At 44.3% G+C, this 72,089-nt stretch overlaps 2 protein-coding genes across 3 annotated transcripts; one reads left to right on the top strand and one right to left on the bottom strand.

Annotated features, from left to right (window-relative positions):
- The first annotated feature begins 6,892 nt into the window (after nt 1-6,892).
- LOC128416889 (uncharacterized) lies at nt 6,893-7,940 on the top strand. Its single transcript, XM_053394946.1, has one exon. The coding sequence runs from the start codon at nt 7,182-7,184 to the stop codon at nt 7,878-7,880; it is 699 nt and encodes a 232-aa protein (XP_053250921.1). The 5' UTR covers nt 6,893-7,181; the 3' UTR covers nt 7,881-7,940.
- Nucleotides 7,941-19,699: 11,759 nt separating this feature from the next.
- GATA6 (GATA binding protein 6) lies at nt 19,700-54,076 on the bottom strand. 2 transcript variants are annotated; one of them, XM_053396407.1, is made up of 7 exons: nt 53,841-54,076; nt 51,269-52,272; nt 38,613-38,779; nt 30,828-30,953; nt 29,171-29,258; nt 28,975-29,084; nt 19,700-20,098 (listed from the first exon to the last, which is right to left on the bottom strand). In XM_053396407.1, the coding sequence occupies exons 2-7, from the start codon at nt 52,203-52,205 to the stop codon at nt 19,925-19,927; spliced, it is 1,602 nt and encodes a 533-aa protein (XP_053252382.1). In that variant the 5' UTR covers nt 52,206-52,272; nt 53,841-54,076; the 3' UTR covers nt 19,700-19,924. The 2 variants fall into 2 exon arrangements, with proteins under 2 accessions (XP_053252382.1, XP_053252384.1); XM_053396409.1 differs by lacking the exon at nt 53,841-54,076 and adding an exon at nt 52,723-53,663.
- Nucleotides 54,077-72,089: the final 18,013 nt, after the last annotated feature.

Consider the following 72,089-nt stretch of genomic DNA (forward strand, 5'->3'; position numbering starts at 1 on the left):
TGGTGCTCAATATCCCAAAGAAATTTTTTTACTTCACCCTTCCATAGGAAAGGCATGATCCAGCAATAATGCTAGGCTTCTGTTTCATATTTGGATATGTGCTGGAAATGTAAAAGGGCTAGGCTAGCCATTTTCATAGGTGGTGGACTTGCTTAATAGCAAATACATTTTTAGATAAGATTAAAGAGGCCATTGAGAGAATAAAGCTGCAACTACTAATTACCATTCAGTTTAGAGCAACTTCTGAGCAAACATGCTTTAAGATTGCAAGGTAATTTGTTAAAGCTTTGCTTGGCAGATCCACTGTTTTACCAGTTAATTGTACACATGATATTCTAACTTGTTATTGTGAACTAATTTCTTTCATGACATTAACTCCCAGCATAAGTATGCAAAACATTGTAGAGTCATGTCCAGCTGTAGAACAGGAACTGCTATAAACTATATTAAGGTGAAAGTTGTTAGAAACTCACACCTCCTATTTACTTCTGGCAAAATAAGACACATGTGTTGACAAGCCTGATTTAATTTACTGCAGTGCCGCTCATTTATATGCACAGTATAAGTTATTCAAGATCTGTATGTTTTATATAAAAAATAATGACAATAAAAGGAGAAATAAGTTTAAATGAAAAATCATTTTGAATTTGGGTACTAGAACTAGTGCCTGAAATTATTTTCTCCTCCCTCCCAAGCCCTTTTCTTTTGTGCCACACCTTTTAGAGATTGTATGGCCGGGGTGGGTGGGGAATGTTTGGCTCAAATGTTGCTGAACTACAACTCCCAACAGCTCCAGCAAGCATGTCCATTGCTAGAGACCCAAGTCTGATCTTATCACTGGCATTTGGAAGCCAAAGCATTTTTTTAAAAAATTATTTAATCATTTTTTCAATACAAACAACAACCACAAAAAACACATACAACAAAAACCACAATAACACTAATAACACAATTTAACATAACAGATTTGAGTACTGATATACCTATGACTACAGCTTTTTAACAATATTTCCCCATCTCTCATCCCCCTACTTCCCACCACTGTCTGCCTTATCGCTTAAATATTCCTTCCAGATTTCTTCATATTTATCCATTCTAAAATTGCGTCGACGCAATTCGTTCCTTTGTGGCTAGTCTGTCCATATTGTCAATCCATGTGCTCAATGGAATCTTTTTGCGGCTCTTCCAATTCATCAGAACAAGTTTTTTTGCTTCTAATATGGCAGGCATGTTTACACTGGCGGAGGAAGGGGGATGCAGGGGTGTGGTCCACCCAGGGTGTCATCCCTGGGGTGTGTGACATTACTTCCCCTGTGGGACGCTCGTTGCACCCCCCCCCCCGTGGGCTGCTCACCCCACCCCCGGGTGCACAGCCTGGGTGCCGCTCTGGGTGCCGGAGCAGCTAGCTCCGCCTCTGTGTGTTTACCCAGAAGTTACTATAAATTCAAGAAAAGACTAGTGACTCTATAAAGCAAAGGTTTGAACAATATTTTTTTATTTTTTTTACTGAAGAGCAGGATAAAACGTTAAACAAGTAAAAGAAGAAGAAGCTAAAGTTCCATGGGGTCAAGAGCAGTAATCCATTTAATAAATGACAACAAAAAAAAAGGCCCTTGTGATTAATGGGGAGCTGAGGTGGCGAGAAAGATTGCTCAAGGAGTTTGAATAAATTGTACTAGTAGCATTTGGCCTAACTATTATTATAATAATGATAATGATAATACTAGTAATAGTAATAGTAGTAATAATAATAATAATAATTTATTATTTATACCCTGCCCATCTGGCTGGGTTTCCCCAGCCACTCTGGGCGGCTTCCAACAGAACACTAAAATACAATAACCTATTAAACATTAAAAGCTTCCCTAAACAGGGCTGCCTTCAGATGTCCTCTAAAAGTCTGGTAGTTGTTTTTCTCTTTGACATCTGGTGGGAGGGCGTTTCACAGAGCGGGTGCCACTACCGAGAAGGCCCTCTAACTGGTTCCCTGTAACTTTGCTTCTCACAGTGAGGGAACCGCCAGAAGGCCCTCGGCGCTGGACCTCAGTGTCCGGGCAGAATGACGGAGGTGGAGACGCTCCTTCAGGTATACTGGACCGAGGCCGTTTAACTAGATCCTGGATCTAGTTCCTCTTTGCTGATTTGAAATGAGAGTTCTAGCAACCTTGTGTCACATCTTATTTATTTCTATAGAGTTCATTCATCATCAATAGTTATAGAACTCCTTAGTGACAGCATCCTTTTGCCTATCAGCCTAATTTTCATCCTGAGCACCAGACACTAGTGGCTGAGCATTGTTCCATCAAGCATTTGTGATGTGATTGTGAGCCTTCTGCACTGAAAAGTTGTTTGAGTTGTGGTACATGCCCACAGCTTCACAAACCTTGAAGATGTGTGGCTGTAAAACTAGTGTCCAAGACAACTGTGTTAGTGCCAAATCAGTAAGCGGTTAGCCACCAGGTGGAGCTCTAGTTAGCTAATATAGTATGAGCACACTCCAGCTGAAGTTGGTCACAGCCCATTGATATTGATGGCAGATTTAAGCAAGCACTTTACTTTGTCCCGTTCAAATCAGCAAGGCCTAAAAGTGGTTAACTCAGCTGGGTCACACCCAGTATGTTTTACCACAGACTTGGCTGCTCTCAATTAATTGAAATAGTTCCTGATAGAGGCAATAACCAACTGTGGGTTTGGGAGGGATTTATTTGGGGGAATTTTCTGCAGATCTCTGGAACTTAGGAAGCTGCTAAGTCAGATCATTGGTCCATCTAGCTCAATAATGTCTACACTGAGTGGCAGCTGCTCTCCAGGATTTCACACAGGGGACATTTCCAGCTCTGCTTGGACATGCCAGGGACCAAATATGGGACCTTCTGCCTGCAAAACAGGTATGATGTCCCTTCATGATGTCCCTAGCTGCTTTCTGTGCAGGTCATTCTGTAGCTGCCACCATGCCCATTTGCTCTAGAAAGTCTCCTTCCAACCCATTTTAGCAGCCATGGACATTCAATCAGCTGTGCCAAATATTCAACCCATCCTCCAGGTGCTTAACTGTCAAGGAACTTTCAGTACTGAATTCAGCACAATTTTATTTTATTCCATTTTCAAACAGAAACAACAAAGATTAAGAGAGATATTGTAACATGCAAAGGAATTAGGGGTGGCTGGCTGGGGAGAGAAGATGTGGAGGGGGGAAGGGAGGGGTATAGCAAGTCCCCAGTACAATATTCACTTGTTTTTCAACTTCAGCACAATTTTTGACCTGGTTGTGGAACCAGGTAGAGCAAGAGTCATAAGTCTGATCTAGGTTGCTCTAGTTTATATCACAACACAGCATGCAAAAAAGTCTGAAATCAGGATCACAGTCATTTGTTACTAGAAATAAATGCCAGGCTAGTATTGAAAAAACATGCCATGGACTATATTAGACAATGCTGTACTGCTTTCCCCCCCAGAGCACTATAGTAACCTAGCCGTCTGTAGCCACAAGTGCCTTTAAGATGAATCATGCATGAAAGCATCACATGGTTTGCTCTGAAACTGCCTGTAAAATGCTGTGAATCAGGGAAGGAATTGTCTCCTTTCATTCAAATCCAGTGCATGTCATTATATCATAGAGTTGGAAAGGGCCCCCAGGATCATCTAGTCCAACCCACTGCAAAGCAGGAATCTAAATTAAAGCATCCATGACAGATGGCCGTCCAACCTCTCCTTTAAAATATCCAAGGAAGGAGAGACTGCTCCACTGTCAAACAGCTCACCGTCAGATCTTTCGTCTGAATCTCCTTCCTTGTAACTTGAAGCCATTGGTATTAGTCCTACCCTCCAGAGCAGGAGAAAACAAGCTGGCTCCCTCTTTCATGTGACAAGACTGCATTTGAAGATGGCTATCATAGCTCAGTGTGTGGCCACTGTCACATGCTGACAACTTCTAGGAGACACAGGTGAGAGCTGAGTGCAGGGTGGGAACCAAAGGTGAAGAAGAGGAGCTTGTATTTGATATCCCGCTTTATCACTACTCGAAGGAGTCTCAAAGTGGCTAACATTCTCCTTTCCCTTCCCCTACATGAAACACTGTGAGGTGAGTGAGGCTGAGAGACTTCAAAGAAGTGTGACTAGCCAAGGTCACCCAGCAGCTGCATGTGGAGGAGCGGGGACGCGAACCCGGTGCACCAGATTACGAGTCCACCGCTCTTAACCACTACACCACACTGGCTGGACAAACTACCCCCATAAGGAGCACAAGGTGTCTCCCACCAGAGCTACTACCCCTGCAGGGGACACGAATGGCACTGTGGTCTAAACCACTGCGCCTGTTGGGCTTGTCGATTGTAAGGTCAGCAGTTCGAATCCATGCAACAAAATGAGCTCCTGTTGCTTTGTCCCAGCTCCTGCCAACTGAGCAGTTCAAAAGAATACCAACACAAGTAAATAGGTAGCACTGTGGTGGGAAGGTAAACGGCATCTTTGTGTGCTCTTGCGCTCATCACAGTGTTCCATGCACCAGAAGCGGTATAGTTATGCTAGCCACATGACCTGGGAAAGCTGTCTGTGGACAAAAGTCGTCTCTCTCGGCCTGAAAGCGGAGATGTGAGCCACACCCCATAGTTGAATTTAACTGGACTTAACTGTCCAGGGGTCCTTTACCGTCACCCTTTTTTTTAGCTTACTACCCCTCCCCTAACACCCCATGTTTTGTGTGTATGTTGAATATATAAGGTAGCAATAGACAATGCAAGAAGATAGTGTTAGCATGTCACTTCAGTAATATTCCCAAAGGTGTCATAAGAAGACACACTGACCCACATTGTGAACACACGGACATTGTGACTGAGTGCAAATATTGCATCAGACATTGCATTTTCACAGTCTCTCCTTTGTTTGTTTGTTTGTTTGTTTGTTTGTTTGTTTGTTTTGTTGTTGTTGTCGTCACACTTAACAAGCAGACACAAGGAAGGAAATGTTTAGGATCAGGGTACCAGTCAAACTGAGGACCTTTGCAACTCATTTGGAAAACTAATGGCAGATATGTAACTTTAAAAGATGGCTTAAACAACACTTTCAGTGTTGCAATAACATGATTAAAGGAATAAATGGGAGTGCTAAGCAGGAGGTGGAACGATGTGCACACCAGAAAATGAGAACACCGTAATAAATTAAGGGATTTTAATCTCCTAATATATATTTTATCTCTGTTTCCTTTCACTATGACAGCTTTATTAAAGAACCTCACCCTTTTAAAGGACTAACATAGTTTTTTAAAAGATGCAATTTATTTATAGTTGGTTGCTTCTGATACTGGATTCAGTGGTGAAAACACTGGAGCCTTACTTTCACTTGGAGCATTGGATGCCACTGTGATTCCATTGAACAATGCATGCCAAATCAGTCCAACAATATTGGACTAATAAGAAGGAAATGAAGAGTCTTGGAATGTTGATCATTCACAACCCAGGATAAATATGGTGCCCGGCAACTAAACAAGGTGATAGTAGAAACGTGGAATTTTTCCAAAACTGTATGTTTACAACAGTGACTACTTAGCAATATTCATTAACTTTGAAAAAACTCTGCACACAGAACTGGGTATGTTTCCACAAGTGAAGCTAAGAATGCCTTCAAGGACTTATCCACATTAGCATAGAAAATTGCTACCAAAATTCAATCATTTCTGGTTGCTGAGGGCAGGAGCTCAGCACAGTGCATTTATACTATTTAGTTGCTACACCAGTCTAGATAAGGCTGTATTCTTGTTCTGAATTTCTCCCACATTGCCACTGCAAGATGTTTTAGCTAGGAAAACAAAATTTAACCTCTCATCCCTTTGCTGAGGCAAATGCTTTCGTCGTGATCCTTGTGGTTGCATGATTGTCACTAGCATTTATTGGACAGCACTGTAACATCACTAGGAACAAATGGCATAATTCCTTCCATTAGATGCCTCTGCTTTTCTGTACTTCGTTCATTATTGTTATGTATTTACTTTTAATTAGAGACTGCCATGGTTGGCCTCAACCCTGACCATCATACGTTGATTGTTTCTTTGTGTGCAGAGCCTACATGTAAACTAAGTTGTACATGCACAAACTTTATGCACAAAGGAACCATCAGTGTGCGAAAGGCAGGGCCTACCCCAGCAACCCTGATCCTATCAGACTGGGGTGGTCAACCACAAGAACATTAGCACAGCTTTGCTGGATCAGGCCAAAGGTCCATCACTGTCCAGCATCAAGTTCTTTTCATGATGTCGATGACAATCTGCAAGAAGGAACTAGGTGCAATAGCGGTCCCCCTCCAGTTGTGATCCCCAGCTACTGGAATTCAGAGGGATGCAGCCATTTTGCATTAGACTGATGCGAGTGGGAAGTTGTAGAAAATAGTTGTCCTTTATGCTCAGACATATGGTCTTGTATATGCTTCCAAATATTTTGCTAGAATGGGATCGTTTACTCATCACTGAGGAAACATGCTCCAACTAGTTCATAATGTTGCCACTTGTCTCCTGATGGATATCAGGAGACAGGGAGACATTCAGTCAATTCTGCGATGGCTTTGTTGGCTGTCAGTCAGTTTCAAGGCTGAACCTGAGGTGCTGATGCTTACCTTTCAAGCTCTCCTGGGAACCACATGCCTCAGAACCTGCCTGTCCCTCTATCAACCCCACCTCTTTACATTCTCCAGGTTGGGTCCTGTTCTGCGTACCTCCATAGCTGTGGGGCCTTTCATTTCCCCTGAGAGCCTATCCCTGAGGCGGAGGGATGGGCCCTCTGATGTGGCTTGGAGACACCCTTCCCAATGCAGTGGATGTAGCCTACCTTGATTTCAGCAAGGCATTTGACAAGGTGCCCCATGATATTCTTGTAAAGAAGCTGGTAAAATGCGATCTTGACTATGCTACCACTCAGTGGATTTGTAACTGGCTGACTGACCGAACCCAAAGGGTGCTCATCAATGGTTCCTCTTCATCCTGGAGAAGAGTGACTAGTGGGGTGCCACAGGGTTCTGTCTTGGGCCCGGTCTTATTCAACATCTTTATCAATGACTTGGATGATGGACTCAAGGGCATCCTGATCAAATTTGCAGATGACACCAAACTGGGAGGGGTGGCTAACACCCCAGAGGACAGGATCACACTTCAAAATGACCTTGACAGATTAGAGAACTGGGCCAAAACATACAAGATGAATTTTAACAGGGAGAAATGTAAAGTATTGCACTTGGGCAAAAAAAATGAGAGGCACAAATACAAGATGGGTGACACCTGGCTTGAGAGCAGTACATGTGAAAAGGATCTAGGAGTCTTGGTTGACCACAAACTTGACATGAGCCAACAGTGTGACGCGGCAGCTAAAAAAGCCAATGCAATTCTGGGCTGCATCAATAGGAGTATAGCATCTAGATCAAGGGAAGTAATAGTGCCACTGTATTCTGCTCGGGTCAGACCTCACCTGGAGTACTGTGTCCAGTTCTGGGCACCACAGTTCAAGAAGGACACTGACAAACTGGAACGTGTCCAGAGGAGGGCAACCAAAATGGTCAAAGGCCTGGAAACGATGCCTTATGAGGAACGGCTAAGGGAGCTGGGCATGTTTAGCCTGGAGAAGAGGAGGTTAAGGGGTGATATGATAGCCATGTTCAAATATATAAAAGGATGTCACATAGAGGAGGGAGAAAGGTTGTTTTCTGCTGCTCCAGAGAAGCGGACACGGAGCAATGGATCCAAACTACAAGAAAGAAGATTCCACCTAAACATTAGGAAGAACTTCCTGACAGTAAGAGCTGTTCGACAGTGGAATTTGCTGCCAAGGAGTGTGGTGGAGTCTCCTTCTTTGGAGGTCTTTAAGCAGAGGCTTGACAACCATATGTCAGGAGTGCTCTGATGGTGTTTCCTGCTTGGCAGGGGGTTGGACTCGATGGCCCTTGTGGTCTCTTCCAACTCTATGATTCTATGATTTGACCTCTCAAAATGGTCTGAACCTCAAGTAGCAAAAGGGATCCAACAGTTATGAAAAAACATAGCGAAAAATACAGTACATTCTGAGATAGATGTTAAGATTATCTTTAAATGCCCTACAGTGTTCAAGCATTCATCTTTCTCTGTTTGAATCAGTGACTAGTTCTGTTATTTACTTGAGCAGCTGAACTGCTTCAATCTGGTAAGAATTTGAATATATATCAACGACTGCCTTTGCCGCAGCCACCAATAACACGTCCAATAGCCACTGACAATCTCTGGCTCGCAGCAGCAACAAATCCCACGTCCCCCCAATGCACTATCTCTGTATAAGATGAGCCCACATTTTTAAACATAATTTTATAATAAAAAACCTCGTCTTATAAACGGAAAAGTACGGTATATATCCAGAACATTTTTATCCTGCTCTTCAGCAGAAAAAGGCTCCCAAGCATCTTGTACTAATCAGCAATAAACTCCTATCTTAAAATCTAAAAGATATAGCACAAAAGGAAAACTGACTGGGTGGGAGGAAGGGAAGAAAAGCAAACTTGGGCACTAGTTCTTAGAGTTCTTATAATGACCAGTTTGAATGGAAAGATTTCTAGGATAGGAGTGAAATTTTTCTGGCAATGGAAAAGCTTTCCAGTCCTGTCTCTCCTTCAGCAGCCTGATGGAATGGCTGCTGTTAGTTGAGTCGAATAAAGTTGAGGGAAGAGCCTGATGGAGCATGTCACCCTATCCTGCGGGCATATGGAATAGATGTTGTTGTTGTTTAGTCGTTTAGTCGTGTCCGACTCTTCATGACCCCATGGACCAGAGCACGCCAGGCACCTCTGTCCTCCACTACCTCTCGCAGTTTGGTCAAACTCATGCTGGTAACCTCGAAAACACTATCCAACCATCTTGTCCTCTGTCGCCCCCTTCTCCTTGTGCCCTCCATCTTTCCCAGCATCAGTGTCTTCTCCAGGGAGTCTTCTCTTCTCATGAGGTGGCCAAAGTACTGGAGCCTCAGCTTCACGATCTGTCCTTCCAGTGAGCACTCAGGGCTGATTTCCTTAAGAATGGATGCGTTTGATCTTCTTGCAGTCCATGGGACTCTCAAGAGTCTTCTCCAGCACCATAATTCAAAAGCATCAATTCTTCGCCGATCAGCCTTCTTTATGGTCCAGCTCTCACTTCCATACATCACTACTGGGAAAACCATGGCTTTAACTATACGGACCTTTGTTGTCAAGCTGACGTCTCTACTTCTCAAGATGCTGTCTAGGCCTGTCATTGCCCTTCTCCCAAGAAGCAGGCGTCTTTTAATTTCGTGGCTGCTGTCACCATCTGCAGTGATCATGGAGCCCAAGAAAGTAAAATCTCTCACTGCCTCCATTTCTTCCCCTTCTATTTGCCAGGAGGTGATGGGACCAGTGGCCATGATCTTCGTTTTTTTGATGTTGAGCTTCAGACCATATTTTGCGCTCTCCTCTTTCACCCTCATTAAAAGGTTCTTTAATTCCTCCTCACTTTCTGCCATCAAGGTTGTGTCATCTGCATATCTGACAGGTATAACAAGAATTGCAGTAGCAGAAATTGTGACTTGCATTACCACACCTATCATGGCAGGATGGTAAGACCAGGTTGGGGGGGGGAATAAAAAGTAAGATGATGGGAGAAGTAATTAATCATAAATAGATGTTTTTTTAAAGAATGCTTCTGACAAGTGATTTATGTCTCAAGACAGAAAAGTGAAGGGGCATAATTGCAGTCTCCTATCCCCATCATGAATAGGGTTCAACTGTTTACCTGCACAGGGAATAATACAAGTGAAAGGAGATGCCTGTTTTTTGAATTGAGTAAGGCTAAAGAAAGGTTTGGGGCCAAACTCTATATTAGTAACTTCCTTCCTCTTATGGATGGAACCCAGTACTGTAAACGGAGGTTTGTTGAGAGAGGATGCAAAGGGTCTAGGGGAATGGCTTGGAGAAATTGTTTCTGTTGGAGCTCCTGCTAGATCAATAAACCTAAGTGTAGGTTTGCCATGTGGCAACTCCAAGTTGCCTTCTTTGTAGAGATGCTTCCTGCTGCCTTCACTATGGCGCTGCCTCAGTTAAACCTGAGCTGCTTCCTATTTGCTGTTCTTAGGGAATTAGGGGAATGGATGCAGGGAAGGGGATGTGGTGGCGGCTGTATGGCTGCTCAACTCTTGGAGAGATTCGGGAAAGCAGGAAAGCTGAATGGTTTCATAATTACAGCTACTTCCCTCACAGGGTTGTGAGGATAAAATGGGATGGGGAAAATGGTATGTGTTGCCCTGAGCCCCTTGAAGGGAATAGTGGGATATAAATGTAACAACTGAAAAAATGAATCCCTGCCACACTCCACATCCTGTAACTCCCAAAGTCACCAGACTGCTGGGTCCGGCAGGTTAGCTTGAAGCTGGATTCTGTTTGCATATGATCCTGGTAAAATATTCTGAGAACAACTGGGTTAAACTACAGGTCAGAAGATTTCATCACAGGTATTTAACGTTAATGTTATGTTGTCTGCAAAAAAAAAAGGAAGAGAGCTATGATACATTGACCAATTCTCTTGTAACTCTTTTATGCTCATTGAACATAAATTTGGGGAAACCTGTGACCCTCCAAATGTTCTTAGACCCCAGGTCGCCACAACTCACAAGCCAGCGTGTCAAATAGTCATGGGTTTAGGGAATTGTCATCCCTCAACGCTATCTGGAGGGCCTTAGATTGCTCATCCCTGCTTTTGATCCATATGTTTATTTTCCATTCTGATATAACTGCTCTTATATGCATGTATCCCATGAGCAACTTTTAAAAGCCAGCCCATCACCACAAATGAATCAAAATGGATCCTGGACAGCTGGTGGTTTCAGAGTACTTCCATATGTTACTCCCAGCAGCAGAAGATATGCCAAACCAGACAAGAGGTGGGGTTGGAAGAGGTGTGAGTAGCATCTTACAGTATCTCCAGGGAAGACCTATTAACTAGGGTAGGAAAGAGGTGTTAACTACCATCCCTGTTTTGAATCGGCTGTTGCTGTGCCATCCACACTGGTGTGCCAGTCGTAGGCACTGAGCATGAAGATTGGCACAGTCCCATGTGGAATGCAAATGTTCAACAAATCAGCATACTGATCTTTTGGGAAATACCTTCAGGGCCTAAGCATACTTCACAGTGGACGGATGTTTCCATGGGCGAAGCTCCCTTACCTTTATCTTCTCATCCCCAGATTATCGAGATATGGATCTATGAGAAGAGACGTAACAGGAATACTGAAGACTGCAAGAGTCTGGCAATGTGAGACTTTATGTCTGGCACGGCTTGAGAAGAAGGAAGTCTGGCTTCCTTTCTTAATTACGAGAAAGCGTACATGTACAACCAAAGAAAGCATTTGTCAGTTACAAGCACCTACTGCCTTTCTTTTAAGCCTACAAGCAGTAAATAGTTTCAAAACATGAAGAACGGAATTGTAATTTGAGTGTCCAAAAAATAAAAGGAAGAGAAAACATTTTTTAAAAAACACCGGTTTTGTTAAATTTAACTCCAAAAACATATTTCAAACTCTTCTAAAAATACAGAATATGTCAAGACAACAGTTTTAATCCTCATTTGTGGGATAAACCAAGGGCATGTTCACATCATTCCACCACTCACTTCCTAGAATATATCCCAGAAACATCTGGCCCATTTGGTGCCACATCCGGAGCTGAAGTCACTGATTCAATCCCCCACTTCTAGACTAGGTTGTGGGAAAGTGTGTTTCTGGTTGGAAAGAAACTCATTTCCTTGCAGTGGATTCCTGAACAGGCATTATGCTAAGCATTGCTTGCTTCCTTAGTTGTAGACATAATTAAGAGCTGCTCTTGCTGTGTATTCCCTACTGGCATGGAAAGGCTCTAAGCAACAATTTAAGTGGCAGAGTCCAGCCTTCTGCTCCACCCACCCCACCCTCTCCAGCAGATCCATTCCAGGGACTGGGAGAACCTGCCATTTCCACTCCCATAATTAATTATGTTTCCAGATTAACGGATATTTCTTGCTGTGCAGCCTAGCAAGCTTGCCTGAACGTTGAACAATCACAAAAAGTAAACACAAAATGTAAACCGGGGCCCTAAAGGTTACCTTAAGCAATTGCAACTGGAAATTAGAAAAATCAAGACCAAGATGGTTTACAGGTTTAATTACAATGAACTATAACAAGTTACCAAGTTATAAAATTATGTGTGGCATGGAGAAAGGGGATAGAGAAAAGATTTTCTCAGTCTTTCATGACACTAGAACTTGCAGGCATCCAATGATGCTGAAGGTTGGAAGATTAAGGACAGATAAGAGACAGGATAGCACCTAGTTAAACTATGGAACTCGTTCCCCCAGGACGCAGTTATGGCCACCAACTCTGATGGTTTTAAAATAGGATTAGACGAATTCATGGATGTGTGGGCCTATCAATGGCTACTAGGCATGATAGGTATGTTCTACCTTCACAGTTGGGGCAGCAATGCTTCTGAATATCAGTTGCTGGAAAGCACAGGAGGAAAGAGGGCTCTTGTCCTCATGTTGTGCTCCCTGGTTTCCCATGGTCATTTGGTTGGCCATTGTGAGAACAGGATACTGGACTAGACAGGCCATTGGTTTGATCCAGTCTCTTTGTATGTTCTCATCAAAGGCACTATGAAACAAACTGAAAAATATGGTCAAAGGCTGCAAAAGTCACAATATTTGACAATGGGAAGGATCTTACAGAGCAGTCTATACTGAGCTTAAGGTAGGGGGACACGATTCTCCCCCCACTCCTGATTTAAACCCCACAATAACTCTGTGAGGTAGATTAGGCTAAGAGGCAGTGACTGGCCAAATATCACCCAGTCAGAATTTGAACCCAAGTCCTAGTCCACTACACCACACTGGCTCTAGAGACAGCTTTGCTTATATAAGTACCATCTGCTTCAGAATTTTAACATGGTATATAAGTAAATCCATCTTTCATCTGATCATTTGGGCACAGCGATGGGAGAATTGTTTCACTTTTATGAGAAACAAATTTTGCATGGTTTTAGCAGAGAATGCAACATTCTTTAACTATAAAGCTCATCCTGTCATTCTGTAATTATAGTTTCATGCTCTCCCACCACTCCCCGCTAGCCCCCTTAGTTTCTGCGTTGTAGTACAGTGTCCCACCATAAAGCCCAAACTCCATACCAAATCAGGCCAATAAATCAGAAATCCTAATAAAAGGGAGGAGGACTTTAAATGTAGCGCGTGGGTCTGACTTGCGCTTTGGTCAATCCTGGGCAAAGTACACTTTTATTGGGCCAACATTGTGCAATAAACACGGCTCCAGAGACCTTTGCCCTGCTGCTTCCCAACAGAATTTATGTTTTGTTTGCATTTGGGGGTGGAGGGCAAGTGGAAAAGGTAAGGATTGTTGTTTTAAAGTCCTTATATCACACCACTTATGCTATCTCAGAGCAACGCTAAGAAAGACTGCTTTGCATTATTTTCAGAAGGACTGGTAAGAGAAAAATCAGCTGAAAATGTTGAGAATATTATTGACTTGAATTGTATCGTGTTGGCTGCAACCTAATGAGCGAGCAGAATTACTGAGGGTTTTGTTGCTCTTTTAGGGTACGATTTTCCAGTTTCTGAGCCTACGGCCTTCTTCACACATTAGGTTACTTGACATTTGAGTTTGCTTTCTTGAAACCTAGCAGTAAGCCTATGATAGGACTCATCAGCCTATCTCATCCATATCTCATCCCGTGTCACCATTTTCTCAAAAAAAACCTTGATAAGAACTAGCCACATCTCATCTCCCCCTAGATAACTGTGATGAAAGAGATTCCAGTGACAAACTTTGCATGTTCACCAACCTAGAATTCCATAGGTCAGGCATGGCCAAACTTGGCCCTCCAGCTGTTTTGGGACTACAATTCCCATCATCCCTGACTACTGGTCCTGTTAGCTAGGGATGACGGGAGTTGTAGTCCCAAAACAGCTGGAAGGCCAAGTTTGGCCATGCCTGCTTGGATAAAGGACAGCCTAGAAATGTCAATAGTAAAAACTGCATCCAGGTTTCTTCCCAAATGTAGATAACTTTGCCCTTATTTCATTTCCACTTTCTGAGATAATTAATTCATTAGGTTGAATCCCAGCAATCATTGCGTGGAAAAAATGACTTCTGTTCATGCAACAAAACCTCTCCTCCCCATGTCCCCCCCTCCAAATCTGCTCCCGAGGATTGGGGGAACCTGTAGAGCAAGTAGATGGGAGGAGGGTGTCCAGGGGGCAAGCAGGAGAAGGCAGAGGAACCTCCTCTGCAAAGTCACTCCTGCAATGACTTTGTTGGGGAAAAGACCATTGTACATAACTTTTTTTATTATTCTTTACATTCCTGATACCTCTTCATTTGGTGACCATCTACAGTTTTGATCAACGCACTCCTAGTTGCCTTTCCCAACTCACTAAAAATATTTTACTTTTAGCAAACTTTTTTGACCCAATTCGTACATACATCAACGACCCCACCAAATTCTTTCTCATTCTTACAGTTCAATGTTGTGACCCAACATGTTCATATCTGTTCAGGATTCCAGTAATCCCTGTGAGATTCCTGGCAAGTTTCTTTTGAGCTATTGAGCTGGGGAGACATGCAGGTGGTTACTCTGAATTCAACTGGAAGCTGCTGCATGTCATCAGTTAAAGAAAAGAAACTAGATCTGGAATAGTATTCTGCTTGACTCATTTGGAAGGAAATAAATTTGACCAAACTGTTAAAAATAAGCCTGCTTATTTCACTAATCTTCTGAATTTCACTGATCTTCTGCCACATATCTAATAGTTAAAGGTAAAGGACCTATGGATGGTTAAGTCCAGTCAAAGGTGACTGTGGGGTGCAGCACCCATCTCGCTTCAGGCCAAGGGAGCCGGCGTTTGTCCACAGACAACTTTCTGGGTCATATGGCCAGCATGACTAAACCGCTTCGGGTGCAATGGAACACAGTGACAGAAGCCAGAGCTCACAGAAACACCATTTACCTTCCCGTTGCAGCGGTACCTATTTATCTACTTGCAGTAAGTAGTGTGCTTTCGAACTGCTAGGTTGGCAGAAGCTGGGACAGAGCAATGGGAGTGGGAGTGGGTCCTGCCTCCCCACTCTCATTGCTTCTTATTATCATGTCCTGCTCATTATCTTTGTCTTGAATGGTACCATAGCCTAGAATCTAAGAGAGACTGCAATTTTCCTTGTACTGATACATTGACAGATTGAAGAAAGGTGGCATGTCAAGAAATTGCTTCCACTCATGTTCATGCTGTTTTTGTAGGGCTGTTAAGACAACACTGTCCAGAAGGAAAGTACCGCATGCATGTGGATGAAAAATGTAAAATAAATAAATAAACCCAGCTTCTAAAAGTTGAAAGAAAGGAAAGAGAATCATGACAGATGTCCACCCTGACCCCCGTTTCAGCCAAAGCACTTTGAAGGCTTATCGCTTTTGCTTTTTGCCTCTGTAATACTTCTGAAATGTATAACAAAACAAGTTTTTGCAAAGACACCATCAATCTTCGAAAGAAACTGGTTCTGTAGAGCATGTTACTAGATCTGCTAGTGTGTCTGTACACACATGCATATGAAGCCATTTCTTACATGCACGTACATGGACAGTGCTCACACTACTACACCTGGGACCTTTACCAGTATGTGCTGCAGATAGGATTGAATTGGCTGTGACAACCTTGCTCACTCTGGAAAATTAGGCAGTCATCAATAAGAACCAAATATGAGAGTGCTTCTTCCAAACAGCTGGCAGTAACCACACCAGAGTTGCAATTGTGGCATTTATGGAAGATTAAAATGGTTTAAGGGTAGAGTGGCTTTTGCAGCTTGAAATGTAATTACAGAAATATTAAGAGAGGGTTAATAATGATACATTACATGGGCTACCCAACCCATGTGGCCTGAGATACTATTGCAAAGGTAAGAGAGAAATGGTTCAAGGTGAACAGTTGTCTAATATGGAAGTGGGTGGATGAACCCAGTTTTGCTAGGAAGCAGGAAAGATTCAGGCAGGCGGAAGGCCACATACAATGGCCTAGCTTTTTCCAGTCTCTTTCTGTCATATGCAAATTTGCATTGTATTTTGCTGGTGCCACACAATCAGGAGCCATGCAAAAATATTAAGATGCCTGACAGAAAGAAGACATGTTTGGGTTTTCACCTGAACACACAACAGTTTAAAAACAGGAAGAGAGGCACTAGTGTGTGCACACTCCCCACCTCAATGTTCCTGTGGTCACTCAGTCCCAACCCTATGCCTAGTGTGGGAGATCTGCAGGGAGCTTTTGCATATAGAAACATCGCCATCTGAACCTTGGTTACTTACTAGGCAAGTTGGACCAATGGCCTGACTCCATAGAAGGAATGTCCACATGTTAATACATTGTTGACAGGTCATCTGACAAATGGTAAATTGCCAAGAACAGACTAGGTGACTGCAAGTCACTAACAATCTCAGATGAACAGGTCAATGGACTCCATCTCAAAAGCATTTCAGAGATGTTAAGGACAATGCTATACATGTTTGAAATATTGTTTTCCACAGAGTCAGCAAAAGAGTGTGGCAAGGAGAAAATATTCCATAATTGCATCAGCCCCTTTTTTATTACAGGTCATTTCATTACTCCCTGTTATTACCCATATTTGCCCTTTGATCCAGATCAAAAGGTGCATCTGTTAAGGAAATTAATGAGTCAATCAACTGCTTTACTGAGACTCCAGCCCCAGAATTCAGCTTCTACGCATGGTGACACTGAAGAAATAGAAACACAAAGACCTATATTTTGTGTAGAAAGCAATGCTCCCCCCCTCAAAAGATTTCCCCCTTTCTTGACATATTCCAAAGGCTAACATAGATGGTTAGTGGGGTTGGGTGCATTCTGACAATCCATGCAGACTTTCTCCCTGTTTAGATTGTGTAGGTAGTTCAACACATTGTCTACATAACCTTCCATCAAGCTGGGTGTTGATTTTTCTCATCATGGGCATTCAGGCAATTTTGTGCTCATGGCAACCCTATGCACATGGCAACCAGTTCACCATGCACACATTTTAGTTGTGGAAATCCCCTCCTCCCGCAACCATACATAGGCATTAAGGCTGAAAAGCAAGCAAGACATTTCAGATAGCCATACTTAGAGTCATGTCAAGAAGGGTCATTTATGTACAGCATCAGAATCCCTATTATTGCTCACCCTTTTGGCTGGGATCTATGCACCACAGATCACCACATCAGGTTGGCAACTTACCTCCTTGCATCCAGTATGTGGGGTTGTAGACATGGCACTTCTGTCTTAAGTACTGAATAGATGGCTGGTGTGCTATCTAACGTTTTGACTGATCCCTTGTGTGACCAGTGGGAGTACTAGAGGTCATGTCATTTTATTTGTGCTTGATTTTGAAATCCAAAATGGAAGTTTGAGTAGTCACCGCTTACTGGTTGAGTCTTTTAAAAAACCTGAGTACAGCTAATCCACAATTTCAAAATCATGAGCTTTAAGATCAGGTTAACTGTTAAGTTACTTCTATTACCACTTTGGCTTTTCAGTCTGCCTTCATGATCAAAAGTGCCATGTTGTACATTATGTGTAAAATTATGATAATTAGAAATGTGCTATAAAAAGTGATGGGGGGGGGGAGATAAAAATGCTGTGAATCTAAAGATTAGAACAAGCTTTATAAAAGCTCCTGAAGACTTTTGTCCTGCCAACAGGCTGGATATTACATTCACTGAACATGTCAATGAGAAAAAAGGTGTGTGACCCTACCCAAGTTTAATTATTTTCAGCGGGGTTTAGTATTGCAGTCTAGAATAAGCAGGTTTCCCTGCATCCTTTCAGACAGCAATGAGGAACCATCAGCCACTGCAGATGCTGCTGGACTGCAATTCCCATTATCCCTGGCCATTGGTCACACTGGTTGCAGCTGATGGGAGATGGGAGTCCAATACCATCAGCTCCAAAAACATCCATGCAAGGGAAGTTGACAAAACAGGTATACTGGGTCAAAAGGTGAAACTTGCCCTTCAAAACCAAAGTATGACCTGGGATATCTCAGCTGGTAGGTGTCATTGACTGGCTCCCTGAGTGTAGGGCATGAGACTCAATCTTAGGGTTGTGGGTTCGAGGCTCACATTGGGCAAAAGATTCCTGCAAAACAGAGGGTTGGACTAGATGACTAGTTGTGGTCCTTTCCAGGTCTACAATTCTATGATTCTGCGAGAACCTGTGGCCCTCCAGATCTCTTTTTGGCCCTCCAATTCTCATCATTCCCAGCAAATGCATTGGTCACTGATGACTGGAGCAATGTGTGGAGTGCTGCAGGTTTGCAGCCTCTGGTATAGCTTATACTGGTTCAAAAACCATCCTAACATTGGCATTGCTGGCTAGGGATAAATGAGATGAGATAGGATTATTTGTATACCTGAATGGTGGAAGTAAGAATACTCTTTTGATTCCTTTCTAAACTTGTATGTAGCTGTTCCTTGAGTATACTGTATGATACACTTAAGAGAAATCACATTGTACAAAGAGAGAAAAACACATAACCTTTTTATTATTAAACCTCTGGTGAAAACTTTTCACATGACATCCCTTTTAACAAAAATGTAAACCAACCTAGCTATGGGTCAGGTACATTATACAGATTGCATCCAGTATTTTAAAGATGCCTAAATATCTTGTTGGAGTATTTACATACTTTATCCATTAGGTAGTAAAGTTTCACTGCAACTGATAATTCTTCTAGCACATAGTTTATTCCATGGCAAGATAGTGGGGATGACTGTGTATATAAAAGCTCATGTCCAGATAGACAGGTAGGGTCAATTTCTTTTCCTGAGAAAACGTTTGTTCTTGAAACTTGTACTTTATAAATCAGAAACACAGAAGAATGTTTTCTGTTACAGTAAAAAAAACAAAAAAACTTGCAACAAAAGGATGCCTAGTTAACTTTTTTCTTTTAAATTATTTACGTACCATTAAGTTAAAATGTTTACATTCATTCCATTCATTCATATAAAAACTGTTGTTAAATCTTATGCTGATGATTTAACACTGATTGCTGCAAGACAAATTGCACTTTTTATATAAAAAACAAAATTATTGTATATACGGAAGGGGGAGAAAAAAATCTGAATGCTACCCTGTTTACAAAGTCTGACTGACTACATACAGTTCAGCCACAACATAGACGCTCTGTCCTCCTCCATCACAGTATATGTTAAAAACAACAATGCAAATGTTAGAAACGAAAGTTCTCAATAGCCAGTTCTAATGGGAGAAGGGGGGGTACCAAAATGCGTTTCTTTCCTTCATTAGGCTGTATTGGAAGTCTGCTTCGGAAAAGCTACTCAGAAATGGGGGCGTGTCGTGAGTGGAAGGCACTAGCTGAAACACTGACCTGCAAGAAGAGATTGCCTCAAACTATCAAGTTCAATATATGCTCACTTGTTGCTTAGCTCTTCTGTGTTGCTCTATAATGCAAGCTTTGCCTACTTTGTCTTACAATAATATCAACACCAATCAGATCTTGGATGTTGGTCGAGTGGGAATGGGGAAAAAAATACACAATACACAAATACACGAGGCGGCACTGGTGGTTGTGGTGAAGATGTAGCAACAGTGCAGATGGGCACTCCTTGTTGAGCTAAGAGAAGTGGTTTGGACTCCTTTGGTTGAGGACCTGGGCAATCAAGCAGAGACCATGAGAAGGAAAAAAACACCCCCCCTTCTCTCACACACACACACGCTAGAATCAAGGCACAAAAATGACTGGCAAGGAATGTCCTTGTCATCATAGTCACCGCTTCTTGGGACAAAAAACAAACAAAAACAAAAAACACAAGTGTTGCTGGCTGGCTGATGCCCAGTGCATGGATCCAGCACCACTGACTCATCGCCGCTTCATGCTAGAGCCAAGGCACACCAGGAGGAATCCTGTCTCACAGAGGCCGTGACTTCTGCAGTGGAGGTCAAGCTGACGCCTGGATACAGCCCTTCCTGGCCGGAATATTTGAGTGTGCTATTCTCGGGACTGCTGGCATTCTCTCCCCGGCCGGACATCACTGAAGAAACCGCCTGCAGCAGAAGGAAAGCAAGCAAAAGCTGTAAAGTAGCACATATTTATCAAGGAAAAGCAAATCTGCCTGGCCAGGCTGGGGGACTGCTGACACCATCCACCCATTAGGCTGAGAAGTGATGAGAACATCATTCAGTTTGAAGAAGTGGTGTGAAACATGCATGAAGTGAATCATTTCAGTGTCTTTGGGTTAGATCTGGACACATAAGACCCCAAAGCCGCCCCTCCCCCATAACACCAGTACAATAAAGCCCCCCCCATAACACCAGTACAATAAAATAGCAGTAAAAAAGGTAAAGGGACCCCTGACCATTAGGTCCAGTCGTGACCGACTCTGGGGTTGCGGCATTCATCTCGCTTTATTGGCAGAGGGAGCCGGCGTACAGCTTCCAGGTCATGTGGCCAGCATGACTAAGCCGCTTCTGGCGAACCAGAGCAGCGCACGGAAACACCATTTACCTTCCCGCCGGAGCGGTACCTATTTATCTACTTGCACTTTGATGTGCTTTTGAACTGCTAGGTTGGCAGGAGCTGGGACCGAGCAACGGGAGCTCACCCCGTGGCGGGTTTTCGAACCGCCGACCTTCTGATTGGCAAGTCCTAGGCTCTGTGGTTTAACCCACAGCGCCACCTGCGTCCCTAAAATAGCAGTAAGCCACACTAAACCAAACTATAGCTTAGCAGGACTGTATTAAGTATTCCTGGAGATTAACTCACAACCGCTTTGCTCCCCCTGGTATTTTTCATTGACACGATGTGGTGAACTAAACCAAAGTATTGTCTGAAATTGGGCTTATAGTTAAGCTCCCTCCTCACTAAAGGTGTGCTATAACCAAGGTTTCTTCGACTAAGCAATAGTTTAGCTTAGCATGATATGTGAACCAGGCAAAAAACATAACTCAGGATGGTCAGTAAAGCTGGCATTAAGGATATATGTATGAAGCTTTTCACCAACTAGTGAAACAACAGCAGCATATGTGCCTGGAATATTTCTAAAGGAAGGTCATTTCACAGTTGTGGGGGGCTACCACAGAGAAGGCCCTTCTTCGAGTGGCCATTAGATGTATCTCCATTAGGAACAGTGTAACTAGATGGGGCCAATGAGGACAATCTCAGTTAATGGGATGTTCTATAAATGAGGAGCCACTCTCTTAGATAGCCTGGTCCTAAGCCATATGGGGTCTTATCACTAGACAACAAATCCTTAAACTTGGCTTGGTAGTGAATAGGCAGGCAGTGCAATTCCTTCAGCACTGGTGTACCTTATGTACACAGTCAAGCACAGTACTCTACAGGAGAAGGTGCCCTGTAGATACCATTTCATCAGGAAGTCTGTTCCCTATGATGTAGGAATCAGACTTCTAATGTGGTGGCACCTAATCTTCAGAATCCCCCTCCTTCTCCTGTCCCATTATAGATCAGACAGACACAATCTTTCCTGTCTTTACGGCACCTATTGAATATGTTTACTCACAAAAAGCCTGTTTAAGTGGTGAATTTTATACCAGTTGTTATTTGTAAGGGCCTTAAATTGAATTTATATCTGTTCTATTGTTAATGTGAATGTTGTTAATTAACTAAACGGACAAACAAACAAAATGTTCAGTCAGATGCTCCAATAATGTATTATAGCAAGGTGTTCCAAATTGCTAAGATCTGTTTTATAATCATACTGTGTGAGCCTCAGCCTGCCTGCCTGCCTGCCTTCCTTCCTTCCTTCCTTCCTTCCTTCCTTCCTTCCTTCCTTCCTTCCTTCCTCCCACCCTCCCTCCTGTTTTTTTTAAAAGCACAATTCAACATCAAACCCTATTTTAGGCCCAAGGAAAACATGTGAGTGGTTTTATCACTGGCGCAGTGCACAGCTCAGAGTGTGGTTGTGCGTGACAGAAAATGGGTCTGGGCTACATGACAACTGGCGGTGGGTATTCAAAACATAATATCAGTGTGAATTCCAGAAGCTGGCCTTGGGACAAGAGATAAGAAACGGGAGTGGGAAAGGACAGGCAGGCTGCTGTAATGAATTATGCACCTAGTGTGGCCTCCCCCAGCCTGGTGCTCTGTAGACTACATCTTCCATGGCTGCTGTGAGTTGTAGTTCAAAACACCTAGAGGGCACCAGGTTAGGGAGACGTGATTGAGCAGGGAGTGACAACGACAGTGGTTCAAAACAAAGTTTAAGTACAGCAAGAAGGGAGTTTGGAAAGGCTCTGTTGTGTTAACCTTTTGGTATTTGCTTCTGTGTTGTATCCATAGCTGCTATTACTTCTCAAAGACACGTCATAGAAGCGTTTCAGTTAAACGTGTTGCAGACTTTGTATGAGAAATCAGGTAAGCAAAAACGGAACTCCACAGCACCATCTGGTGTCACAGTGTTAGAATGCATAAACAACGCATGTAAGGCGTTTTTTCTTTGCCAATGTAACTGAGTCCCTTGTTAATACTGGTTTGTTTTTCTGAAAACAAATGGGGAACAAGCAGAGGCACAGTCCCATATTGTTCTATATACACGATAATACCTGGGTTTATTTGTATTCATATTTTAAATTCATTACTAGGTTCAGATGTGTTCTATTTTTTGTGGTGTAAATATAAATGGGAGAAGAGAGCTGGAGGCAGGCGAGATATGCTATCTAATATGGAAGTTATAGTGACTTTATTTTTTTAGATTCATTTCCCTTTTCCAATATGCACTTTTTTTACTCTTCTTTATACACCTTCTCTCTCTCTCTCTCTCTCCCCCAACCTTTTTTTTTTGGGGGGGGGGAGAATGACCTTTCAAATTTTTACAGATGTGATGTGTCAGTTTACACAAATTATATGCTTAATATGTTTGCTTGGTATGGATTTCTTTTATAGAAAGGATATTGTGGTTCCTAGCATTGTACTTTCAATGCCTGGAATGTGCTCTAATAACGTAGCCACCAATATATTGCCTTTTCATTTATGAGTAATATGGATTTTAGTAGTTGTATTTTATGCCTGGGCATTAGGAGATTTTGAGATGGAGAATAGTAATGTGTCCTAGCCTTATGGATGACATATATATTATACTTACTTTAATAGATTTATTATGACTTTAAAATTTGTTGCATGGTGTGTTAAGAGCTTAGATTCTTCCAGCAAATGAAATGGGTACTCTATAAACAAACAAAAAACTTAAAAGCTGATGTGGCATTATTACAGGAGACACATCTTTTGGTGGAAGATAAATATAGAATGTGTGGAAATATTGGTAGGGAAAGTACCGTATTTTTCCTTCTGTAAGACGCCCCCATGTATAAGATGCCCCCTACTTTTGGGGACTCTGATTTAAGAAAATGGGGGAAGATCCATTCATGTATAAGACACCCCCAAAGTTTGAACATTATTTTTTAGGGAAAAAGCCTACTCTTATACACGGGAAAAATACAGTACATGCTAGTAATCATTCTAAGCGTGTGGCTATATTGAACCTCATAGAAAATATCTTCTGGGGTTTGAGAAGGTGGTTGCAGCATGCAAACCCAAGAATATTACTGAACTGGAAGCAGTTGCTCATGAGAAATGGGCCAAGATTCCTCAGGAATGCTGCTGTCTGGTTATGCATCTCGTTTGCAGCAGGTCATAGCAGCAAAAGGCTGTTCTACTAAGTTCTAAATATGCTTGCCATGAAGGGGTTGAATAATAGTGAGACTGGAGAAGCCAGTATAAGTTGCAATTTCAGCTGAATTTGGGGAAACCACTTGAAGCATCTGTTGTGTCGAGCTATTTTAATTGCTTTTGTTTGATTTGCTCATTGCAAACAGCTGAAAGTCTGTAAATTTTTATAATAAACCTGATTTGCAATGGGGGTTGAATTATTTCAATTGCAGCTGTATAATCATTTGGTAACAAGCATACGGAAGACAGATGCACAAGCAATAGGTATAGAACAGGCTTCCTCAACCTCAGCCCTCCAGATGTTTTTGGCCTACAACTCCCATGATCCCTAGCTAGCAGGACCAGTGGTCAGGGATGATGGGAATTGTAGTCTCAAAACATCTGGACGGCTGGGGTTGAGGAAGCCTTTTATAGAGGCTTTGGGGGACAGCGAAAGTGGCTTAGACAGGAGTGTTTATGGTCCAACATCTACATATGATCACATATGGAAATGACTGGAGCCCAGTGAACATGGGGCAAAACTACAAATGACAAAGAGTGTATTGTCAGGTGTTGTCAATGAGGAAGCAAAAAGCCAACTAACCTGCCTCTTGGATACACAGGGAAGGAAGTGGGTCGCAGCCCTGATAGTTCTACCTTCCAAGCGAATTAAAATGAATTTGGGCTAAAAACTATTGCTGACAACATGAATTATACCAAATCTCTACATTGCTTGGAATCATTTGGCATCGTTGTCTAGAAAAGACAAATGAATCATTTCTGCTCAAGCAAAGGAATGTGTTTTCTCTAATTGATTAATTCCCTTTTTGTGAACTGAAAAGTCTTCATATTCTTTTGTGCCAATTTGGAATTTTCCATGCTGCCAAAGATAAGAAGTATGGAAAGTTGCAGAAATGAAATATTACTGCAATCACTTAACTAGCAAGTGTATTCGGAGAATCGTGAGTACTAGTATTGTGGCTTTGTAGTGGGTTATCATCTGCAGCATTTTTAACGTGACACCCTTCTTATCTATCCTTGCATCCATCCTGTGAAGGATATTGGGATGAGAGACAGGCGCACTAGTTGAGTGTCTCCCATCCCCATCGCCTCAATGTGCATGGCTCAGGTATGAGGACTGAAGTGTGGCCTTAGTTCCTGCCAACATCAGTGCACCAACCCAGCTCTCACCTTCTGACCTCCACAAATTCAGTAAAGATTTGAAGGGAGAGCCAGTGGTACTCACATAGACTTTTCCCTACAATGAGCAGCACTGATCGCCCAAGGCTCCTTCAGGAAGTCCCCCATTCAGAACTTAGTTGAACATATGGAAGTCAAAGCAACAGATCTGGCCAGGTGCACAGACATCAGAGGTGGAGTTAGGCAGGAGGACCGACATCAGGAGCAAGTCCAGGATGTGTAACTAACTCCATCCTCCATGTGCGGTCAACATCTACAATCACAAAACAGCCTTACCATGAGGCAATATGAACCAGTCACTATAGCAAGCCATTTACGGGTGTGAACTGTGAGCCCTGGGAAAGCAATAATTCAAGCACGTGCACATTTCTAGGGAATGGGTCCCTTCCGTTTCTACAGTCCAGTCAGGGGCAAGATAGGTAGGACTGCATCATCTCATTTTCACGTGGTTTGTATTAGCAAATACTGGGGGTTAGGTCAATATGCTACTGGTTAATGATTGCTGTGGGAAATCCTAGTGCTACATACAGTAGGGTTTCTTGAAGCAGATGTGTAAAAGTGCAAAAGCAATAGTCATATGTACATGCACCTTTAAACAATGTGTGCATGTATCTGGGAAATCTAGACAAATCAGATTTTCCAGACAGGAGCATCTGGATGTTTAAAGTTGTGCCCACACATCTCTTACCATCCCACTTCTGTGTGTTTCCTGCAGAAATCAAAGCAGGTAGCAATGGCTTTAGTCCCAGAAACAAACAAACAAACAAACAAACAAACAAACAAACAACCTTACAGCTGTGTTTCTTACTGCTCTGACAAACATTTCTCATGCTGTTCATCCTGGTCACTATTCTTATCTTCATCTACCACTACACACACACACACACACACACACACACACACACACCTATCTATTATCTATCTATCTATCTATCTATCTATCTATCTATCTATCTATCATCTATCTATCATCTATCTATCTATCTATCTATCTATCTATCTATCTATCTATCATCTATCTATCTATCTATCTATCATCTATCTATCTATCTATCATCTATCTATCTATCTATCACCTATCTATCATCCATCTATCTATCTATATCTAGCTATATCTATCTATCTGCCATTGTGCACTTAAAGCCATTCACCAGCATTGACGATAATTCCTTCTTTCCATTATTTTCCATGATCTTGACAGCTCCACCACCACCTCCAATCCTCAGCAAGTGTTTCACAACTCCACAAATGTATTTCAGTGCAGCTGTATTTTTTTTGTAATTCGGCAAAGTTAAGTCTTTCTAGGGCGCCTAAACTGCTGGTGGATGTATTTGTTATGTTGTTGGTGTATTGTAAACCACAAGCTTGCCCTAAATGTTCAAAAATAGCATGCTTTGCACTTTGACTGCATGCACAGCATACATTTAAAACACATTTAAAGCCCATAGCTTCCCCAAAAGAATCCCAGGAGCTGTAGTTTAACCCCCCCCATAGAACTGCAATTTCCAATAGCTAACAAACTACAGTTCTTGGGATTCCTTGGGGAAAGTCAATTGTATGGTGTGCATGCAGCCCTAGAATTAAAGAGCTGGAAGGGACTTAAAAGGTCATCAAATCCAAACCCCTATTTGGCTGGGAATGCCCAAACAAGGCAATCTGCTTGATGCACTACTAAGGACATACCTATGTTTGGTTGGTATTTGGTGTGATAAATATGAAGGACATAATCTAGTCCTCAGGAACGTGTGGTGACCACATACTCGAATGTTGTGAATATCCATGTCTCCCTAGTACATGTTTGGAGATATGCACCTCTCCTCTAGACATCATATGTTTTCTCCAGCAAATTCCAGTTGGATACTAGGATTCCTGTGCTGAATAAAGGACCAAAAGCCTCTAAGTCAGGGATGGGGGTGAGGTGGGCTTACCTCCTAGTCAATGTGCTTAGGAGTAAACTCATTGGAACTTAGTGCAAAATAATTCCAAGTTCTTGTCCTGGCTTGTCCTGTTACGGATTTGCGGAGAGGAAAAGCACCTCTTATACTGCCCTGCTTTTTTAGAAGCGTAACTAGAAGGCCAACCAGTTCAAGGCCAAGCTAGCAGCAGTGTAGTAAATGTCCATCCATACATAATAACAGTTGTAGGAGGATAGGTTTTCTCTTTCACAATGTAACTGCATATTTGAGCAGTGAAGCAAATAAAAGGAATTGGGTCAGAGAACAAGAGACACTGAAAGCAAGGATCATAAGACAAATAGCTATGGAGCTTATTTAACTAAAAGGAAGGCATAATGAAGCGATTTCCAAGTAAAGGACACAGCTGAATGTGCAATGGATATACATCTAATGCACACTGCCCAACATCTCCTCTCAGAGTCGCGCTTCTGTTATGGGGATAGAGCCCAAATTCCAGCACACAAACAGCAATACTTTGTACTTAGGAAATGTGCCCCTTTTCCCCTAGATCAAGGGTGATGAACCCTGGGCCGGATATGGCCCACAGCTGGATTTCATCTGGCTCCTTGGGTTCTCCTCCTGCCCATCAGCAGGAAAAAGCTGAGAGGGAAAAGAATTTTGATGTTCTGCAGAACGGTCAATTGCAACTGTGTTTTCTGAAGGAAAACCAAAGCCAATGGGGAAATGTCCCAACAGAGAGGTAGAGACTTGAGTTATTTGCAAATTTGCTCAAAATGTCCATGCATTTTGCAGTTGGGGGGGGGGTGCAATTGCATTTTGAAGTTTGAGGCTCTGAATAGCTGTAAAGCAAGGCTTGCAGTTCAGCTGTGCATTCAACTGAGTCTTGACATTATTTGCATTCTTCTGCTGGGATTACAGAGTTCTTTTTGCATTTTGCACAGCCAGTACAGATAAAGGAGGTTGGAGAGCTTTATAAACAAACTTTGTTTTTCCCCTCTTTATTCTTTTTTTAAAAGTCTATGGAGAAAATGGAAGGGTAAAGCGAGTGGCACTGCTAAGAAAATATTTCTCATTTTCCATAGGAAACGGCTGCTTGTGCCTCAACCCCCTTTTGGGTCCGGCCCAGTGTAGGTACTACACAGCCTCCAGTTGGAAATTGCTTAAATCATCAGCTAGCTAAACTGTTGGTCAGAGAGCCTATATTTTTCCCGTTCACTATGGCTTATCATGACATGCAATCTGGAGCAATGTTTCAAAAAGCCATACATATTAAGATGTCAGCAATATGCAACTCTATCAAAATGTAAAATCAAGTTGGTGCATGTCTACTCAGAAGTAAGCCCCACTGATTTGAGCAGGACTTACTTCCAAGTAGCATGCATAGAATAACAGCCTAATTGGCTACTCCGTGAAAAAGGAAGGTGTTCAACCAATGACCAATTCTAATTTAAATGCTTGTCAGCCCTGACATACACTTGTATAAAGTGAGTTGAGCATTAATGGCTCTCCATCATTATCTCACAAAGGTGGATTATATTCACTTAATTAACCTTATCAACAAGGTATTTACAGTACTCAATGCTGAAATAAAATGTACATTGGAAGTAAAAGTACCTATCTTCCGCCCATTTACCTCCCTACCAAATACATCACCATCAGAAAAGGTAGCATTTCCTAGACTGGACCTGTGAGTGGGGAGATGGTCTACAAGTAGAGCTTCAGTACTGTGCTTTCTGCTAATATCTGTGTATCTGACCCAACTCCCTGCTATGACTGCTGATCATGAAGGATTTTAGAATATACAGCTTTTAAAAAGCGGAAACTTGTTTTAGCCCATGGATCACCCAGCCTGGATCAGGGCCAACGTCTATTGTACAACACAGTACAATATAAGATAGGATACGACACAGTATAAATAAGAGATAAATCTTGTAACTTAATAAAGATGTTTGTGAAGTACTTTAGTTTTACATTGTGTTTGCGTTTATAGGTAATTTGCTCAGATATTCCCCATCCAGTATCAGCTCCCTAACTGAAAAGTTTATTTAGATTACTGTTCTACTAGATAAGATAAAAATGGAGATAACATGCGCCACAGAAATCTACTCGCTTGCAAGCATGGATACTATTTTGTCACTTACCCCTGAGGCTGTGGTTTGTGTGCTAGGGGAAGCATTTTTTCGGCAGTCATCTGAGTTCGTAGAAGACGTGGAAGTTGGAGTCATAGGAACGGCATTATTGCTATTATTACCTGCAACGGAAGCACCCAAGTTAGAACTCTGCGTTCTCCAGATGGACAAATCTCTGCCCCTCCACAAACCCTTTCATTATATTTACCCGAGCATGACTTTGTCTTAGCCAAGTTCTTTGGTTTTCGTTTCCTGGTTTGAATTCCCTCTTTCTTCATAGCAAGGGGTCGGGGCACCTAAAATGCAATACCCCCCAAATTTTAAAAAAATCTGAAATTTGTTTTCTCTTTGGATACATTAGAGACATCCTACTATAAGCAAAATTACAGTGAAAATAATGGCATTAGGACATGATGTTTGATTCATTATGTAACCACTATTCATGTAAAATTTCACTATTTTTCTTTCTCCAGTTCTACACCCTGTAGGTACACAGAGGAGCGGTCATAGGATATGGTTTTTCGGTTTTTTTATCTGGCTGGCAAACAGTGACACTCGATTCTGTAATGGACATTGTACTCTGTGCAGATATAGAGCTGCGTCGTGCATATATGTCTGGGGTCTTTTAGGCCTATAAACCTTATCCATATTCAGCATCGTTAAGAAGATGGTAGAATGGTAGTCTCCTTTTGGGTGGCAGTGTTGGGAACAGTGCTAGACTCAGTCCAACCATTTCTCATCCATCTACTAAATAGTTGGGCCTTTCCCATCAAACTTGCCTTTCCCTTATCAAAAGCCTTTCCCTGCAAACTTGCGTTCATTTCTCTTGATTGTCTGCACTATTGAAGAACTTCTATCTGGCTAGAATGTTTTACATGTGGAGTAAACCAGTGGTTCCCAATTCGCGAAGTACTGCAGAGCCCCTGTTTTTCAAAAGCTAAGCAATGGAACCCCTACTTTTGAAAACTTTGATATCTCTATCATAGTTTTTGTTATGTGAAGGGTGCCACAGACACCCTGAGTGGGTTATGCGGACACCCCTAGGGCAGACGGACCACTCATTGGGAACCACTGGAGCAAACTATTCCTTCAAAGTGAAGACTGTTCCCTTTCTCCGAAATAGAATTTGCACTTTTACAACTGCCACATAATGTCTGTTCCACATTTGCAAAGAAGTTGATATTTTAAGGTGGCAGAACCTGTGCTTTGGAATTCCTGACTCTTGACAATAGGCAGGCATCCTCACTCTCTTGTTTTAGATGCCTAATGAAAACTTTTTTTTGTTTTGGCAAACCTATCCCAACACATAATTTCATTGGCTATATTTGTTTTAAATGTGTAACTGATGTTAACTTTGTTTTAATGATCGTTTTATGTATATTTGTGTTTTCTAATTGTTCTGTGGTTTTTTGGTTGTGCTTCATCTACGATTATATCTGTACACTACTAAAACCACTCTTCCATTAAGCGGTTCATAAATCTCCCAACTACTAAACCAATAAATAATACCCAAGACCTGTCAGCAGCAGCAATCAGTGACTTCTGTTTTCTGTTTAAATTACTCTTTACTGGAACATTAAATGATGGACTGCGACATGACATGGGGCTGTGGATTTCTCTATTGACATCCCCTATCATTTAGTAGCTAAGTACAATTGCATACATGCAAAATAAAAATAAAAATGGGAGGGATAAGAGATGCTCTCCCCACCCCAATCCCCTTTCACCCTCCTAGCAGAGTTGGACTTGGGTCTCCTGTGAAACTAAATGTGTGTCCCATCTCAGGAATGGTGTGCTGGATGGCCATTAAGCATGCATCAAGCAAGGACTGAAACAGCTCCTGATAATATGAAGTAGCTGCTCACCCCATGAAGTTTCATGTACAGGCCACAGGCATTGCATACGGGCTCTCCTTCTGCATTCCTGCGCCAGAGGGTGGTGGTCGTAGTGTGACAGTTGGCGCAAGACAAACCCATTCTTCTCGAAGAAGGCTAAGAGGCAAGCACAAGGAAATGCCAAATCAATACAAAGAGATGTGGGGGGAGAGAGCTCTTCTGCACATAAGCAGTAGCAGGATTGCATATAGACCACAAAACTGGCTTCAAAAGAAATAGAGAGAGAGAGAGAAACAGACAGACAGACAAACAAACCATTAAGCCGCATTAAACAGTTGGTCCCTTACCTTTCCTGCCCCGATCTGGCCACAGTGATCCATACGACGATCACCTCCTGGCTTGATTATTGCACTTGACTCTTGCCCCTGAAACTGCCCCGGACACTCCAATGGGTGCAGAATGCTGCAGCGAGGCTCCTCACAGGGTCCCTGCCATGGGAGCATATTCAGCCAGTGCTTTAACAGTTGTACTGGCTCCCGGTGGAGTATCAGGTCAGGTTTAAGGTGCTGGTTTTGACCTTTAAAGCCCTTTGTGACTTAGGGCCCTCATATTTACGGGACCGTCTCTCCTGGTATGCCCCACAGAGGACCTTAAGGTCCATGAATAATCGTAGTTTAGAGGTCCCAGGCCCTAAGGAAGTCAGATTATCCTCTACCAAGGCCAGGGCCTTCTCAGTGATGGCTCCATCCTGGTGGAATGCGCTGTCCCATGAGACCAGGGCCCTGCAGGATTTAACTTCCTTCCACAGGGCCTGTAAGACAGAGCTATTCTGCCTGGCTTTCAATTTGAACTTACCCTGATCTTTTATTCACCTTCCTTCCCTCCCCCCTCCCCTTTTTATGAAGATTACCCGCTCTGGGATCCCACAGCTGATTCTCCCCTGGTCTCCTCGCTGGCCCAAATAGGACTAATTTAGCCAGCTAGCCCTGGTGATCATCTAATGTTTATTGGATGGATTTCCCCCCTAAATTGATTTTTGAATTCTGAATTTATTGTTATTTACATTTTATACTGTCTTTTATGTTGGTTTTTTGTTGCATCAATTAAGTGTTTTAAATTTAAATTTGTTGTTTCTGAACTGGGAAGGGCGGGGTATAAATAAAACTTTATTTATTTATTTATTTATTTATTTATTTATTTATTTATTTATGTGGTAGAAAAGGAAAGAGTCTCAAAGGTTTAATGGGCCAACACATTTCAAAAATATATTCTCCATGGTCACTCAAATACACAATGCCATGTTTTCTACCATGCTAATTCATTTGGTTACGCAGTATGGTTGAAGAAAAAGTTGTGCCCCCGAGTAAGATTTTTTTAAAAAAAAAACATGTTAGGCCAGAGGTTTTCGACCTTTCTAATCCACAGCTCCCTTGACCAACTACATTCTTTCTGTGGCACCCCTGTGGGGCTCAGGAGCCCAGTCATGTCACCCCTTGCCTGCAGAGCTGGCAGCCTCTCACCCTTTTTCAAACACCCTCATTTGTGGAATGTTCCCTCAGCCTCCTCTCCCCTCTCCTTGGGAGTCCTCTGGGCAGCGTCCCTGGTCTCTGAGCTGCCCTCTCTGCCCCAAAGAGAGGTGCCTCCTCACACTGTCCCACAGGGGCCTAGGAAGCACCCCCTGGCCAGCCCCAGAGGCACCATTCGCCTGGGGAGCTTGTAGCAAGCACTACTGCAACAAACAGCTGTGCAAGCCATGGGGAGGCAGAGACGCACGAGGGCATCAGAGGAGGGAGTGAGGAAAGAGGGACAAAAGACCAGTGTTGCCCACAGCACCACTGACCATCACTCAAGGCACCCCAAGGTGCTGCAGCACCCTGGTTGAAATGCACTGTGTTAGGCAATTTTTCTGTACGCTTTTCAAACTCCCATCTCTCCCCTCAGCTCTCCAGTAAATTGGCTAGCCACTTACTTTTATGTCTCTGTCCCCACCAAGAAGCAAAACTAAAACATCTTGCTCCCCCCTCCTCCTGAACCATTATAGTTTCAGATTCTGCCACTTCTTCCAGCTCCCCCTCCCCCCACAAAAACAAGTGTTTTGGGAGCATCTGAATATATTAATCATCTTCCAGTACAGTGGTACCTCGCAAGACGAATGCCTCGCAAGACTCGCAAGAAGAAAGAGTTTTCCGTTTTTCGAGGTGCTTCGCCAGACGAATTTCCCTATGGGCTTGCTTCGCAAGAAGAAAGCCCATAGGGAAATCTCCGGGGACCTCTTTTAAAATGCTGGCGGTCAGGAGCAAAGACTTTTGCCCCCCGCCGGCCTTCAGAAGAGGTCCTGGACCTCTTCTGAAGGCCAGCGGGGGGCAAAAGTCTTTGCTCCCCCCCGCCTGCCTTCCCGGGACAGCGGAGAGTTCTCCGCTGTCCCGGGGCGATCTTAAAATGCTGGCGGGCTGCAGCGAAACCTTCGCTGCCGCCCGCCAGCATTTTAAAATTGCCCTGGGACAGCGGAGGCTTCGCTGCCGCCCGCCAGCATTTTAAAATCGTCCCGGGACAGCGGAGAAGTCTCCGCTGTCCAGGGGGCTTTTAAAATGCTGGCAGTTGGCAGCAAAGCCTCCTGTCCCCAGAGCTTGCGGGGCGGGAGGTGGGGAGAAGGGCTTTTCTTCCCACCGCCAGCCTTCAGAACAGCCTTCTGAAGGCTGGCGGTGGGAAGAAAAGCCCTTGTCCCCCCCCCCAGCCTTCAGAAGAGGTCGGGGGACAGACTGTCCCCGGACCTGGTCTGAAGGCGGTTTCCATAGGAACGCATTGATTGATTTTCAATGCATTCCTATGGGAAACCGTGCTTCGCAAGACAAAAAACTCGCAAGAAGAAAAAACTCGCGGAACGAATTAATTTCGTCTTGCGAGGTACCACTGTAATTCATGCAAAGAGCTATGTGGAAGAATTAACATTCCAAAATACTTTCCAGAAGTGGGCTTTAATTGTTGTTTTTTGGAAGGGGGTGTTAGTAAACTCAAGTATAGCAGAGCAGCCTATATTATAAACAAGTCATTTATGGCACTGTTCAGTGGAGTTTGGAGCCAAGATGAAGCAACTCTACATCAGAAATAATCGAACAACAAAGAGCTTTACAACCACACACCATAGATCATAAGTAAAGCTGCTCCCATAAACATGTGAAATGAAGGTGAAGGGGTTATAAAATTTCCTGTAACAAGTGATCTCTTTTCCATTAATCATGGGCAAGAATTTCAGCTACATCATAAATCTGCTGTTTTGCACAAGTACTCAAACATTACAAAAACACAGACTCACTGACTATAGATTTACAAACTAACACATTTGCAGGGGGGGGGAGAGAGTCCATTACAGAAATATGTATTTTTCTCATCCGAGATTGTAAATGATGACACCCTGGGAAAAATGAATTTGTTCAGGTTCCACCCACCTTTCTTTCTGCAAAATTTGCCAGTTTGCTAGGAATTTTTTTAACCATTGGCTCTACTGAGACAACTGACACATAAAAAAAACAAATAACCATAGTCAAAATCTGTTTAGAATATTACTGTTTCTTTATCTTTTGTCACTTCTATAACGAAAATGCATTCTTAAGCAACTTTTAACAGATAGAAGAAACAGTGGGGGGGCACAGAATTTTATGATTATTACATAAAATGATTTTATTACTAATTGTGTTATTCAAAGGATAATATTAGATTCTCAGCACTCATTCTGGAAAATGCATATTTCTAGTTTTTATGGTTCCAGGATTCTCATTTGTTCCAATGGCTCAGGAGCAAATTGACCAATGTTTCTCAACAATGATCATCATTTAGAGGTGGCAGTTGTAGGGCACATCATTAAAGTTCATATAAATTAGATAATATTGGAAGCTATTAAAAGGAATGTGCAAATTATTTCCATGAAATGAGCTACAGTATAGTCATGTTTTCTTAAAAAATATATGACCATATATAAAAGATAAGATGTATGAAATAACTCAAGTTTCCTTTTCACTTATTTGGAATAAATAGAGGTGTTTTTTATTCCTGTAATGTGGGCACTGGGGAGGCACAGGAAGACTTTCTTCCTCCTAATTAGATTATGCGCTACTTGATGAAATTAGGTAGATAACCAGTTACAAAACTCCTCCTGTTACTAACTTTGAAAATCCCTTTGTCCATGGGGGCACCATTGAATAGATGGTAATCAGGTGAGGAAAGTGTGACTTTTAAAAGCTCATTATCTACCTTGGCCCCTTTTGTTTGTTTGCCTTTGAAAAGACTGTGTCATCTTAACACAGCCTAAATAAGATTAGCATTGATTAAATTTATGGTAATCAGGATTACAACATAAACGAAATGCAGTTCAAAATCTGTAATGGTTGGCTGAGATGACATAGCCTAAGTAAGAAGAGTATTGATTAAGTAAAATGAAATAGTAAAAAAAGCAAAAATCTCTAATAGCACATTATTTTACATGGGAGGGGAATGAATATATTCTAGTTGCAAGGGAGGAAAATTTGAAAAGTCTTTCTGTTGGTTATTAGTTAGCTATATATATATTTTTAATCTTGCCTTCCAAATGTATTTTTTCTGGGCTAATTACATAACATTCATGTTAAATAACATGAAAATACAAAAACTAGCTGGAAATAATAATAGTGTAGTGTAAAACAGTCATTGGCTAAATGAGGTTTCAAATTATGGGAATTTTTTTTAAATGTTCTTTACCTGATCGTAGATGCCAGGTAAACTTCCATAGGGAAAGCATCTGACAGGTAAGAGAATACCAATACTGTACCCCAAAGATCTCTCTCTTGCTACCTAGTGGTAGGATGAGTTGAGGTGGAGTGGAGTGGAAGTTGGTGAAACGATGGCTCTGTCTACAATCCAGGGAACTGTATAACCCTTAAAAGCCGTCTGAGAAAGAGGGAAATCCTCAGAGGCTGGAAATTTTCCCTTTGATAGGGTCCCTAGTTCATCCTAGTGAGTTTACACATGTGCATTTCTATTTAAAAGTCAAAGGCTGCATTTCAACTGTGTGAAGATCTTCTGTTGACGCTTACCGGGTTTTACTTCCAGGTCATTAGGCGTCAGACTAAAGGGTTTGTGTGAACCCAAATCACCTCACTCCCAGCCAAATGCTGACATCCTAACTGCTACAATACCCTCTTATGAGTTCACTGTTCTCAGATTCTAATTAACTGGTTATTGTGCTATGCCCTAATACTATCTGGGAAGCATGAGTACATTTATATGTTTGTAGTGTAACACAGCCCCCTGAATTTTTGGACTACACCATTGCTAGCCCCCCCCCATCTCATCTTACTCTGTTGGAGGTGTCTAGAGAAAAAGTCTGACCGTGACATGGGATTTTTCACACCCTCTTTAAATATCAGCTTGGCTATAAGCAGAGCCAGGGCATGCATTTTGCTGTTTGAGACAACAATGGGACTGACAGGAGAATCTTACTTCAACATGAAGCAAGGATAGTGTACATGAGGGCAGCTGTCTTGCTTGGGGAGGACAGAACAAGCTGTGCTGTGTACACACACTTCCTCCCTCACAAAAGTCTGGCTCCAGATGAGCCATGTCTGGTCCTTAAACACTTTGGAACTCCCTTCCTACGGACATCAGGCAGGGGCCCTCCTTAAACTCTTTACAGTGCCTGCTTAAAACATTTTTGTTTAGGCAAGTCTACCAGGAAATGTAGAAAATGAAATTAAAACATATGTCTTTGGGGCTTATTGTTGATTTTAACTATCTTTTGAATGTGTTTAAATATGTGCCATGAACAGAATTTTACTGATCACAGCAACATTTTGTTTTGTAACCTACTCGGGTGTTTTATTACAATCAAGCAGTATAAAACTTCTGCTAATTCAATCAATCAATCAATCACTTCAGTCATTTGATTCACTCAGTTTATTGGCTTTTATTAACCAGGGAGAGAGATAGTGAGAGAGAGAGATTGAGGGGTGGTAAGGTGTGTGTATAAATTAGACACTGAGAGCTCCAAAGAGAAAAGACGGCAGAGTCAGAACCTTCAGCCTTTCAAGAAAAATTCTGGCAGGGTTTGTGCTTGGAAATGATTCCCCCCCCCCCCAACAGCCTTCAGATTTGGCTCTGGCCATAAGTGACACATGCATACTTCCTTCTGACACCAAGAAACACCCCCCAGCAGCAGAAACTAGCCCTGAACTAGGAGAGGTGAGGGTGAAAGGTGGAAAGTGGCCTCTTAGCCCAAAGCCTCCCCCAAAATGGTCACACTCACATGAGTGAGGCTTTAGTGTACTAGTCCCTCTGCCCAGAGGTCAATTCTGGGCCAAGTCTCACCCTCATGGGTGAGAGAAATTTTGTGGGATGGAGTAGCAGGATGAAATCAGGTAGAAGGCAATTAAAGGAGTTTTTCCATTAATCCCCCCCCCATACTTCCATGGAGGAAAGTGAAAAATTGAATGATTGATTGATTGATTGATTGATTGACTGAAAGCAACAGAGAATCCTAGACTCCCTTACTTCCCAACACCTCAGCTCATTAACCTTACAGTGATTATTATTTACTAGCCATTCTCATGGAGTGAAAAATCACTTCTGCAGAATATCTTACTCCTGAATTGCTTTTATTGTGCTATAATATCTCAATAAAGAACGGCAGCATTTGGGATATATTTGTTTCCTGGGTCAAACTTAAATGATGACAAAGTAGAAACTTGTCAGGAATGTTTGGGGAACATATTTTATGAATTGCTTAATTCTGGAGAATTAGTGGTTTCTACTCCTAGTGCGCACTGACATACTTTGAATTCCTGAAAATCCAGCCCTAAAAATCTCAAGGCTTATTAGACAGTGGTGAGGATCACAATTTTGTTTCTGAAACACAGGACATGCTCATAGTCCATATGATCTGGCAAAAAATGCTTAAGGTAACCAGGTCCTTTTGGTCCTTTTACCAGAACCAAACAGATAACAACTGTCTATATACCAAAACTACAATTAGGCTATTCCCCATCCTCAATTAGGATAATAATTAAATCCTGAGAAATGAAGATTGGATTCAAGCAGCTCCATTAATTTCCTAGCACTGGCAATATTTAATTACATCCCAGCCTTAATCTCACTATATGGTTAGTGAGGATTCCTTCATTTTTTCGCTAAACAACTGGCCTCAGTTGCAGGGTAATGTTGAGAAAAACATGTCTAAAGTCCACATACACTTTTGGAACTTGCTCCATGCATTTAAGATTTGTAGTACATCTTACTGCATATATCTTCCCCAGAAATAAAACTCACTGAGTTAAAATTTAAAACAATGTATGTGTCATTGCACCCCCTGTGAGTGCCGTTTTTCAATCATTTCATTTCATTGCTAAATCCAAGTTCAAGTTGGCTACTTCTATAAAACAGCCTAATTTAGGTCGCGTTTCAATGAATGGCAGAACTGGACGAAAATCCAACACCCAAGCCTTTGATTTTTGTAAGACGTTTGTTTGCAGTGCAAAAGTTTAAAGTACAACTTCTTTCAGAACGTTTTTAACTGTGTAACTGCTTTTAGATTTTTCGGATTTTAATTGCCATCTGTTTGTCACTGCGAACCTTCCACATAGCAAGTAGCTCTTAAAATGAAGCAAGAAGTTGTGGTTCTGATACAGTGGGTCTGCACAGGGCTATTGATTTCAAGCAGCTTGTTTTGCAATAGAAAAATATTGAAACGCAATGTTTAAGCAGGACGGGGAGAGGGTAAATGAATTCATGGATCTGGGTGGAGACAGGGAAAAGACCCTTCAGTCTTTCACCCACCTCACTGATACTCACCACTCTCTTATGAGGCTTGATGAGAGGCCTGCTAAGTCCATTCATTTTGGTGTACAGCCCACAAGCATTGCAGAGATAGTTACCAGTTCCATCCCTTCTCCACAGGGGGGTCTGGTAGGAGCCACAGTTGACACATTCCCGGCTCTCAGAGAGATCCTCCAGAAGCTCTGTAGGGAGAGGGGCAAAGAGGCTGGGTTAGCTTGGAAGTCATGCAGAGTCTCAGCTGACTGCTTTGGAGTTATCTTGCCCCTCTCCACCCTCGAAAAAGAAATCAGCTGGATTGCTCTCCCTCCCCAAAGACATAGAGTGGCTAGTCACAGTCAAAACAGCAAAGTGAAAAAAGCCACACTAAATTTCCAAGTGGGGCCCTGCAGCCCCCCAATCAATCCATATTTTCACAGAAGGATTCAAAGTGCACATTAGATACATTTAGAAGCTGCAGTCGTCCTATCCAAGTTTACCTGGGAGTTAGCACCAATGAACATAGCAGGACTTACTTAAAAGTAAAAACACATATGCTGTCTGGCTGCAAGCTCGCTGAGCTAAGAGAATAAAATCAACTTCTGAGTAAAGTGGTTAGGATCAGATTCTGCTCAGAAGCCTAAAACCAGTGGAGCTTCCCCTCCCCCCTGAATGAAGTTCAGCAAATTAAATGTCTTTAATAATATTTATAACAGCTTTTCTCCAAGGTGTAACGTGTAGATAGCTATTCCCCCTGCTCATTTTACAATCACAACAACCCTGTGAAGGAGGTTAGTGTAAGAGGTAGTGAATGGTTTGAGATCAACCAAATAAAGCTTCATGGGAGGGGATTTGAACCCAGATCTCTCTCCCCACCCCCCAGTCTAAGTCTGACACTAAAACCCCAAGGCAGCACACTTTCCAAAGTAGTTCCCAGAGTCATTTTTGACAGCAAAAACAGAGACTTCTTGCGGCATCTTAAAAACTAGCAATTTTATAGTAGCACAAACTTAAATGGATGTGAATCTTTTTCATATCCATGTACAGTACTATAATTCTCAGTTGCAGGTATATTTATATGTATATACACACACAGAGAGGTTACACATACACACCCCATTTTTCTTCCATTATAGAACCCAAAGTGGTGTACATATGCAGCCACACAAACCCCCACCCGGACCTTCTTAGCTCGGATGTATGCAGAATAAACTCAGCGACCCTTTAAAAACTTAGCACCAAGCGTTGAAGAAACAATTGGGTTTTTCTGGTTTTAGCTGTTCTCATTTTTATATGTAAGCCATCTTGAATCTCCTGTCAGGGAAAAGGGGGCGGGGGTAATAAATAAGAAGCAGAAACAATCAAATGCTGGTGATTTTAAAGGGAGGCTCCAGGTTGAAACTGAATTGCAAGTCCCCAAGGAGTCTAAATGTGATCATTTGGGGCTTGATCAGACCCAAAGGAGCAGAGCTGAACTTAAGGTGTGAATCACGTTTCCCTATGGGGCCTCCCTTTGACATTCCTTTACAGCCACCTTAATATCAGTGGCAAGAGAGTCCCGGCAGACCATAATGTTCTCTTCTTGGTTTATATATTGCCATTGCTGGTGTCAACATTTGTATCTCCCTATTCCTTCGCACAGAGACTGGCCTGTTTGCCTTAGAGGGAAGTGTGGGGGGGGGGGAGAGATGGTGGTGTATATCACTTTGCAAGATGAGCAGATCAATGAACCCCTGATGTTGTGTTGCCAGAGTAGGCACGGGGAGAGAGTGGCCCTCTATCTGGCCTTGTTGTTGGGTCTGGTTCCTGCGCCTGGAACTACTGAGAGGCTGTTTTAGGTTGGGGACATAGAGGTCTGTCTGCAAGAGAACAGTCCTGCCAGCCGAGATGTAACCGGCTCCCATTTCTTCCCATTCCCATCAACCATCTACTTGGACACTAAATTTGCAGAGTATTCTCCCATCTTGATCTTGCCTGTCCTTGGTACTGTTCAATAATGAAAGTAGTAAATGGATCCTACCGCCCTACTTCTCCGGCTTGCATTCAGAAACAATAAGCCTGCCTTTACTTCGCAGCAAATTGTAAAAACATGATCCTTTCAATTGGGGCTTAAAAAAAATAAATTCTAATTTAGAGAGGATTGCAGTCATGAGTGTCACCACAGCAGCCGGAGGGAAGGTCAGGTATCTCTTTCGCAATGCTGCAATCCCCTTCCTCCTTCTCTCCCACCCAAGTCAGGCGCTCTGGTCAAGAAATGGGAGGCAAATTCAGCATTTGCTGAATCTGGGTGTTCCCTGGAAAACTCGAGCCAGCAGCCTTGGAGGCGAGGAGAACCGCAGGCAGGAAGGCGGTCGTGCCCTCTCCTCCCCCCCCCCAGTCCTTTGCGGTTCTTCCCCAGCTACTATCTCGTCTTCCGACGTGACTGCTTTGAATGGCTCGCATGTCTCCCTTCCCTCTGCGGGGATCGGCTCGCGGCAGCGGGCTCAGGAAAGAGATCACCCAAAATCCAGCAAAATTAGTTTCTGCCTTTGTTTTTTGCGATGCTTTCTGGCTTCAGCAACTTTTTGCGCTGTTCTCACAGCAAACGCTGCGCAAAGTGCTAAGTAAGCCTTGGCAATTTCAGATAGGCTTCCTTCCGAGTAAGGATGGAGACCCAAATGGGAAAACCACAGGACTCGCCCAGGAACACGGTGCATTTGCGGTGCAATGCTTAGGAGTGGTGCCTTGACTCAGAAGTAAATCTGCACTTGCTCCATGGGGCTAACTCTAGAATAAGCGCGTTTAGGATTGCCGCCTTAAGCACCCTTTTATTTTAATTCGTCCCTGTCCCTTCTCCTCTCTGAAGAGATTTAAATCGGAGTCACTTCGCAATTCGCGCGCGCTCCTTGGTTTTTACCGCTTATCTAGACGGAGGGTCCCTTGCTGGGATCGCGACCTGGAACATTAATAACTCAATTTCTGCGATCGCTCCGGATTTCCTTGAAATCCAAGCCAAAAAATGGCGTGGCTTATAACGGAGGACAACGTGTTCCCGACCCTAAGTCGAGGGCTGGGAATTCCCTGTCTCGATTTTAAAAGCCGCAATTTCCCCAGCGCATTTCTCTGTAGATCTATAGATACAAGGGTTTTTGTTTTTCATTTCCAGGGATCCGCATGCAGCCCGATCTTGGGCAAGCTTACTTGCACAAAGTCAGTCCCTCCGAGTTTAGTGGTTCTTAATGCCGCGTAAGTGAGCCTCAGAATACACGCACTTAATGGGGAGTTCGCCCCCTTGAATGCGCTGGAATTTATTGTCAAAATTGGGTACATAGTTGGAGTAATTTTCACGGGAGTGCAGCTTCCCCCCAAGGAGAGCGTGCCTTTATTGATGGATTAATAGAAACCTTTATAGACCGCCTCGTGAAGTATCAAGGCGGTGTCCAACATAAATGTGCAAGTGCAATAAAACATAACATGCATTTTTAATATAAAAATGCGGGTTATTGATTCTAATAAAATGCTACTGAAATCGGTCATTTAATTATGCTTGGGATCAGGCTGCTCCAGGCTCCCTTGAAATCCCTACTATTTGCCCTTGGGGCCGAGTTGCAAGGGGCTTCAGCCCCCCAAGCAGTTTCTTTGGAAAGGGGAAGGAAACTCCATTTAAATCAATAGGCGGGGCGACGATTAAGTCGCTGCGAAAGCCTAAAGTCGTCCCCCCCCCAAAAAAATCCATGTACTTCGTCGGAGAACGGGACGGGCCTCGACTTCGAGAGGACCTTGAAGGTTTCTGGCAAATCCTAGGGGACGTTCTCCTCCCCCCCAAAAAAACCCCCTAAAACCTGCGGAACTGAAATAAAAGGGGTCTGTGGAAAAGCGCAGGCAGGCGACATACTGAGAAGCTTCTGAAAAAGATCGGAGGTTTTGCCTCTGTGCAAAGGTCGGCCCGCTTCCGACTATTTTTCTGACCAGAGGACAGAGCTAGGACAGAACTGGACTTAAGCTGCGAGTTGAGAGGTATTGATGGGGTCGAAGTGGATGCGAATTGCGAAGGGAGTTGGAACGATCAACTCCAGAGGGCTAGCCGCGTTTCTTTGTTACCGCAAAAATAAAATAAAATAAAATGCTAAAACCAGTCTGCCAGCCGGAGTTCATAATCACAGAAGTCCATGCCATTAAAAAAACCAAAACACCTCTTAGGTTACAATCAAATATCCGTTTTCCTGGGAGTTAGCCCCATTGAATTAAATGGGATTACCTTGTGAATAGATATGCATAGGAATACGCTGTCCCTTTTAAGATGCCACCAGATTTTTTTTTGGGGGGGAGGGGTAATTTCAAGTAAATTGATGGCACCTTTGGGGGAAAGCCGTCCTCTGAGTGTCCCTAGGCACCCGCCAAGTATGTCTGCTGCTGATCACAGCCTGATTTTATCACAAAAGTTCAGTCACCGCAAGATAAGTCCGTATCTAGAGAATATATGACCCCTCTCCCTCCCACCCTCAAGAAACAACATCCCAGTTTTTCAGTCTTTCTGGGAATCCATGGTTAATTCTCAAAGGGTTTCCAGAAAGCAGAACCCGACCCCCACATATAAAATCTCCCTGCTACCAAGAGGAACTAGAGAAATGCTGTTCCTGCTTTTTCCTACTGGGAAATAATTGATTACTGTTGAAAGTCACCGGATCATTGCCTTAGGAGAAGCCGCTGGAAAATGGGCACGACTGCAAGCCTGGAAGTAACTTTCCTCCCATTGAGCTCCCTGCGCAAATAGCTTGAAACAGTTTCAACGGCCTCTCCTGTCCTTTACCTGCTTTGCAGCCCTAGGTTTCTGCTCTTGGGCACGCAAGAAAGTGAAAGGGACCTCGTAAATGTCAAAGGAGTCTTTGCGATTCGTGTTTAACGACAAGAATGGGGGAGTCGAAATCCTGGTGGGGCAAGAGACACCCCCCCCCCTTTCCTCAAAGATCTTGTCTTTTGGAAAGGAGCAGAAATGGAACAGGCAAAATCGCAGCAGGCCAGGACTCATTCCTGGTGCAACGTCAGCCTGTAGTTTTTGAATAGCTCCTGAAAAAATCTATTCCTCTCTGCACTACAAGACTCACGTGCCACGGCTTCAAGGACACTGGAGTCAAACAGTGAGATCACTCCCCATGCAAAAAACAACACACACAAGCTGTGTCTTATCCTGAAGAAAACGAGTTTACACGAGACAATAAGACGCCCCTCTCCTCCTCTTCTATAATAAAAAAGGTTTTATAAATAACAAATTATTTTAAAATCATTTTTAAAAATTATAAATGCTGCAGATCTTTATCTGGTTCTCCTCACAACAAATTTGTCAGGTAGACCACTCACTTTACACAGACATGGGAGATTTTAGGACATTTTAGTAGTCTGCTGCAGTTAAGTATGGTTCCAAGTTCCACCCATAATATTCAACGCCCTAGGTTACGTTTATCCATTAAAATTGAGGTTTTAAATAGTGAGAAACTGCTGTCAAAAATAAATGTATACTAAAAAGTTTATTTGGAAACAAACCTCATGGGTTTTAGTGGAATCTGCTTCCATGTATCTTGCTTAGCAGCACAAAAATAATTTAGCCATTTATAAAATTTAAATTAATGCACTCTTTACTTTATTCCCATTAAAAAACCAGATTAATTTTGTGCTTATTTGTTTTCTTAAAATGTATGTTAGAATTCTGGATTTCATAAACTAGCAATGATTTAGCATAATGATTAAAATCCAGATCAAAGATCTACTCTGTGGACAGATTTCAGGTAACAATTTATGCATCTCTCATGGTTGCACTTAATTTAATATTAATTATTTCAGCTAATTAGTTGTGAGATCCTCATTCTTTCAACGCCCCCAAGCTGGAATCTATATTAATATGCATTATGTTTGTAGCTGTCATTGCAAGGTGCAGTACTGTTTATTGTGTTCACTTGCTTGATAGATGGCTTAAAAATCAAGGCTGGTATGTCCCATCTAAGCAGGCTAACATGGTGTTTAGCATGCAAGCAGGTATGCTTATGGACATAACCTAAATTCCAAAGAGAGCTGTGCTTATTTAGCACTAACAGTCAATAAACTATATTAAACTATTTCAATCCATTTTTCAGAACAGTGTCTTTGTAGACATAGCTGAAGTTTTAAAAATATTGATCTAAAATTAATTTTCTTGCAAGAACAATTTACAGATGCCGACTTGCACAAGAAATGTGTGTATACACAAAAGTTTAACACAACAACACAATCCCCCAACACCCACCAACAAAATTCTGGCTCTTGTCCTGCACAATTTAGTAACAGAGGAAACTGCCTGGCACTGAGTTGGCCCATTTAGTCTACCTTAGTCACTCAAGTGTTTGCTACATTGACTAGAAGCTGTTCTAAAACTGGGAGAGGAGGAGACAGGAGCCTTTCAGCTCCTATAGAACTTTCTACCCTATTAAGAACTTTCATGAGAAATTTAGGAAGCAATTTAAAAAAAATATTACAGGAAATTTACTGTAAAACCTATAGGAAATCTACATAAACATATTGATCCAGCAAGGTGTGTGGAAGCAAATTTCTTTGCACAGAGCTTATGCAGGTTAAAAGCACTGACATGTGCATTGCAATATAAATTTGGTCTGCATCAGCTGTATGCCTAGGCTGGATGGCAATACAGTCCCCCAACTCACTCTCCTTGAGAAGTGAGTGGACGAGGTTCAGACGTACGTTCTGTTTTATTCAGTTTTACTTTACACAAAGAATTTCCCAGTGTACTTGTTTATTAGTGACAGTTTCCAAAATAAACTGTGCGCAGGAAAAGCAAAGTACATCTTATTCCCAGACTCTGCAAGGATAGTGACAGTGGTAGAAATTGTTGTGATTTAGTGTCCCTCCAATGGAGCTCTGAGTACTCTATATAGAAGTATTTCAACGAATGAACGATCCTATACAGCAGTTCTCCTTGAATGCCGTATAGTGTGTGCAGGATTGCAGCCGTGCGCTGCAATCTTATGCATGTTTCTACGTAAGTGAGGTTGCAACCGTATACTCCAGGGGCACCAAATGTGTAGAAAGTAACAAAGGTCACAACTACAGCCATTGCTCCACCTGCTTTTGCCTCTGGCCCCAACCACCAATGGCATCGGGGCCCCAGAAGCAAATCTGTCCCTTGCATCCCTCCACGTCCCCAATTACTTTATATTGTCCTGCTGAACTCTGTGGGGCTGAACATACAAGTATAGGATTGCATTATAAGTACCATTTAGATTAATGGGCCTTAGCTTTAGTCAATGTACATTGGATGCATGTATTGGCTGTGATCCAAAGGCTCCCCTCCTACAGTCTTTTACACACAAACAATGAGGACTCCCTCAATCTGTATCAGAGGGTGGCTATCAAATCTCCCCCCTCCCCAATCATAAGCATCAAAACGTAACTTGTCCAACAGAACTTGGGACAATCTTTATTTTTTACCATCAGTACTGGCTAAGCAACATTTACACATTTCCCCAAGGACGCGAGTTAGGTAGGTTACTACTGTGTCAATATTACTGACCAAGGAGTAGAAGAGGTTAAGTGAGAGACAGTAATTAGTGCAAGACCACCCAGTGACTCCATGGCTCAGTTAAGATTAGATCCAGGGACCCTTACTGATAATATCTTGCCTGCAACTATTGTTCTGCACCAGTTACAAAGGTAGCATATGCAGAGCCCAATACTTGGCCTTGGTATTGGAATCATTGTAGGAAGGATCAGAATGTAACTGATTGCCGCGAGTTTTCTAAGGCAACAGCCTCCTTCCTCAAATGTTCTGAGAACAGTTACACAGTAACTCCCCAGTAAGGTTCCCCCTCTGTTGAATTCATTTCTAAACACATTAAGTCTATTTAGAACTGGAACAAAGGCTTTTAGGGACTCTAAAGAGAACTCTGATTTTGTGAAAATGCAACATCTTTCTAGATATCACATCATGGATACAGTAAAGTCCCACACAGTTAAGACTGAGTTGGGTATAGACAGGTGGGAAGCATTTATACTGTGAGACAATGGACTAGTTTTAATTTAGAGTAGTAAAAAGCTTTGTGTCACTAAAATAAACTATAAGTATGGTATACTTCGTGTGTGTTTTTTAAAAAAATCAACTCCCTTTAAATATTTGTTTCATTCAAAAAAAGGAGTGAAACAAATATTTAAAGGTTTTATATATATATAAAAAATGAATATACCCTGCTTTCAATTTAGTTTAGTGACACAAATTTGGGATGAGTTGTGGGGGGGTTTTCTGAAATGATTCAGACCAATGGTTAATATATTAATCTTTAAACACTTATTTTCAACACCATTCTGATTTTATCATAGTATTGAATTCAGCAAATTTAAATAAATTATTTTTCAAAAATGCAATATTTGATTCTTCTGCATTATTTAGGGGGGGGGAAAGATGCTTAATTTCATTCAGAGTTCTCCTAATTGATTTTGGAAAATCATCCTGGATGCCTTTTTTTTTTACAACAATGCGGTATTGAGAAACTAATGTTTGTTTTAAAAGGTTACCCAATCAATCAATGGGCTAAAAAGCACTCACTGAACTTTAACCAGCTAGCAGCCTGAGTTTTTGTATTTTGCAGAGACATGTCCCCTAGATGCAGATGAACTAATTTAAGACACACAGTCCTCTCTTCTTCCCCTCCCCCTCCCCCCCTCCCTTTTTTTTGCCAAGTCAAATAAAACCGGTTCCTAGTCAAATCGAAGGGATAATAGAGCAACGGGCTTTGGGGCGTCCAACCTTGAAACTGATTCAATCATTCCCAGCCGTTTGAAGGCACAATCTTGCAGCCAAGTAGGCCCTTGATTAGGTTAACTTGGGTTTTGCAAAGAAATGCCCGGGGAGACGATCCCGGGTTTTTTGTCTGCAGGAGAAAAATCAACGGCAGCAATTACGCAGCCTATTGTGGTTTAATACAATGAGCACATTTTCTCTCCCTCAAGGGCAAGGGGAGGGTGGAGAAATTGGTAGCGGACAGATATCTCCGTCTCTCCCTTTAAGCTATTTTTTCACACCTCGCCAGGAGAACATCGATGCTAAGCGTTGAGAAAAACTATAATAAAGCCAGTTTTCAAAGGTTTCTATCTTATCAGGGCGCTTTGGGCTTGCTCCATTGTTCTCAACAGGGGGCAGGGGCGGGGGCGGCGTTCTAGGATTGCATGTGAAAAGAACCCGAGCGATTCGGTTTTAGATTTTATTTTATTTTTTTAAAGGTGTCCCTCCCCTTTATTTAAATTCCGGCCGGGGTTATTACGAGATTTTAAAAAAAGCCATTACTTGGCAATCAAGGCAGTACGACTGTAGGTATATTATACCAGCTGTTGGGAATCGCAGCTGTTGCAAGCGAGGTCAGGTCCTTCTACTGGGCTTCCCAGAACCATTTGGTTGACTTCTGGAAGACCAGGATTGCTGGACCAGATGGGTCTCCGGCCTGATCCAACAGCCAGTACTTTGTAGAAGTTAAAATATTGGACCCTTTAAAGAAAAACCAGTCGCCCAGCCCTGCACATTTATCCTTGCCTTGCTTAATGCCTGGCGCTATGTGACAGCCATCTCTCTCCTCCACCCTCACCCAATAAAGGTCCATTTGACAAAACCCATTTCGAGGAGCCTGGTGTGAGATGGTGGAAGGCAGTCGCCAAGTGTTTGGCAGCTCCGCAAGGGTCCCAGCTGTTTGTGACTTGTCTTTTGGCACGTATGTTAGCATGTATGTGGCATTTGAGATACAGGCAGCCATCTTTTCCCCCCTTTTCTTTTTACAGTAGGTCTTGCTAACTACAGTTTAAAGGTGGGGGAATAAATGCTATCTCTTTAAGAAAGAAAGTAAAGGACGTCACTATGAGAAGCAGAAAAAGGGTCCAGCTCCTTAGAGATCTCAACTGTCCAAAATATATTTGCCATTAAATGAAATTACGATTATAGAAATGGCCAGTTAAGGCCCAAAATATCTTCCAACTCATTGCTTAATATTAGTTTAATTAAATTATCAATCATTTCCCACAACACAAGATCCCCAAACTATATTAAAATGAAACACCTAACTTCCAACTAAATGGATATATGGGATGGCTTTGCGGCTCCTAAATCTACTTTTTTCAAAAAAAGATGTTATCTGAAAAAGGTATAATGAAGTGGTACCTTCTCTTTCCTTTCACTTTCAACCATCTCATTAAAGTTCCGTTCAACCCAGGGACTTGCTACATTCTTATGCAGTGTCCTCTTTTTGTGTGTGGCTAAACCCAAAAGGAATTATATTATTAGCCAATATACTAAACACATTTTACCCATTTACCCTGGGCTAACCATTGTGCTAATTCTCTCACTAGGAAACACAAACGGTGAGGCTTTCACACAGGTGAAGCAGATAGGTAGGTGGTGGTAAATGTGGTGGACTAAATACTGATGTTTTGTATGAAATTGGAAGACCTTTTTTAAAAGTAGAATACTAGAAAGAAATCCAAAATACCCTGTCCAAAAGTTTGGTTTAAAAATATATCTCACACCCAGACATTTCTCCTCAGGGTCCTTCCCCAACTATTTGATCAAAGGATTAAGGCAAATCACTTTTAAAGGAACCTACGTGGAACGATATTACTGACTGCTTCCAAACGGGAATCTCTATTTGCTGGAATTCTAATTGCTTTATTCTTTTAAAATAAAATAAATATGACAACCAGATATTTATTTATGCCATTATTTTATTTAGGGAGATCAGTAGGAGAGGAGTTAAATTTTGTGAATAATAACCACCACAGAGTAAAAGAGTGTTTTTCTACTCCTTAGGTGGGTCTGATTTTCACATATAGAAATGAAACCAGGGAAGAGGACCCCTTGCAATTCTCACTAGCCAATTGTGGTCACTACTAGCTGTAATTTAAAAAGCAGCTGAAATTATACATTTGCCCCACCAATTTGGGATAAACAACATTTCACTTAAAAGTTATCCAATTGCTATTTATCCTGTATATTCACTGAATTTGTGCTGAACATTCAACCCTGAACAGGCATGTTAGGACTAAGCAAACTTAAATACCCGATTCTAATAAGTTTTAGCGGACAATTATTTTAACACCCACACATTCACACATTCTAATATGTTTTATGGCCTTTAAAGATCTTCGTCCGAAAGCCAAAGGATTCTAAAGGTAAGTTTAATGAGGATGCCTGCTTCCCTCCCCGGAAAAGCCCTATAGCATTTTAATGCCACCCCATCTCAGGCGAACTCCCTGGGGCGTTTCTGTTCACAGGTTTCTTTCCAGCTGCGGGCGAGAAAAGGGAGGCCATCTTTCCCAGCGCCACCCTTAGATTTCAGCCCCGAGGAAGGAAATCTCTTTCCCTTCTCAACCCAGCACGACAAAGCGGCGCTCACGAGGTGAGGTCACGCTGCTCAAAGCCTCAGTTTCCTACCATCTCCTTAGCCCCAAACTGCAGGTTAGGTCGGCGCTAGGGCGCGTGATGGTAGCCTGAAGGCTCCTGCGGGGAAGGGGGCGTTTGACCCTTTCCCCGCCTGCTATTGCAGCTCTCCAAATCTCCTGGCCCAAGACGTTCCCTCCACCGGGGTTTCGTAATGAGCGTTTCCCATCAGCTACACAAATAACAACCATAACATTTAAATCCTGAATTTGTCTTGGACTGTCTGCTTTCAAAGAGATGTCATCCCTATAGTTTCGATGGCGAAGGGGAAGTTACACCTATTTATTCAGAGTTACTGAATCTGGACACACGCGCGCACGTACAACCCCTTTTCCATCATCCATTTCCTACTCAATAGATAAACAGGGCCACCATCCAGCCACGTTCATTGGGGCAATGGGGAAGGGGGTGGGGAACCAAGCATTTACACGGAAACCTCTACATCCATCAGCCTCTATCTGTGTATCTATCTCTATCTCTATGTCCAATACGAACTATAACTGTCTAGCTTTAACTCATTTTGTCTTTCTGTATTGGGTCTCCTGTACATCGCTTAGAGGCAGACTATGATTAATATTTGGATGGATGTGCCCTCTTTATTCCCAGAGTAGGAACCGGTCCTTCCAAGCCTCCGGTCAGGAGCAACTGAAAGCCTGACCGTTGCCTCCCAACAAATCCTTCCCGAGTCCTGGCCAAGCCAGAATCCCAGCAACAGCTAAGGGGACACTTGGGAGAGGGTTACGGGGAGAGAAGATAAAGCGCCCGTCTTTCTGCCTTGTGCTGGCTGCGCACAACCGCCACGGCCAACGGGTCCAGCTTTTGATCCCCGTTTCTCCGCTTTTGCACTTTCGGGGCGCAGTGGACCCAAGACAGTGCAGAAGTGATTAGGGACTGGGTGCTTGTGGCGATTTCTGGGTAGAAAATGTGCCTCTTATTTGTCAAGCCAAGAACACTAGAAACCTCTGTTCATGTTCAAATAAAAAGCATAAATCCTCATCATCAGCATCACATTTTAAAACACAGCAGCACCTTTTAGAGTTAGCAGTCTACCCACGCTCAGTTTGCTTAATTTTCCTAGGATTCTTGCTGACCCAGAACACCTTTTCCATGCAAAACTTCTGCCGCTTGTTAATTCGGATTCCCACCCGATGGGACGCTTCGCCTTTCCCGTGTCCTGCCCTCCCCACCCGTCTGCGTTCCCTGTCCTGCCTCTCTCCCCCAATTTGGGATTGCCACCCGCTGGTTCCCGCCTTACCTGCGCTGGAAGGCCGCATGGCGAGGGGCCCGGCCCGGTTGGGCAGGCAGTGCAGCATGGAGTTGTCGAAGGGGCTTCCCCAGCCCGGGCTGGTGAACTGGGAGCCCACGTAGGGCGCGTAATAGGATCCGTTCAAGGGCCGGAACTGCTCGCGGGGGCTGTAGGCAGCCGACTCCCGGGCGGCGCCGTTGCTCGCCGGCGAGCTGCTGGCCGGGTAGCTGAAGCGGCCCGACGCCGGGTGGGCGCACCCGCCCCCCGTGGCGCCGTAGGGCGCGGAGGGGCTTTCTGGGCCCGCTTGCGGGGGCCACGCCGCCGGCCCACCGGCCTGCCCGGGCCCCGGGGTGCTGGGCAGGTAAGGCAGCATGGAGCTCACGCGGGTGGTAGGCACGTAGACGGGCGATCCTGCCGAGGAAGGCACGAAGCCGCCGCCTGCGCCGCCCGTGCCCGGGGACGAGCCGTCGTAGGGGCCGGGCTGCAGGCCCTGGTGATGCGGATGGTGATGCGCGTGCGGGTGGTGGTACATATCCTCGACGGGCGGCGGCTGCTGCTGCGGTAGCGGCTGCGAGGGATCCGGGCTCAGCTTGGCCGACGTGCGGCTGGACCAGATGAGCTTGTTGGCCTGATCCAGGTCCGCGAAAAGCAGCACGTCCTCCCAGCTGGAAAGGCCGGACGGCGCCGCGGCCAAGGAGACGAAGGGGCCCAGAAAGGGCCGGCCGTCGGGTAGGCCCAGCGGCTGCGAGGTCTGCAGCGCTCCTCCGGGCTCCTGCTTGAAGGTCCGACCACCGCCGCTGCCGCTACCGCTGCCGCCAGGGGAGCAGCCCGAGGACGAGGAGGGCGACGGCGAAGGGCAGGGCAGCTCCCGCGGTGCCAACGAGTAGGGCAAGTCGTCGGGGCCGCAGCGCTTCAGCAGGCACCAGCCACTCTCAGCCAGGGCCATCCAGCCCCGAGGCGCTCAGCAATTCTCCCTCGGCCTCGCAGCGGCGGCGACAGCTCCTGCTTCGAAGCTAGGGAGGAAGAGAAGAGGGGGAAAGCCCGTTAGCTAAAGCCAGAGGTAGACTGGGCTCTCCCCACCCGGCCACCCACCTGCCCAACCACCCGAGTTCAGTCTTGCAACTTAAGCAGCACCTTGTTGGCGAAGAGTGCCTCTGGGCACGTGCAGAGTGCTAGCCACTCACCACTAAGGAACCGCGACCCTCACAACCAAAGCTACAGGAAAGGGTTTTTAAGCCGCCCGCCGTAGCTAGCCACTGACACCAAATAAAACGAGGCCTGTCGAGAGTGCGCGGCTCTCGGCTTCTACACCGGCGGCCGCGCAGTCCTCCGGATCTTTCGCGGACAAGAATCACAAGAAGCGAGCCATTTCCTCCTCCTTGGTTTCCCCCAATCCCATCTCTGCCACGGACCCCCTGGACAATCCGGCCCTCCTTCCTCCTCCCCAGCCTCGGCTTTCCCACCTGCAAAACGGAGCCGAGCCAGCGGAGTCAGCCGCACCGGCAGCGCAACGCAGCTCTTCGAGCTCCGCGGGGACGCAGCAGGAAAGCGCAGCGCCTGCGCCGCGTCAAAAGGAAAGCAAAGCAAGCAAGCGGGCCTGGGGTGGGTGGGAAGATCTCAGCAGGCTACTCCTCGCTTGGTCCCACCTCAGCGTCTTCCAGGATCGGGAGTCCCTCCGGCGTAGCGCCTGCCCCCAGAACAGCAGCCGCAGCGCTCAGCCTGCCCGCCCGCCCGCCGGGTCCGCTCGCTCCGCCCGGGCTGCCTTTTGCTTACAGGCAGAGCGAGTGACAAAAGCCAGAGGGGGCGGGGGCTGCGGGCCGCCTCAGCAAGGACCAGCCACCCCCGCCCACCAACAGCCCGCTCGCCGCCCTGCCCCACTCCTTGGTTTCAGCCAATGAGTCACTGGAGTGGCTCCAGAATGAAAACAATTCGCAATGCAAGCGAACGGGGGCGGCGGAGAAAAGGTGCCCAAGGGCGCAAGGGCAGGAAAGTCAGGGGGTAGTCAGTGACACCCTCCCTTCTTGGGGGTCCCAGGGCAGGCAGGGTCGGAGTTGGCTGTGTGGGTTGCCCCCCACCCTCGAGGATCAAAACTGCCAAGGGAGGAGGAGAAAGAGGAGGTTGGTGCCAGTCTAAGCCACGGTTCCTGCGCCTCCTCTCCGGCTCGCCGCGGCCTGCCGAGGGGGACCCGCCGGCGCATCTTGGGAAGGGGGCCTCGTCCGCAGGCCAGTGGAAGCCCCGAGCCCTGCTTGCCGTCCCGGCCTTATTCCAGCCCTCCCCACGATCCAGGCTCCGGATCATTGATCCGGGGAGCGTCCCAGTGCCGCCGCAGTCGTGCGCCCAGAGCAGGCAAAGCCTCGCCCGCGCTCCGGCCGCAGAGGCTCTAGGTGCCCAAATTCTCCCGCGAAAGGCGCAAAGGGGGGGTTCTCAGGGGAGGGGAAGCCGAGATGTCAGCGATCAGAGGCCGACGGGGCAGTTTAAGCAGACCCCGAGAAGAGGATGCTGACTGCCCGGGCTGGGGGCCTCGCCGGGCCCTGGAGAAGTCCAGGGACCCCCCCTCCCTCTCCAAGTTCCCCAGTCGCACCTTTGTGGCGGCGGCTCTGGCTCTGCGAGGGTCCTTGTCGGGTGTGTCTCTGCAGGCGGCAAGGCTGCCAAGGCGGAGAGGCGAGGCGAGCGGGGCTGCGCGGCGGCGGCTGCTGCTGAACGTATAAAGTGCCGAGCGAAAGGAGGCGCCTCTCTCCGCGCGGCCGGAAAAGTGCAGCCAGCAAGTCCTGATTGGAGTCAGGGAGCTCTGAGCAAACAGCGAGGAGAGAGAGTGGGGGCAGGGAAATAGGACGGTGGGAGTGGCTAGTTGATTGGGTGGGGGTGGCTTGGCGGGGGTGCCTGTCCCAGCGCCAGCCAGCCCCCCCCGCGCGCCCAGGAAGACAAGCTGGCGCAGGGGAGGAGAGGCCAAGCCAGCCCTCCCCTCCCTCCCCTTGTAAGCCAATGAGGTGCTGGGGAAGAAGGCGAGGGGAGGCTGGGACAGGATCGGGAAAAGCCGAGCGCAGGCAAAACCCCTCCGGCAAAATGCGCGGCTCCCAAAATTGCCTCGGGAATTCACGCGCAATGCCATCCCTTCCATCTTTCCCGTTCATGCTTCCTCTTATTCTATCGCTTCAGGGTATCACATCCTTTTCTTAGTAAGTAAATAAATGAACGAACGAACAAACAAACAAATAAATAAATACACAAACCATTTTCCTCCTCTGATTTTAAATTCAGTCAGGGTAAGGTTTGTATTTCTTCCTTTATTGTGTTTCTTCGTTTTTCTCTTCGCTCCTCTAGTTCTGCGAAGATTCCTATGAAGGAATCAGGAGAGAAAATGTATTTTCTTTTATTTTGAAGTTAAAGCGGCCTTCCCCCCCCCTTTTTTTCCGCTTCTGATCCCTCCCAGGCAGCTGAACCCAGGTCTCTTTGCCCAGGACCAAATCTGCGGAGATCCAGGGTCTCCCGACCGGGCCAGATCTCCAGCTTGGACCTCGGTTCTTTCCTTCGGCCTTCCCTTCTCGCCACTCTCTGCCTTTCCTCTCTTCCACTCGCTCCCTCTCCCGGGCCTTTGGCTCTCTTATCTTAACTGCATACACACCGATATGGTACTTAACAGGAAAGTGACTGGAAATTAAAATAACTTCTTCCCTCGGAGGTTATCAACTAGGTATCTGTCATCATCAGTCGGTCCAGAAACCGAGGCATCTGCGCCCAGGAGCTGGCTCGGGTCTCTCTCAGTGGATTTTTGAATTGTATCTGTCGGAAAACAATTTCGTGGCCTCGGCGAAGCGGGCTGCGTTTCCCGGCGCCCCCCCCCCGGGCGCAGATGCCTCAATTTCTCATCGGGCGACAGGTTTGTGTGTGCGTGTGGTGTTATTGTTGTCTTTTCTAGACAAGAAAAGAGGGAGACCCAGCCACTACCTATTTAGATTGCTATGAATGTTTTTTTGTTTAATAATCTTTGAGTGTGCTGGTCAGAATACACTGTGTACTGTATGGATCCATATATATACATTTATTTATTGTTTACGCGTGTGCTCATTACACACACACAGTCATTTTATGTATGTGCCTCGGTGTTCGCGTCTGACTCCTGCAGTGCGTGTGAGAGAGCGAGAGAGCAAATGTGTCGCTTAACACATTTTCTTGAAAACAGCCTTAGTTTATTTCGGTTAAACTTCTAATTGCAACGGAGTGAGTGGGTGAAGGAAAAAGAAAAAGAAAATATAGCCGTTTCCTGCTGGAGATGAGAGAAGAAAATGACACTTAATGACTCAGACGTAGAAACAAATAAAAGAGGTGATTCGACTCCACTGCCTCCCTGGAAGGTGAAGCGGGAGTTGAGATACCTGAATGAAAAATGGATCGAATCTGTTTTTGTCATCTTCATGCATACATGGAGAAGGTTGTGCTTGTTAACAACTGAGTTTCAAGATGATCCAAAAGCAGAGATCCACAAGGCGCTGGGATCCGAAAAGCGTCGCTCAGGGAAGGCTGGCTTTCGCCCTTCGTCTAGTTTTGCGCAAAGCAAGCCCCGGGGACAGGTCGGCTGCAAAACACGCTCACAGCCCCACAGCTCTGTGCTGTCCCAAAGCCCCCGTGATCCAACTTCCTAGGCGAAGCTACGCTTTATGGAAAGCGCACATGACGACCCCCTCCACCCGCAAACCGCCGCCCCCCCCCCCCCGGCTATGTGAGTTGCTGGACTGTTGCTTGCGAAAAACAGACGAAAACTATGACGATGAACCCTTTCTCCTTCATCATTCTCGGAAGCTAGGCAAGGAGCCTTTGCACCCAAAAGTGCGAGCTTCAGGGTTCTTTGTGTGTGATTGTGGAGACTGGAATGAAGGATCCACTCCAGGAGCTGGGAGCCATTCCAAAGAGCGCCTGGGCGATTTGGGGACACCCGCGTCCCCGCCGTGCCAGGGCTAGGAGCGACGGCTCCGCAGAGCTCTGATTTCTCCAGTGGCTCAAAGGTGACCTGACTTGTGAGCCTCTAGTCTCCCAAACTTTTTTCCTCGCCGCAGAGCTGCGCCCCGCCCCCTCTTTCTCCAAAGGGCTTCGAGATAAGCAACTTTTGCCTGTGGAACAGGGGGCCTTATGCGGGGCTCCCCCCACCTCTGCCTCCCTCTGGACTGAGGCGGCTCTTCCTGCCTCCAGCCTCGCTCAGCTGAAAGACAATGGGAGAAACTGGCAGGGCCCGTCTTTGCCCTCGGTATGTTCTCGGGGGAAGTCAAGCAAGCCCGGAGGTGGAATCCAGAAGGCGGAATATTATAAAGAAGGCAAGGGGGAAAAGAGAAAGAGAGAGATGACGGGGAGATAAAAGTCTTTTGGTTCGGGGGCAGATCTGAGGGAGGCTGAAGGTTAAACACGATTTTTGTTATTAGTTCCAGTGGGGGGTGGTTGTTAATTTTTTTTATTTACCTCTTAATGTCGGAATAGGCTTCTAAGCGATTTGCAAAGCGCAAAAACCAGCCAGGCAATGAAACATACTAGTTTCTTCTAAGGGGTGTCTGCAGGATGGGACTGTGTACTGTTAAGGTTGCAAATTATAACGACCCTAAAAACACACACGTGTACACCCTTGTGCACTTGTCTACCATAGAATCACAGAATTGTAGAGCTGGAAGGGACCACGAGGGTCATCGAGTCGGACCCCTGCAATGCAATGATGTTTTGCCCCACGTGGGGCTAGAACCCAGGAGTTATGATGCAGTTATGATGCGGAGAGCAAAAAACAAAAACCCCAAACAACTGGTGCTCCAGTCGACCCTCTTTAGAGGTGGTGGAAGGGCTCTCGCCCTTATCAGTCTTGGCTGCGGTGCGGTGCGGGCCAGCTTCCCGGTTTCACAGCACTCTTCGCCTACCTGATGAAGAGCCCTGAGAAATCAGACTCGCCTACTTGTTGCACCATCCAGCAGAGCCAAGCGGGGCGGTCCTGTCTCTCCTTCCAGACCCAAAAGGAAATCCTCCGTAGGCTACAGTCACTGCCCCTAAACCCAACCTACCTCACAGGGTTGTTGTGGGGGGGGGGTTAAAGTAGGATGGGGGGGAACCCTTGGTACGCCTTGGAGGAAAGGGTGGGATTTGAATGCAATTAACAAATAAGTAAATGTGCAGATACTGACATATAGCAGGAAAGAGAGAACGCCCGGCAGATGTCTCTGGACGGGAATGAGAAGCAAAGACCAAATCAAGTAAATAAATAAAAATGCCTAACTAACTGACCAATTGCGTTGCGGATAATCCCCCCCCCCAACATAAAGCCTCCTCCCTAAAATAAATCCTGGCTATGCCCATGCCTCTCTCCATAGGAGCTAACTCTTAGGGGGCTTGGGTGGCCCCCACAATTTTTTTTGAACCCCCCCCAAAGTTGATGGACATTCCCATTCAAATGGGGGGGGTGCACACTGTGTCATGTGATCGATTACGCGGAGCGGGGCTTACCTGGGCCCCCACAATATTTTATTCAAGTTGTCACCCCTGCCTGCCTCTCTCCCTTTACCGAACCAGTTAGTTGGGGCTAGGACTCCAAAAGCCGCCCTCCCCACGCGCCTCATCTGCTAGCAGGGCACCACGGGCCAACTGACAGTCATGCTTGGGCCAGATGTAGCTCGGGGGCTGCCAGTTGCCTATTAGGGCTCCAGCGGCGCTCCTCTTGCTTCACCGGGTGATGTCGTGCCGTCGCCCCGTCGAGCAGGCAGGGAGGAGGGGAGCCTCTTCCTTCGGTTGCTCGTCAGTGGCGCTTTCTACGGGGGGTTTATTATGGCTAAGGCGCGCAGGCTGGAAGGCAGGCAGCCCCCCCCCCGAAGTCTGCCTTTGAAATCGTCATTCGCAGCAAAGACTTCGAGGGGGAGGACGGAGGAGTCGTCCTTGCACTGCAGCCTTGTTTGCTTTTCAGGTCTAGAAGTGGCGTCGCAAGTACGTGAAAAGCGGGACCAAGGGCAGAACGGAACAACCGCATGTTTTTCGGATGGGTAGACGCGTCGGTTAGGACAAGCGCGCAGCTTATTCGAGGGAGCTTTAAAGACTGTCCGAATTATTCTGCCGCAAAGCTCCGTAGGCTAAAGTTGACTTCCTCATTTGTCACAAGAAATCTGTGGAATCTTCAAAGGGCGCGAGACTCTTAATATTTCATGACACCTTTAGCTCCCTTATCCTTGCCAACGACACCCCTCTCTCTCTACCTTTCTCGCTTAAACAGTCGAGCGAAGGTGCCAGGCATCAAATTGCTCACAGGGACAGGTTTTATTTTATTCATTTTATTTAAAATGGCTTAGCCCTACTGAAATGGAAGCGGGTTCAGTTTACAAGTCCGCACGCATAGTCTCAATATGACAGGACGTTTAGGATTTTCACAATATTACTGAGTTTGTACATACATACACGCACGCACAAACAGATCTGGAAAACATTTAATCCACTTTCATCACAGTGACGTTTTTACTATTCGAAAAATCCACAATACCGCTGCTTTGTGCAAATAGCAATGAGAAGCTCAAATGAGCTTTTCAGTGGTTTGTGTGAAAACGTTTTTTTAATAACATTTCTGGAGGAATATGGTCGATCATACAGCCCTTGTTTGTCTATATAACTTAGTACGGTACGCTGGGATTCAGACTTAGATGTGCTTTTTTCCAGGAAAGCGAAGACATGCAAATTGGACCCTGACAAAGGACACCCCACTCCCCCGTGTGCGCGTGTTCTGGGGCTCGATATTATGGGTCAAAAAAGGGAGAGAGGATGCAAATGCGTTTAGGTACTTTGTACATGCCCAGAACTACTCATTTCAAGCCGGAAATCTCTGTCCATGGTACCTCCGCCCCGATAACGGCCGTTTGGGAATTGATAGTTATCCACTGTTCAGTAAAAAGCACTTTTCTTATGTTCAGGGACACTCTCTTGCTTATGATTAGAATTGAGGACAGCGCCCCGGCACAAAGGAAACTCTGATGCTACCTGCATTGGTTGGGTTGGTCCAGTCTAAGGTCAAAACATACTTAATAGAACCTAAGTGCAGATAAGTAACTTAGATGTTTACTCTGTGAGTTATTGACACTTTCAGATCCCAGTGAATTGAACCTGAAGTTAATCATGATGACTAATGTAAGTTGTTTTTTTTTACTTCAAAGTGGAACCAAATGCAAGTAATTTCGGTTGTACTCCTTTGCACGCTCACCTGGGAGTAAACAGCACACAGCTGAGTAGACATGCACAGGATTGTGGTGTTATTCTGGATCCAATCCATTCACACACCACCAATTGTTGAGTGAGTTTTTTTTTTCTGGGGAGGGGGACCGCGGAACAGAATAGCTGTAACCGGGATCCCTCATGTGACTTCAGAGAAACAAGAAGAGCTGGATTTTACCCATCAGCTGTCCTGAGCAAGTTGAGCCCGGAAGAGGAACATAAAGTTTCTCTGAAGATTACAATCAGGATTGTCTCGGTCACGAATTTAAAAGCCTCAGGCGAGGCCAGGCGTGAATTTATCACGGCTATGTATCGGCCTGCGGCGTTAAGTTCCATGGAGTTCAGAGGGGCTTACTCCCAAGTAAAGGAGCAAAGAATGGCAGCCTTTGGCTAATCTAGAAGAGAGAAGAGAGTTAGCTGTGTTTTTCAGCAGAAACAAAAAGAAGAGACTTCGTCTTTCTGCTTTTAGAATAAATAAATTTGTAGCTTTCATTTGCTGGATTCCAGTTGCACAACACCAGATAAGGCGAACTACAGCATATTAAGCTATTATTCGATCCAGTACTAAACACACTGTTCTGTTCCTTTCTGTTTAAAATAAGCATTTCTCTTACTTTAGCTTGCCAAACAACTTTACACACAGTTTGGGAGTAAGATCCACTGAATGCTTTGTGCAGAGACCCAAATCTGTCTGGAATCCGGCTGCACATAAATGGTAAAGTAGAGGTGGGGAATGCGCTGTCCTCATATATCCTTGCACATCTTATTCCTAAATCTCATTTGATCGCTGGTACCGATTCATTCAGGAGAGTTTACCTGCCCGTTTGTTCACACATTGGATTTATCTCCTGGGCGGCAACCAGCTCCACACAACATTGTCCTTGGTCAAATGGGGACCCGCCCCAAGTTAAATCTGCACGCAGACTTCACAGCTCGAGGCTAGGCGTGTTTCCTGGGTTTCGCTAAATTTAATGGCTCTCTCTCTTTCAAGAAAGAAAGAAAGAAAGAAAGAAAGAAAGAAAGAAAGAAAGAAAGAAAGAAAGAAAGAAAGGTTGCAGACTTATTTTAGCAGCATATGTATCAAGAATGTCTGGTAGTTCTGGCGAGAAGATCGTCTTAACGTGTTGGGGTTTTTTTGGGTGTAATCAGGTTTGGGGATCCGCTTGTACATTTACAATGCGAACGCCCCATATGGTTTTATTCTACACTGGAGAGCTCCCATAGTTCGTCCTTCTGCCGAGTGTCAGGAGCCCCCGAGAGCTGCATGGGTCCTAGTGTATCCCCGCCCCACTGGGCAAATCCCATCTAATTCAACAGCGTTTACTTTCAAAGAAGTGTTCGTGGTTGGGGTCCCGGTCAAGAAAAGGCGACTGACATTTCCGTAGGCTGCTAAATTCCTACGACTGAACTATGGGATAAATTCAGGGTGGGGCTTTTATAATGCATCTGAGATGTTGCACCTTGTCAGCCTGCTATTGCTTTTATCAACATATTATTGCTGTTACTGTAATAACCAAACCATTATTATATTTATAAATTATCTATTTTCACAATCACCATCTTTATTTTTATGCATTTATATCCCGCCTTTCTCTCAAGTTTGGATTCAAGTCGGTTTACAACATTTAAAAAGATCATTATATAATACAGAGTAATAAAAACTCGTTAAAAACGATAATTGAAACACCTCAAAATTTATCATCCTCATCATCACATTACTTTTATTGCTGGGGTCCTGAATACAGAATTTATTTTAAAAAAAGAAAGAAACGGAAGAAATTCTTGGAAGTGCACAATAGAGCTAAAATTCTAACTCCCTGTAATTTTAATAATGTTTAAATATGTGTAACCCTTTTGCGCTGGAGAGGAGTCGTGTGTGTGCCTCGGATGAGACCCGGCCTTGGATTGCTCTGCGCTGCGCATCTCTGAATCCTCGGAAGCCGTGAGACTGAAATGCGCCCCAGGAACCTGGGACGTGGCGGCGGCGTTTAGGATCAGGGCGCGGTGCCAAGTCCCTGGGATCCGTGGGCAACGTGTCTCCAGGCTGGGCCTATGCATTAAGTAGAGAACGAAAGGTCACTTTGGTAGCTATCAAAGGGGAGACGCGCATTCTTTTCAAGCTGTGTTTATGTAACACGCTGTGCTTAATAAATTGCTGCTCAGCTCCGAGCAGGCTGATAAGAGCGGACCTGACGGAGAAAGCCAGGCTCTGGGCTGGGCTTCCCCTCCCCCTCCTCTTATCCGCACTCCTTGCCAAGGCAGGGTTATCAAGGCCACCCAATGGATGCGAGGAGTCCCACTCTCAGAACTCCCCCAGACAGCAAATCATGAAATGCATTCAAAGGAAAAAGATACATTCGGAAAATATTTTGTCTAGGCTACCTTCATTTTTAAAAAACCTGTCCTTTAAACTCTGGGAAGTAAATCCACACACACACACACACAGAGAGAGAGAGAGAGAGAGAGAGAGAGAGAGAGAGAGAGAGAGAACTGAAAAGTCCTCTCAAATTGTTGCTTTACTGTCCAAGGCAAGAGCTTCAGCTTCTTCTTTTTGGCGATCACTCAAGTAAGATTGTCTTCCATAAACGCGGTTTTAACAATGAGTCCATAAGTGACTGTGGAGGCCAATTCTGGATCCACACATCCTTCCACAGTGGAGACATAGGTTTCTGGGTGGGAGTTGATCATGGTGAGGGTTTGTCAAATGTGCCTTCCTCTTAGCACGTTTCTCCCTTTTGTCCTGAGTTTGAGCGTTTTCAAAGCCCATGACATCTTTGGTAAAGGCTGTTCTCCAGTTGGAGCACTCACAGGCCAGTGTTTCCCAGTTGTTGGTATTTATTCTACATTGTTTTAGACTTGCTTTGAGAGAATCTTTAAACTCTTTTGTTGACCACCAGCATTACGCTTTCCATTTTTAAGTATGGAATAGAGTAGTTGCTTTGGAAAATGACAATCAGGCATCCACACAACATGACCAGTCCAACCAAGTTGATGTTGTTGAAGAATCATTGCTTTGACACTGGTGATCTTTGCTTTTTCCAGTGCACTGGCATTGGTTTGCCTGTCTTCCCAAAGTGATGTGTAAAAATTTTCAGAGACACCATTGATGGAATCTTTCAAGGAGTTGGAGATGGCGTTTATAAGTGGTCCTTGTTTCACAAGCATATAGTAAGGTTGGTAGTACGATGGCTTTGTAAACAAGCATTTTGGTTTCCCTGCAAATGTAAAGGTAAAGGACCCCTGACCATTTGGTCCAGTCATGACTGACTCTGGGGTTGCGGCGCTCATCTCACTTTATTGGCTGAGGGAGCCGGCGTACAGCTTCCGGGTCATGTGGCCAGCATGACTAAGCCGCTTCTGGCGAACCAGAGCAGCGCACGGAAATGCCGTTTACCTTCCCGCCGGAGCGGTACCTATTTATCTACTTGCACTCTGATGTGCTTTCGAACTGCTAGGTTGGCAGGAGCTGGGACTGAGCAACAGGAGCTCACCCTGTCGCAGGGATTCGAACCGCAGACCTTCTGACCAGCAATCCCTAGGCTCTGTGGTTTAACCTACAGTGCCACCCACATCCCATCCCTGCAAATGTACCGGTCCTCAAATACTCTGCACTTCAATTGGTAGAAAGCTGCAATGCAAGAGCAGCAATGCATTGATACACAGAAACAAAGATAGGTTCTTACGTCTTCTGAATCCAAACCCTACATTAGAACTTAGCCCATCTAGTCCAGCACCCTGTTATCACAATGGCAGTTCAGAAACTCAACAGTACTCTCCTCACCAGGGGTGCCAACTTGAATAAAATATTGGGGATGGGGCAGATAAGCCCGGGCCCGTATAATCAACCACATGATGTGAGGCACACACACCATTTGAATGGTGATGTCTATCAACTTTGGGGGGGGGGTCCTGACCCATTCAAATATTTATTGGGGAGAGGGTGAAGGGACCGCAGCCCCTAGGAGTTGGCTCCTGTGCTCTCCATTTGTGCTCCTGAACAACTAGTATTCAGAAACACACTGCCTCTGATACTACAGGCAATACACCTAATAAGCAGTCATCTTCATGATTGATTCTTTCTGGGTGTTTTATTAATATTATTGAATTTATATACCACCCTATACCTGGAGGTCTCAGGGCAGTTCACAGAATAAATTCAAAGAATAAAATCAAAGCATAAAACCTTCAGACATGACATGGTTTCCTACATGCAGACTGTCATTCCCCATGACCTGACTTGCAGTTGAAAGCTCCCACTCCTGCTCCTCTTCACATGTCTCCATGCTACAACATGTCTGTACAATATGTGACCCATCAAGATAAATGCAACCTAGCAGCCACCCTGAAAGAAAGAATAAGTGCCTTAGCTGTACATGGCACAGTGTTTCGCTTGGTGGGCCACACACTGTGCTTTCTTGCATTATAATTGTCTCGCTTCTGAAGTGACACAGAAGATGTGCGGCATGATGTATTCTGATTAGGGAGTCAGCTTGGAACTGGGGAGCTCAGCATAAAAAAAATCCTATTTGGCCACGTGGTTGGGGACCTTGTCGTGTAACCTACCTCACAGGACTGTTGTGAAGATAGAATGAGTTGGGAAGCAAAGGACCATGGCTACCAACCCCAAGCTCTTTGGGTGGGGCATCTATGCAGGAAATAAATATAAAATGCATAGCTCTGGCCTCCTGCATCAGTGCACAGTAAGCTTATAGGAAGAGACTGGAGAGAGGGGAAGTGCCTGCCAGCTTGCCCTGTGGGCATTGCAGCAACTTTCATGTGATTCTGGAACATGTACAACAACAGTAATGTGCCTATTCCTTGGGTGAGACATCTTTCCAGTTGACCGGAACCACAGATGGAGACCGGAAATCTTCTGAACACCAGTTGCTGGAAAACACAAGAGGAAACCTGCTTGCGGGTTTGCCAAAGGCATCTGATTGGCCACTGTGAGAATATAGATGGGATATTGGCCTGATCCAGCACAATCTTCTTGTGCTCTTATGTCATTTCAGTGGCATGTCTTTCCAAGCAAGCCGGTCTAAGTTCCTTGTCAGGGCTGCGTGAGAGAGGAGCGCAGACTGGCCAGGGCACTCCATCCCACAAGGTGCCGCAAGCTCAGAGCAGTTGGTGATTTTAATCATTGAACTTTATAGGTTTGAAATGGCTGTAATGTTAGCTTTTCTTATCTTATCCGCAGTGCAGGGCATTATTCCAGCCTTGTTTTCATTTTTAGTTCAAATTTCAACCTGCGATTAGTAAACCTTTTCCCACACGCCTCAACACAGCCTGAAAATGGATCTGGCTGCGTGATGGAGCAACCAGCTGACCTCTCAGAGCATAGCAGCAGTGCAGCCGAGCTTGATTTTCTGCACCACAGTATACAATTATTGAAGGGACCAAATGACCTATGAAGCCTAGCCTCTTGGACAATGCAGCACCACCATCAAAACAGTACTATCTAGCCCAATGTCATGTCCACAATCCAGAGATGGGTTGTGCATACATTAAAATGCATGTATAACATGCCAATTGTGCTCAAAACCATGGTGTTATTAGTCTTGATAGCTTCAAAAAGTGACATCTGTAAATAGTTAAAAGCAGAGGTGTGTCAGTGAAAACAATTACAGCAGAATCCTGTGTAAGTTTATGCAGAGCTAAGTACCATGGTAGCCATGTCCAGTCGATTAGCCGTCACAGAAATGAAGGAACTGCTCTGCTAAGCCTTGCCCTCTAGATGCCAGCAAATCTACTGGCCATGCCCCAGCTCATGTGCAGTTCAACATCAGTCTGAAGGGGACCTATACACAGATGTATGTATGCAAGGCTCTCTCCATGGCAATGCAAACCCTGATCTCCCAGGGTTTTCATTCCTGAAGAGGAAGCCCAGAATGCATGCAACCAATCCAGAATGCGGCAGATAAGACTGGTGACTGGGAGTGGCTGCCAGGACAATATAACACCGGTCCTAAAGGATATACATTGGCTCCCAGTATGTTTCCAAGCACAATTCAAAGTGTTGGTGTTGACCCTGGCTCAGTTGCTATCTCTTGGCCTAACCTATCTCACATGGTTGCTGCCAGGCTAAAAAAAAAGGGGGGGAGCCATTTACACCACCCACATCACTTTGGAGGAACTGTGACACTTCAAGTGACATACAGTGATGCCAGTGTGATTCCACACACTGTGACATATTACGGCAGCGCCACAGCCAGTGCAGTCTCTCCTCACTGCTGCAGTGTGGTGGCTCCAAGACCAGCACCCATGACACTAAGCAACTTGGCTCCACACCTGGTTTCTATTGTCCTTTTCCCACCCCCAAACGCAGCACGTGACAAAATGGAGACTGCGTGTGATGCAGTCTGCATGTGACTGACTGGGGAAGTTTTGTTATCATCTCTAGCTGTGAATCAGCCCCTTTGAGGTCAATGGGCTACTGGTTTTGATAAGCAGATGTAAAGTTATGAGTCTCATTTCCCACAGGTTAGCTTCCCTGGCTCCTGATGCAAGTTGCTATTCTGGTTATCTACCCAGAGGGGACATCTTACTCCCGGCATGCTTTGGGTCCCCCCCCCCCCCACGAGAGAAGCTGGTGTTGTTATTTGGAATCTGCGCTGAATCACATTTTAGGAACAATGCTGCTGATGTCATCTTTATCTTTATTGCTGAATTGGGCAATCTTGTGGGCATGACTGCCACCGTGATGTAATTGCCTGCCAATAAATAAATGGGGATTTGGCTCTTGACTTCCGTGAGATGCACCTCTTGTTTAGCTACTCCACGCTGGACCATATTTTGACAATAGTTGTAATGAATGGAATGGCAAAATATTAGCATTCTCATCCAGAACGTCACTCACTGCAGCAGCGATAACTAATGGAAAGAGCTGCTGTAAAGTGTGGAATATCATTATGGCATGACGTTGCTATACGAAGAATCATAGAAGCATAGAATTGTAGAGTTGGAATGGACCTCATCTAGTCCAACCCCCTGCAATGCAGGAATGTCTCTCTTCCATGTGCCACCCAGAGGTTCAAGGTGTGGCGGCATGTGGAAGAGCCTTCTTGGTAGTGGCTTCCAGGATCTGGAACCTGCCCTGTTCACCTGTTACCAGCATGGTATACATCTTGGTGACATGCCAAAGTGCCCCTTTTCACCTAGTTTTGTGGAATGTCTTAATGTGAGTTTTTCATTCTGTATCTAATGTTGTTTTACTTTGGATTGGTGTTCTATGCTCCCCCCCCTTTTCATTTTAGATGTCGTATTTTTTTTTATTCTTATTGTTCTTTTTGTGGGACTGTCTTGGAGGAAATTTCATCTAGTTTGCTTGATCCTCTCTCCTTGAGGATCCCAATAAACGTGTGAGGATCCACAAGGTTCCATGGGACAATTTGAAAATCACTGCTCTGAAAGAGAATCACCAAAGGTGGTGTTGGGTTGTTTTTTTTAGAATGTTAATGTACAATATTTCTCTCCAAAAAATAAATAAAGCCTAGGCTAAACAGGGAGCACTTCAGACAGAGGAGGCTAGAGAATATAATTTTCCTTTTCCCAATCTCAACATCGGCAACTTTATGCAAATTGAATGAATGAATGAATGAATTGATCAAACTACTCATGCTCTACAATTAAACAAGGTTTCTTTAAGTGGGTGACAACAACAAAAATTAGTAGATTGTGGTGGGTAAGCTATTTTGCTGGCTCCCTGGAAGCAGCTCAGGAGACGGATGGTTGGAATATTGTTTTGTTCAATATAGTATGGCTCAGTCTTGTAGTTTTATTTGATGAGTGGGTTAACCCCAGAAACCACATGACATCTCATCCTTGTAAAGGAAACGCCAACCCTCTGTGCTTTTGGGTGATTTCCACACATATTTAGAAGCTTGGAGGGAGTGCTCTATGAAAGATCAAATAATGTGTAATAGAAAACAAACATAACATTTTATTATCTTATAGACATATGCTGCCTTAACGTAAATACACTTATTTCAGGATTCCCCAGGGAGAGGGTAGTGGAACTGAGAAGTTGGTTAGAGCTTTAGTTCTGTGTTAAAGATTAGCAAAGACATTTTGGAAGGTGATGGCTTGAAAGTACCTTACAGACTCACTCTCCATACAGTATGTAAGGAGCTCTGAGCTGGTTGCTCCAGCTGCATGGTTATAACCATGGCTTTAACCAGCTATTTTTGTTTCAGACTTGCATGGAGTCTGAAACCAACAATTTTTTCTACCAATAGTTTAGAAACTTTTATCTTTTGTTACAAAGCAACGTTTTAACTGCCTGTGCATCTTTTCTGACTGCTGTATGGAAAAGCACATGAATCTGACCTTTGAAGAGTTTTTATGCTTTGTCAAAGAAGCCACAATACAAACTCAGACGTGGTGACCATCCAGCCTCATCAAGACCAGTCCTTCCAGACCATCTTTTTTTGTAGAAAAGCACTCTAGATATGAAGTCTCAGCTCCAAAAATATGCTCTTCAGATCAAGAAACCTTTTACTCTTCATTATAATCCCTTTACCTGGAATGCTGAGGTTCTTGACTCACCACAGAAAGTGAAAGAAATTGTCACTGACTTGAAAGAGCAGAAAACCCTCTGCTATGCCTTCGAAAAGCTTTCTTAAAACAGCTGGCCTAAGCTATCCCAGTTATAAAATACTTCAGTATACCTGAAGGAGCGTCTCCACCCCCATCGTTCAGCCCGGACACGGAGGTCCAGTGCCGAGGGCCTACTGGCGGTTCCCTCACCGAGAGAAGTGAGGTTGCAGAGAACCAGGCAGAGGGCTTTCGCAGTAGTGGCATCCACGCCCTCCCATCAGATGTCAAGGAAATAAACAACTATATGACTTTTAGAAGACATCTGAAGGCAGCCCTTTTTAGGGAAGTTTTAATGTTTGCTGTTTTATCATTTTTTAAATTTTCTTTTGGGAGCCACCCAGAGTGGCTGGGGAGGCCCAGCCAGATGGGTGGGGTATAAGTAGTAAATAATAATAATAATAATAATAATAATAATAATAATAATAATAAATGTGATTTACAGTGCATTTGTGGTCATAGATGTTTCTTCGGTCAAAGAGAAAATGTATTGGTTAGCATTCTTAGTGGTCAATCTTTAGTAAAACATAGCTTGTGGAAATGACAATCAGGGGTGGGGAGAGTCCCCTGAATATTAAGACTGCCAATTCCATCAGAGTGTGCTTGTATAAGTACATTTGTTTCTAAACACAACTTTGACTCATTCATATGTTACAGTTTTAGAGGTAGCCCCCCAAAACAAAACCAATACAGGAGAATAAGTTTATTTATTTTTTTAAGCACCTTATAGATACCATCATCACAAAAGGGGCATGTTGATTTAAGCTCAGATCTTATGGTTCCTGCCCATGCATCACTCCTGCAAAAGCTACTGGCATTTTTAAATCTCTGTAGAGAGAAAAAAACAATGGAGGAAAATAAATCTGTTCTCTGAAGGAACTTAATGTAAGTTGCTGACACAGTTAAAATGTTCTCCTGCCAGGTCCCCTTGAAGTTCGTTTCCTCTCAGACATAGATTTTTCTTCGTCTTTAAAAACAAGACCAGTATTTAAACAGCATTCTCATTCTAAACCTCTTCTCAAAATGATGAGGTTAAATTAGATACTATAATTTCATGCTCACTAGGATCCATGAAATAATTGTTGCATTTTTGCTTTGGTGAGTAAAACATTTAGACCAGCATTCTGTACAGCAATTTCTCAGTTCAGCTATGAAGAAAGGGAAACAATGGACTAAAGGGCACAATTTATTTATCGAAAGCATGTATCAATAGTGGCTTAAACCAGTTCAATGACACCTTTTCCTGTACTCAGGTATTATTTTGGTCTGATCATATTGTCTTGTTCTTGGTAAGCACCAGAATGGGAATAGTGTAAAAGTTCTAGTTGTAAAGGTTTTATCATATAATGATTAGGTTGCACACTTAGTAAGCACCATTGCAAATAGTTTGAGTAAATATGCATAAATTTTAAATCGACTAAAGTTGTTTTGTTGTTGTTGATTGAGCAGTATATACACCTTCCTAAATAAAAAACAAATGAAGGCATTTTAATATGGCAGTTTATTGTGGCCTCAGAGTTGCTCTTACATGTAAGTGTTGATGTCCGTATGATATCATCTTCATCAAAATGTTATCTATACCCCCCACCTTCCATTAACCCAGTTTCATAGTTTCTGCAGTCAAAGAAAAGAAAACTTACCGGATTTTCTGTGGAAACAGACTTCCTTAAATGGGAATGATATGGGATGGCAACTTGATGAGAATGCTGCTGTATGGATGCTGTGCAAAACTTGCATACATGAGTAGTACCAAGTCCTGCTACATGGAAGCACCCTTGGTGCATAAATAGAGCAATATAGCCAATATTTCCCCTTCTGGAAACTCTCCTTGTAGCTCAGTGGTAGAACATCTCCCTTGAATGCAGAGGATCCCAGGTTTAATCCCTGGTATCGCCAGGTAAAATTGATAATGTGCCCTGCCTGAAAACCTGAAGAAGCTGCAGCCAGTCAGTGTAGAGTGACGATACTGAGTAAGATGGACCAATGGTCTGGCTTAGAATAAGGCAACTTCCTATGTGCCTATGTTGTAAAGGTAAAGGTAAAGGGACCCTTGACCATTAGGTCCAGTCACAGACGACTCTGGGGTTGCGGTGCTCATCTCGCTTTATTGGCCGAGGGAGCCAGCGTACAGCTTCCGGGTCATGTGGCCAGCATGACTAAGCCGCTTCTGGCGAACCAGAGCAGCGCACGGAAATGCTGTTTACCTTCCCGCCGGAGCGGTACCTATTTATCTACTTGCACTTTGGCGTGCTTTCGAACTGCTAGGTTGGCAGGAGCAGGGACCGAGCAACAGGAGCTCACCCTGTCGCGGGGATTCGAACCGCCAACCTTCTGATCGGCAAGTCCTAGGCTCTGTGGTTTAACCCACAGCGCCACCCGCGTGCCTATGTTCTACTCTTGCACAATTGCTGACACCCTTGTGTCTGAAAGATTACTCCTTAAGTATATACAGTACATATAATGAAATATTCCTTTAATGCCCCCAGCCCTTGACACTTCATTTTTATTTTTATTTTTTAAAAATACAGTCATATCATCTGTGAAGGCTATCAGAAAGCAAGGAGTCATTTTTTCTCTAGGATGTAGAAAACACCCCCTCCAAATTTCAGAGGACATTCCCCTCTTCTCTTCTCTTCTCTTCTCTTCTCTTCTCTTCTCTTCTCTTCTCTTTCTCTCTCTTATTAATAATGGCTCCTGCATTGAGCTTCTTCCTCCTGCTTTTGCCTTTGACAAAGTCCTGCCTCTGACAGCGCTGATCTCCTCCTGACTTGATTTACAGAGTGCTGTCACTTCTCTGCTCTTTACATTCACAATCGCACATTCAAACCTGATAAAGTTCAAGACCCCAAATGCTTCCAGCTCTCCGAGATTTACAGGGTCTCCGTGTGGATGTCTCCTGAGCAGCATCAAGGCTGATGCAATCCTCCCAGGAGGAGCTGGTGGAGATAAACTCAAAGCCCTGGGAAGGGGGGAAACCGAGAAGGTAGGTAGGTAGGTAGTTTCCATACACTCCGTTATCATCTGCATCAGCCAAGACATCTATTCAAAGTTCATCTCTCTGAAAGCTTCTAAAAGTTCCTCTGAGTGCCAGAGACATATTTATTCCAATTCATGAAGAAAGCAATATATTTAAAGGTATGAATGAATGCGATGCCTTTGGCAGAGCTAGTTGCTGCTGCGTTGGGAAATCTCTGCAGCTGCAAGGAGGCTTGGTGGGAACGGAGCCTATTTCTTGAATTTGGTGTCAAACAGTCATTCCCAGCTGCTTTGAACCATGAGTGGAGCCCAAGCGACTTCATGGGTGGATCATCCATCTGTAAACAATAGATAGCAGAGAGGCTATAGCATAGAAAAGGAGGGTACTAGGCTATAAGTGCCTATTAGCAGAGATGCATGGGGCTGAAAGGACGCAAAGTACAACCAGGTGATCTAGGAAGCCTCCCAGGAAGAACTTTGTGGCAATAGAGAGACCAACCTGACCCCATCCATTGACCAGTGAAGGAGAAGCTGTTCTAATCAGTGCCGGATTTATGTATAAGCTAAACAAGCTATAGCTTAGAGCCCGACTCTCTTGGGGCCCCCCAAAAAATTATTAATTGTATTTCACTAGTAATATACTTCTTCTTAATTTTGTTTCAGTTCAACAATTACTTGGATAAAATACATATTTTATGTGCAAATGGCTTTAGATACCTATTAGGTCTATAAGTTACCATATAGCATATATTCAACACAAAAAACAGTGACAATTTGTTGTTGACAAAGGACAGCTGGACATATAAAAGGCCCCATTACCTTCAGTAGCATAGGGTCTCATCAAACCTAAATCCAGCCCTGGTTCCAATGCTTGCTTCCCTCTTTCGTCTCCATTTCTTTCCCCTTTTTGTGTTGTGCCTGTTAGACTGTGAGTCTACAGGCTAGCAAGGCTTCAAGACTATGGCAAAAAAAAACCCCTGCATGCTAATTCCTAAATAAATATTGCAAGGCACAATCTGCTTCATGAAATTGAATCATGGTATAACTC

The sequence above is a fragment of the Podarcis raffonei genome, chromosome 7, assembly GCF_027172205.1.
Source record: "Podarcis raffonei isolate rPodRaf1 chromosome 7, rPodRaf1.pri, whole genome shotgun sequence".
Taxonomy (NCBI): Eukaryota; Metazoa; Chordata; class Lepidosauria; order Squamata; family Lacertidae; genus Podarcis; species Podarcis raffonei.

Coding starts and splice junctions, on each gene's coding strand:
- LOC128416889 (XM_053394946.1), top strand. CDS start 7,182: ATGAATTTTAACAGGGAGAAATGTAAAGTATTGCACTTGGGCAAAAAA.
- GATA6 (XM_053396407.1), bottom strand. CDS start 52,205: ATGGCCCTGGCTGAGAGTGGCTGGTGCCTGCTGAAGCGCTGCGGCCCC. Junction 30,954..38,612: donor TCAAGCCTCATAAGAGAGTG/GTGAGTATCAGT, acceptor CTTGCCTCTTAG/CCTTCTTCGAGAAGAATGGG. Junction 20,099..28,974: donor CACAAACCACAGCCTCAGGG/GTAAGTGACAAA, acceptor CTTCTGCTGCAG/GCGGTTTCTTCAGTGATGTC.